The following is a 71537-nucleotide window of genomic DNA, read 5'->3' as shown; positions in this document are numbered from 1 at the left end:
GTTTGCTTTATGAGTTAAATGTTGGCTGAGTAAGTTACTTTGGCCAAGTGTCGGTATACATAATCAGCTGACTTCTACATGTTTGGACTCAGGAAGAAGCAGTATGTGTGTCAGTAGAGGAGCTGGAGGAGAGAGGTGTTGTAGGCTCTGTGGCGCTACATAGATATCAATTAATCTGCTCTTGGTTATGATACCGAAATGTTTCCATTTTATGAAAGTTGGTTGATTTTCAGTCCCCTAAACAACAAGTGATGCTTTACAGCACAATAACCGGTGAATTATTAGGAAGCACCACAGGGCTTGGAACAGTGACCTGAGACGATGGAGGGTTGGTACAGGAGCTGGTTAAATCTGAATAACAGGTGTGTGCAGAAACAGTCGAACACGGTGCCAAGGTGGAGCTGTTGGATGTGAACACTGTTGGCCCAGAGTCACTATGGGATTGAGTCGACTGTTTCACAATGTAGTGTACGGAATTCATACTGGCCCTATTCTGAACAGGAAGCTGTGGTGTGGTGCTGTGAAATTAAACCCATTGCAATAACTAGCCAGCCTCATGCTTAGCTATTATCAGTAATCTGTTATGGTGGAGGTCTGACTGCCTGTGTGTTGTGTCTCCACTCCTAGATTGAAGTGTTGGATGGACCAGATGAGAACGGAGAAATGTTCACCCGCCCTGGCAAGCTCTCCGATTACTTCCCTCGACCATACCCAAATTCAGAGGCAGCAAGAGCAGCAAATAATGGGGCTCTACCTCCTGATCTCAGTTACATCGCTAACGCCAGGTACTCCCCCTCCCTCCACAAAACAACGGTCTTTTCCTCCTGATCTCAGTTACATCATAAACACCAGGAACTGCCCCCCCTCCCTCCACAAATAATGGGGCTCTACCTCCTGATCTCAGTTACATCGCTAATGCCAGGTACTCGCTCCTCAGACAGGATGAAGAGATCAATACTCCCCAATGCCATTCGGCTTTACAATTCAACCGCCAGGAGTAAGATATGTTAAAGTGCCGGGGTTAGGACTCAATGTATTTAAGTAAACTACTTAAGAACTTTTTAAAAGCTATTATTAATGCTTTTTGAGAGGGTGTTTTTAGATGCATATTTTTACTGAGTTAAGTATTGTATGTAATTAGTTTTGCTACAATAAGTGTATGGGACATTGGAAAAAATGTTGAATTTCCCCATGGGGATGAATAAAGTATCTATCTATCTATCTATCTATCTATCTATCATAAACACCAGGAACTGCCCCCTCCCTCCACAAATAATGGGGCTCTACCTCCTGATCTCAGTTACATCGCTAACACCAGGTACTCCCCCCCACACTGCAGTTCATGGTTCCTCAAACAGGTGACTCCATCTGGTTATGTTATGCTTCTGTCACTGAAATTTTGCAACATATCTTGCTTGTAGTTCAGTGAGAATTATCGGCACACCATAGTTCTGCTGAACAGTGACAGATTGCTGAGTATCCCTGAATGTTGGCGTATAGCCTGCAGTTCACATTTCATGCAAATGGAGATACTGTGTGGCAGTCACTGCCACGTGATCACTACTGCAAAATCACAGACTTGGCATTTCAAGAGCTGGTCTGTCCAACTGTTTGTGGTCATGGTCTGGGCTTGTGCAGGGTCTGTATTACAGAGTAAGTACTGGGGGGAAGCCCTTTTACTAAGAGGGGGCAGATGTGAGTAGCATCGGCCAATCTGACCTAGGATTCAGATGTTACCGAGGGGATTTCCATCTTCATTCACCACCTCAAGGGTGTCATTATCTAAAAGTCTGGCATTGCTTAGCTGTGGTCAGGTAAATGTTTGAAACAGACGGGAGGGAGAGAGCATGGCAGTGGGAACTGTTTGGGATTGGTACAGGGCTGTGGGGAGAGAATGGGTCAGTATGAATGGTTAGGATTGGTACAGTACCGTGGGAAGAGTGGAGTAGTGTGGGGATTGGTACAGTTTGGAAAGAATGGGACAGTGGGAACAGTTTAAGATTGGTACAGGGCTGTGGGGAGAGAACAGGGCAGTGGGAACGGTTTGGTATTGATACGGGATTGTGGGCAGAGAACAGGGCAGTGGGATTAGTCCTGGGGATTGATATGGGGCTGTGGGAAGAGAGTGGGGCAGTGTGAATAGTTTGGGATTGGTACTGTGCTGTGGGGAGGGAACAGAGCAGTGGGAATGGTTTGATATTGATACTGGCTATGTGGAAAGAACAGGGCAGTGGAAACAGTTTGGTACTGGTATGGAGCTGTGGGGAGAGAGTGTGGCAGTGTGAACGGTTTGGGATTGGTAAAGGGCTTTGGGGAGAGAGCAGTAGTATGGCATTAGTATTAGAGTTGCATCCACACAGTGGTTGGGCAGAGAGCTATGGCTCCTGCTGTAAAATGCACAAAATCAGAGGAACTAAATCACAGGGCATGGGTGAAAGCCTTGGCAGAGTATTTTGCTGTGGAGAATGCTTGAGGAAAATTTAGTGGAACACACTGACTTGTTCATCTGTTTGTGTAGACATGGCGGTGAGGATTACATCTTCACCCTCCTCACTGGATATTGCGACCCTCCTGCTGGCATCACTCTTCGAGAAGGCCTCTACTACAACCCCTACTTTCCTGGCCAGGCAATTGGAATGGCCCCTCCTATTTATGATGAAGCTGTTGAATTTGAGGATGGTAAGAGCTGGTGCAGTTTATCTGAAGGAGCTGACTCAGTGTGTTTCTCACTCCCTGTGAAAGATCATTACTGGTGCCTTCACATTCTCTTTAGCTACCTCTTTCAGAACCCTGTGGTGTAGTCTATCTGGTCCTGGTACTTATCTACCTCGGACATTTCAGTTTCCCAAGCATCTTTTCCCTAGTAGTAGCAACTAGACTCTTCCCCCAGACACTCTTGAACATCCGGCATACTGCTGCTCTCTTCCATTGTGAAAAATGCAAAATAATTATTCAGTTCATCCGCCATTTCCTTGTCCCCCATTACTACCCATCCAGTGTCATTTTCCAGTCATCCAATATCTGCTCTCGCCTCTCTTTCACTCTGTATATCTGAAAAAACTTTTGGTATCCTCTTTGATATCATTAGCTCGCTTACCTTCATATTTCATCTTTTCTCTCCTCATGGCTTTTAAAGTTGCCTTCTGTTGGTTTTTAAACATTTCCCAATCAAATTTCTGACTAATTTTTCCTCTATTATATTCCCTTTCTTTTGCTTTTATGTTGGCTTTCACTTCTCTTGTCAGTGTGGTTGTGTCGTCCTGCCTTCAGAATACTAGTGCTGTTTGTCCTGCACCTTCTGAATTGCTTCCCGAAACTCCAGCCATTACTGCTCGCCATCATTCCTGCTGCCCTCCTCTTCCAATCAACTTTGGCCAGTAACTCTTTGACTTCCTAACTAATCAAGAACCCATCAAAGACTAACAACCTTTGACATCCTTAATCATCAAGAACTATCAAATTCCGCTTTAAATACAGTCAATGGCTTGGCCTCCACAGCCATCTTTGGCGATCATTTCCACAGATTCACTATCTCATGGCTAAAGAAATTCCTCCTCATTTTTAAACCCTTTGTCTGCTCACAACTTGAAACCCTGGTATTTAAAGCACCTGCAACCTGGACTTGGCCGAGAAGCAATGCAGTGTGGGTCTCCAAGGCTGAGGTTTCCATTGGTAAATTGAGGATTTGGCACAGCTTGCAAGCTAACTGAGAAACTAAACTTACTATTGGGGAAGTATTCCAGGCATTCTTATTGCCTGCCTGGTCCTAGGGATCATAACATTATTCCGAACCTGGTCCCAGGGATCATAACCTTAATCCCAACCTGGCCCTGGGGATGATAACCTTATTCCCAGCCTGGTTCCAGGGTTCATAACCTCATTCCCAGCCTGGTCCCGGGGTTTATTACTTATTCCCAACCTGGTCAGTCCACAGGACTGTTCAGGAACACTTCACTGACAGGCCATGAATCATTACACCGCTGACCCTTGTATAGCTTATGATTACTGTTGATGGAAAGGTACAGAGAGACAAGGGGTCAAGCGGCTGATGATCAGGGTTACATCCCTGACTTCAGAGAAGGATAGTACAATTTGAGTTCCTGAAGAACTGCTTATTTCTATCAGAGAGCTGATTGCCCCACACTCAGCCTGCTGAGATTTGCAAACACAAGGAACTCAGCAGGTCAGGCAGCATTTATGGAAAAGAGTAAACAGTCGACATTTCAGTCTGAGACCCTTTAGCAGTGGGTACCTGTGATTCAGTGACCACACACTGACCTCAGGCTCTGATCCCAACTGACCTTGAGAGTCTTGCTGACTGCATCTAGGCCACTTACTGTTCTTCTCTCTCCCAACCTCCAGGGTCTCCAGCCACGATGAGCCAGATTGCCAAGGATGTGTGCACCTTCCTGCGCTGGAGCTCTGAACCTGAACACGACCAGCGGAAACGCATGGGCTTGAAGGTCAGTTCACTGGGGTGATGAGGGGTCTGGACGTGGGAGCTGTCAGCAGATCCGGCACTCGTCGCAACTAATGATTTGCATTGGTTCAGTTGTTGGTTCTCCATCTGAGCCAACGATGACAGGAGATGTACAAGAGAGTTGTTAAGTGGAAAGACCATTAGACGTAGTAGCAGAATTAGTCCATTTGGTCCATCAAGTTTGCTCCGCCATTCAATCATGGCTGATCCTTTTTCCCCTCATCAGCCCCACTCCCCAGCTTTCTCTTCGTGTCCAATCAAGAACCTATCAATCTTTGCCTTAAATACACCCAATGACCTGGCCTTCACAGCTGCCTGTAGTAACAAATTCCACAAATTCACCACCCTCTGGCTAAAGAAATTTCTCCACATCTCTTTTAAATGGATGCTCCTCTATCCTGAGGCTGTGCCCTCTTGTCCTAGACTTCCCCACCATGGGAAACATCCTTTCCACATCTACGCTGTCTAGGCCTTTTAACATTCAAAAGATTTCAATGAGATTTCCTCCCCCCATCCTTCTGAATTCCAGCGAGTACAGACCCAGAGCCAAACGTTCCTTGTACGATAACCTTTTCATTCCCAGAATTATCCTTGTGAAACTCCTCTGAACCCTCTCCAATGCCAGTGCATCTTTTCTTAGATGAGGAGCCCAAAAGTGTTCACAATACTCAAGGTGAGGTCTCACCAGTGCCTCATAAAGCCTCAGCATCACATCCCTGCTCTTGAGTGTGCCATTCTGTTGAGTGGCTTTGGCTGATTAGGCTTGGGTGAGGGAATGCATCTTGTAATTTACAATCTCTGTGCTTTTATTTGTTCATCCCCATCTTCTAGGGCCTAGTAGTGAGAATGGTGCCGGGGCAGTATTGTATACTGTGTTTGGGATGTGGGAAGTCTGGGAGATCTACAGTCTCCCTGATAAACACAACTGCACCAGGTGCACTGAGGTGCAACTCCTTAGAGAACGTATTAAGGAACTGGAGATGCAGCTCGATGACATTCAACTCACAGGAGAATGAGGAGGTGATAGACAGGAGCTACAGCGAGGTAGTCACCCCTGGGTTACAAGAGTCAAGAAACTGGTTACTGTCAGGAGAAGGAGGGGAAATGTGCCAGTGTAGAGTACACCTGTGGTCATTCCCCTCAATAATAATTACATAACTTTAGATACTATTGAGGAGGAATGACCTACGGGGTGGGATGGGGGCAAACAACAGTGACCGGGTCTCTGGTGCTGAGGCTCAGAAGAGCAGAGAGGTGAAGAGGACTGTAGTGTTGATAGGAGATTCCATAGTCAGAGGAACAGAGATGAGGTTCTGTGGGTGTGATAGAGACATTCGGATGGTATGTTGCCTCCCTGGTGCTGGGGTCAGGGATGTCTCAGATCCGTTCCATGGCATTCTCAAGGGCAAGGGTGGCAGCCCGAGGTCTTGATACATATTGGCACTAATGATATAAATAGAAAATGTAAGAAGGTCCTGAAGAGAGATTCTAGAGAGCCAGGTAGTAAGTTGAGAAACAGGACCTCCAGGGTAGTAATCTCTGGATTGCTGCCAGTGCCACATACCAGTGAGGGTAAGAATAGGATGATTTGGCAGGTGAATGTGTGGCTGAGGAACTGGTGCAGGCAGCAGGGGTTCAGATTTATGCATTGTTGGGATTTCTTCTGGGGAAGGTATGGCCTGTACAAAAGGGATGGGTTGCAGCTGAACCCGAGGGGGTCCATTATTCTTCCAGGCAGGTTGACTAGTGTTGTTTGGGTGAGTTAAAATTAATTTGGCAGGAGGATGGGGAATAGGAGTGAGACTCCTGGCTGATGATAAGGCAAAATTGCAATCCACAGGATGAGTTGCAACAGAAAAGGTGGACAAAATTGAAAAGTGCAAATACAGGATAGAATGCGCGCAGATGAAAACGTAGATGAACTTGTAGCACAGTTACAGATTGGCAGGTAGGATGTTACAGGCATCACTGAATCATGACTGAAAGAATATTATAGCTGGGAGCTTAATACCCAAGGATACACATTGTATTGCAAGGACAGGCAGGAATGCAGAGGGGGTGGCATTGCCTTGTTGGTAAAAAAATGAAATCAAATCATTACAAAGGTGTTGAATCATTGTGGCTAGAGCTAAGGAACTGCAAGGGTAAAATTGAATTGAATTGACCATTACTTCCTTCATATATCTGAGTAAAAATCTTTACGTTACATTTCCGTCTAAATGTGCAATGTATAGTAATTTATAATAAATAGTATTTGTAATAAAAAGATCCTGATGTGAGTTATATACAGACCTCCAAACAGTAGTAAGGATCTGGTCTACAAATTACAACTGGAGGTAGAACATGAATGCTAAAAGGACAATGTTACAGAAGTCATGGGTATGCAGTTAGATTGGGAAAATCAGGTTGGTGTTGGATTCCAAGAGGAAGAATTTCTAGAACGCGTACGAGATGGTTTTTTAGAGCAGCTCATGGTTGAGCCCTCTGGGGATCAGCTGTTATGGACTGGGTGTTGTCCAATGAGCTGGAATTGATTAGAGAACTTAAGGTAAAAGAACCCTTTGGGGCAAGTGATCATAACATAATTGAATTCACTCTGAAATCTGAGGAGGAGAAGCTAAAGTCAGATGTATCAGTATTACAATGGAGTAAAGGGAATTACAGAGGCATGAGAGCGGAGTTGGCCAGAATTGATCGGAAAAGAACACAGGCAGGGATGATGGCAGAGCAACAATGGCTGGAAGTGATTTGGAAGTCACAGGATTTACAGTGTTCATCCCAAAGAGAAAGAAGTATTCTAAAGGTAAGATGACACAACTGTGGCTAAGAAGAGAAATCAAAGCCGACAAAAGTGCCAAAGAGAGGGCGTATAAAAGAGCAAAAAATAGTAGGAAATTAGAAGATTGGGAAGATTTTAAAAACCAATAGAAGGTAATTTAAAAAGTCATAGTGAAGGTAAAGATGGAATATGAAAGTAAGCTAGCCTATAATATTAAAGAGGATACCAAAAGTTTCTTCAGATATGTAAAAAGTAAAAGAGAGACAAGAGTGTATATCAGACCTCTGGAAAATGATGCTGGAGAAGTAGTAATGACAAGGAAATTGCGGATGAACTGAATAAGTATTTTGCATCAGTCTTCACTGTAGAAGACACGAGAGGTATGTTGGAAGTTAAGGTGTCAGGTGTCATGAAGTGTGTGGAGTTACCATTAGTAATGATCTTTCAAAAACTACACTAGACTACAGAGCTACACAGGACTACATAAAGTGCACAAAACAGTGCAGGGCAGTACAATAATAAATAATGAACAAGACAATAGGCACAGTAGAAGACAAATTTCAATATAATAATAAATGATGTAGATGTCAGTCGAGACTCGGTATTGAGGAGTCTGGGGGGAAGAAACTGTTGCACAGTCTGGTCGTGAGAGCCTGAATGCTTCGGTACCTTTTGCCAGATGGCAGGAGGGAGAAGAGTTTGTGTGAGGGGTGCGTGGGGTCCTTCACAATGCTGTTAGCTTTGCGTGTGGTGTAAATGTCTGTAATGGCAGGAAGAGAGACCCAGATGATCTTCTCTGCTGACCTCACTATCCGAAGTCACTAGGAGTGAATGAGATATACCCCAGGCTACGGTGGGAAGAGATTGCTGAGCCTCTGCCGATGATCTTTGCATCATCAATAGGGATGGGAGATGTACCAAAGGATTGGAAGGTTGCAAACGTTCCCTTGTTCAAGAAAGGGAGTAGAGATAACCCAGGAAATTATAGATCAGTGAGTCTTACTTCAGTGGTAAGCAGGTTGTTGGAGAAGATCCTGAGAGGCAGGATTTATGAACATTTGGGGAGACATAATCCAATTAGGTATAGTCAGCATGGCTTTGTCAAGAGTAGGTCGTGCCTTATGAGCCTGATTGGATTCTATGAGGAGGTAACAAAATACATTGAGCAGTAGATGTTCTGTTTATGGATTTCAGCAAGGCATTTGATAAGGTTCCCCATGCAAGGCTTATTTAGAACGTAAGGAGGCATGGGATCCAGGGAGAACTTGCTTTGTGGATCCAGAACTGGCTTGCCCACAGAAGGTAAAGGGTGGTTGTAGATGGTTCATATTCTGCATGGAGGTCGGTCACCAGTGGGGTGCCTCAGGGATCTGTTCTGGGACCCCTCTTTTGGATTTTTATTAATGTCCTGGATGTGGAAGTGGAGGGATGGGTTAGTAAGTTTGCTGATGACACAAAGGTTGGAGGTGTTGTGGATAGTGTGGAGGGCTGTCAGTGGTTACAGCAGGACATCGATAGGATGCAGAACTGGGCTGAGAAGTGGCAGATGGAGTTCAACCCAGATAAGTGTGAAGTGGTTCATTTTGATAGGTCAAATTTGAAGACAGTATAGTAGTATTGATGGTAAGACTCTGGGCAGTGTGGAGGATCAGAGGGATCTTAGGGCACTCAAAGCTGCTGCGCAGGTTGACAGTGTAGTTAAGAACGCAAATGGTGTGTTGGTATTCATCAGCTGTGGGATTGAGTTCAAGAGCCTTGAGGTAATGTTACAGCTATATAAGACCTTAGTCAGACTGCACTCGGAGTACTGTGTTCAGTTCTGGTCACCTCACTACAGGAAGGATGTGGATAGTATAGAGAGAATGCAGAGGAGACTTACAAGGAAGTTGCTTAGATTGGGGAGCGTGTCTTATGAGAATAGGTTCAGTAAACTTGGCCTTTTCTCCTTGAAGTAACGGAGGATGAGAGGTGGCCTGGATAGAGGTGTATAAGATGATGTGAGGCATTGATCATGTGGATAGCCAGAGGCTTTTTCCCAGGGCTGAAATGAGGAGGTATATACCGGGGGGGGATGGGGGGATGTCAGAGGTAAGTTTTTCACACAGAGTGGTGAGTGCGTGGAATGCACTACCAGCAACGGTGGTGGAGGTGGATACAATAGGGTCTTTTAAGAGACTCTTAGATAGGTAGATAGAGCTTAGAAAAATACAGGGCTATGCGGTAGAGTAATTCTAGGCAGTTTCGAGAGTAGGTTACATGGTCGGCACAACATTGTGGGCTGAAGGGCCTGTACTGTGCTGTAGATTTCTATGTTCTATGTTCTGAGGTGCAAAGGAACTTGGGAATCCTTGTGCGGGATTCCCTAATGGTTAATTTTCAGGTTGAGTCTGTGGTGAGGAAGACAAATGCAACGTTAACATTCATTTCAGAGGATTAGAGAATAAAAGGAAGGATATAATGCTGAGACTGTACAAAGAACTGATGAGGCCTCACTCGGAGTATTGTGAACAGTTTTGGGCCCCTAATCTCAGAAAGGATGTGCTGACATTAGAGAGGGTTCAAAGAGGTTCACAAAAATTATTCTAGGATTGAATAGCTTGTTTTGTGAGGGCTGTTTGATGGCTTTGGGCCTGTATTCACTAGAATTTGAAGAGTGAGGGGTGACCTCATTGAAACCTAGTGAAAGGCCTTGATAGAGTTAATACTTGGAGATTGACCAGACTCGTGTACAGTCTTAGACCATGTAAAATGGCACCTGTCCTTCTCCCAGCACATGGGTTTGTGCTATAGTACACATCCTCATCACCTGTAGGGCTACTGTAATGTTGCTGTGGGCCTGAACTACTACCTCACGTGATTCTCCAGCTTATTATTGTACCAGACGCAGCCTCTACAGTCTCTTGTGTCTCCCTCTGTTCCTCAGTTCTCCCAAAGCACTTGTCCTTCCTGGTTACCCACTTCCCACATCACCCCTACTGGGGCTTAGGCCGCTGGGCACTGTCCTCTGTCACGTTGTCTCTGTCTCCAGGTGTAGCCCATCTTGATGTATCCTTCCTCTCCCATAGATGAAGTCTTTGGAGCTTTTGTTGGCATTTCTGTAGCATTGGATTTTTTTTACAGGATGGGATTGCTAGCCCCATGCCCAACCCTCCTACTTTTGCAACCAGGCTTGGGACTATCCGTGGTGGAGTTGTCTTTTATAGTTAATACTCTCAAAGTTGATCACCTCCATGTCCATCTGCTATATGTCATCTCGTGCTAAATGTGAGGTTTTTAAAACGAATCTTAGTAAATATTAGGTGTGGAGCCGTTGTTGAAGCCTCTCCCCAGGGTTTCAGGGGAAGATTCTGTGGTCTTGAAACTCTACGTCCCGGAGGAGTCTGGAGCTCAGTGGGTGAAAGTTGTCGACTGAGAGATTCAATTCTGTACCTCTCTGGTTCTACAATAATGGTGCTAGTTCCAGATTCATAGATAGTGTTTCAAAATTTCTAGTCAGGGATTTCAGTCAACCAATATACACTATTTTATGTATTTATTTTAATTTTTTATTATTATGTTCTTTATTGAATTGTGTTTTTTTGTGCTGCTAACAATCTGGAGTAACAGTTATTTAGTTCTCCTTTACACTTGTGTATTGGAAATGACATTAAACAGTCTGAATTTATATAGTTGCATGGAGATTCCAATACCTCAAAGGTAATGAAAATGAAGATTGTTAAAGCAACATTTGTGTGAAGGTATTAGGAAAGTATCTAGCCAAATGTTTGCTAAAGAAACTTCTAGTTCAGACTGTGGACAGCACAGCTGCAGGGTCATTGCTGTGGACAATGCTGATTTTGGGTCCTATCTCGGCAGCACTGGGCATAGGTAACACGTGGGTGGTGCACGTGGGCATGGCTCTGTAGTTCTGCCAGAACCTAGTAGTGTTGTTGAATGGCAGCTTTAGACTTCAGGGTCCAGTGTGTGTGGCCAGGCACGGCTGGGAGGAGTGGACTCTGCCGTGGAGTATACTCGTACTTTGGTTAAGGGGGCGTGCTGGTGATCCCATGAGGGGTGTGGTCAGGTGATCAATTCTCCCATGTGACACAGGGAAAAATCAAAATTTGCATTTTTATAGAACTCCTCACAATGCTGGTATGCCCCAAGAGTATTCTTGTGAACAAAGTAGAACTGGGCATGTGACTAACAATGGGACAGAATCAGCTTCAATATCACTGACAGATGTGAAATTTGTTGTTTTGCAGCAGCAGTGCAGCGCAGTACTAAAATATACTATAAATTATAAGAAGAAACATTAAAAAAAGATAAAGAAGTAGTGCAAAAAGAAAACAAAAACAGTGAGGTAGTGTTTATGGGTTGGTTCATTGTCCGTTAAGAAATCTGACGGTGAGGAGGAAGAAGCTATTCCTAAAACAGTCTCTGTTCTTGTCTTTCCACAGGTGGTAATGTTTTCAGCTCTGCTTTTCCCTCTTCTGTACTACATGAAGAAGCACCGATGGGCTGTTTTAAAGAGCCGAAAGATCGCCTACAAACCTCCTCAATAACCCCTGGAACCAGGGATACTTCAACTCCAGGAATAACTGATTATTACATTCTCCGTCAATATGGATGTGGTCTGGACTTCACTTCAGGGGCAGGCGGGTGGGGAGAAACAAAATAATGTGAACGGTTTCAGATCAATGGGAGATCAGATGGGCCGTGGGTCTGTTGGAAACTCCTGAGAATAGCAGGTGAGTTGCTGACTGGGTGGGTGATCCACAGACAGAATGTTGCATGACTCTGGTCTGTCTTTAATATTTGTAAAGGGGGGTTTTGAAATAAACTTGGAACAACAGCAGCTTCAGTGGTGGTGAATGTTGTCCTTATCTGCATGAATTACCAAATAGAACCCAACGGTGATCTCTTGCCTTTTGGATATTAAATTGATCTCATATGATGAAAGAGGTTCCAGGCTCCTTAATAAATCTGGAGAGCATGGAGGAGTGGTTTTGAAGGTGGGGTAAAGAGACTGTTGTTTTGCTGAGGCTATTCGAAGTGGCACTGCAGAACATTGCCCAGATCTGCAGAACCAAAGTACCGATCTCAGTAGAGTGGATTGCTGAGGAAGGTGCAGGAAGCTGGTGGAATCTGTTTGTCATTTTAAGTTCATCTTCATCAGAGTGTTTATGTGATGTGGGTCTGGTCCAGCCGTGAGTTGAAGATTCCCTTTGTTAACTCATTATGGCGTTGTGTAAATATTTACGGCTTGATGTTTAATAAATTCTAAGCTGTAGACCTGTTCTGTTTGGTTGCTCTCTGCCCCCCTCTAAAATGCAAACTCGCTCCCAGATGCTGAGGGTGGGGAAATTGATTAGTTAATACTGTCATACATACACCAGCCAAGTGGTTTCTGGACTCATGACCAAAAATCTGAGTGTCTCCTGCAGCCGTGGAGTTGGCCAAGCATTTCTGATATCTGATGCTCTCCATATACGTTGATGGAGTAAGGAAGGCCGTACAGCATGTAATGGAACAGTGCAGCACCAGACAGACTATTTGGCTTATGATGTTGTCCAGAACTTATGTTAGCCTATTCTGTATGTCCTCCTGTGACTCATCCCTTTTTGTCCATTCACTTCATATTCACACCTCTATTAAACACCAGTAAACTGATGGTAACTCATTCCAGTCACCTACCACACTCTACATTAAACAAACATCGTCGTTACACTTTCCCTCTAAACTTAAAAGCATGCCCTCTGGTATGTGAAAAGATTCTTACAGTCTAATGTTTACAATATCAAGCATTCAGCCTCTACAGTGTCTCAAACCACTGGACTGGAGATCCAGGAGGACAAGGGCAGCAGGTGCATCTGCATTGCAAAAGCTATCATCGGTCACCAACCTTTTTAAGCCCAAGGTCCCCTACCTCGGCCTTACTGAAAGGCAAGATCGACCTACTGAATCGTTCAGAGAAAAAACAGCTCAGATTGTGCTTCCAACTTGAGGCCTTTTATTTGGGCTGATTGTATTTTAATTACATAAGATGCTTTTGTCAAACTTTCAAATTAATTCAACCTAGAAAACACTAACTAGCATATCAAACAGGTCATAGCAGCATCGAGCTCATTCAGTAACACCTTGAATAAGCGGTGCTGAAGCGCTTTTGCTCGAATCAAGTTTATCAGTTTGACCACCAGTGTCATTACTTGAGAAAAGTCCACAACCTTCCCAGCCAAGGCCTGCTGATGAATCACACAGTGATAATCCAGGAAGTCAGGAAAATCAGGGTCATTACGGCACAGTGCTATAAAACCAACATGCACATTGCGCATTGCTGGGGCCCCATCCGTAGTAATTGCCACCAGTTTATGAATGGGGATGTCATTTTCACGGACATTTTTTTAAAACTCATTGTAAATATCCTCACCTCTTGTTCTCTCCTTTAAGTGCAAAAGAGTGAGGAAGTCCTCCTTTGTTGTAAAATTCTGGAAAGCCACTCTGACAAATACAACAAGCTGAGCTGTTTCCATTACATCCAGGGATTCATCGAACTGTAGTGAAAAATACTCATAGAGTGACAAGTACTTTAACACTTGTTGATCCACATCCTCTGAGCAGCATGTTTGCTGGGCCTTCAACCCCGATTTCAGCTCCTCAACTTTCCTGGCATGGATTACGCTCTTTGGGGGGTAGGTGTCTTTAAATTTCTGATGGTTGGTGTTGTGATGCCGCTCCAGATTCCCTCTTGCGACGTCGGCTTGCTGAGGGGAACGGACCTACATTCCTCGGACTTGCCTGATGCTGGTAGCCGGAGATGGAGATGTCGAAAGCGATGTGCGAGGCAAACGGGCAGGGGTCCGTGCCAGGCTAAAAGCAAACCCTAGCCGGCCGGCTCTCCCATCCATTCTGCTCTCCAATGTCCGCTCCCTGGACAATAAAATGGACTACGCCCGACTCCAACGTAATACTAGGCGGGAGTACAGAGTTTGCTCCATGTTTGTCTTCACAGAGACATGGCTCACTGATGGGATTTCGGACACTGCCATCCAGCTAGATGGGCTAGCTTTGTTTCATTCAGACAGAGATGCAGCTGTCTCCGGTAAGACTCGTGGCGGTGGCTTGTGTGTCTACATCAACACGGAATGGTGTAAGAACTCTGTGCTGGTTTCCAGACACTGCTCATCGTTAGCGGAGTTTGTGGCAGTTAGATGCAGACCATTTTATTTGCCACGGGAATTCACCTCTGTCCTTATATTCAGTGTCTACATTCCCCCCAGCGCTAATGCTAAGGAGGCGCTCTGTGAACTGTACGGGGCTATTAGCGAACTGCAGAACGCACACCCTGATGGTCTGTTTATTGTCGCCGGTGATTTTAACCACACGAACCTTAAGTCAGTGCTCCCCAAATTCCATCAGTATGTGGACTTTGCAGCGAGGGGGGAGAACGTGTTGGACCTGGTTTACACAAACATCCCCGACACGTACCGGGCCAAGCCCCGCCCCCACCTCGGTTACTCAGACCACATCTCTGTTATGCTAATCCCAGCATACAGACCACTCGCCAGGCGCTTCAGACCAGTTCAGAAGCAGGTGAAAACCTGGCCAGCAGGAGCCATCTCTGCTCTTCAAGACTGCTTTGAGAACACTGACTGGCATATGTTCAGGGAGGCTGCAACCGATGGTGACTCTACCAACTTAGAGGAGTACACAGCATCAGTGACCAGCTACATCAGCAAGTGCATTGATGATGTTACTCTGTCCAAGACCATCACTTTACGTGCCAACCAGAAGCCATGGATGACTGCAGAGGTACATGCGCTGCTGAGGTCCCATGACTCTGCCTTCAGAGCAGGCGACAAGGCAACTCTAACAACAACAAGGGCCAAACTGTCCCCAGCCATCAGAGGGGCAAAGCGTGCACATGCCCAGCTAATCCACAGTGACTTCCAGGACAGCGGCGACACACGGTGCATGTGGAAGGGCATTCAGGACATCACCAATTACAGGACAACATCACCTGACTGCAGGTGATGCCTCCCTCCCAAATGCATTGAATAACTTCTACACCAGGTTTGAGGTGGAAAATGACATGGCGGTGAGGAAGTCCACCCCTCCTACAAATGACCAGGTGCTGTGTCTCTCCGTGGCCGACGTGAGGAGAACCCTGTGCAGAGTCAACTCACGGATGGCTGCTGGACCAGACAACATCCCTGGTAGAGTGTTCAGAGGATGTGCAGACCAGCTAGCAGATGTTCTCACTGACATCTTCAACATCTCCCTGAGCAGCACCACCATTCCAACGTGCTTCAAGGCCACCACCATCGTCCCCGTGCCGACAAAGTCTTCAGTGTCCTGCCTGGATGACTACCGTCACGTTGCACTTACATCCATTATCATGAAGTGTTTCAAGAGGCTCGTCATGAGGCATGTCAAGACCCTGCTTTCCCCCTCACAGGACCCTCTGCAGTTTGCGTATTGTCCCAACCGCTCAACAGATGACGCCATTGCCACCACCCCCCACCTGGCCCTAACCCATTTGGACAAAAAAGACATCCGTTCGGATGCTGTTCATAGACTTAAGTTCAGCATTCAACACAATCATCCTTCAGAAACCGATTGGAAAGCTGAGCCTACTGGGCCTGAACACCTCCCTCTGCAACTGGATCCTAGACTTCCTGACTGGGAGACCTCAGTCAGTCCGGATCGGGAGCAGCATCTCCAACACCATCACACTGAGCACGGGGGGCTCCCCAGAGTTGCGTGCTCAGTCCACTGCTGTTCGCTCTGCTGACCCACGACTGTACTGCAACACACAGCTCGAACCATATAATCAAGTTCGCCGATGACACGACCGTGGTGGGTCTCATCAGCAAGAACGACGAGTCAGCTAATAGAGAGGAGGTGCAGCAGCTAACGGACTGGTGCAGAGCCAACAACCTGTCTCTTAATGTGAACAAAACAAAAGAGATGGTTGTTGACTTCAGGAGGGCATGGAACGACCACTCCCCGCTGAACATCGACAGCTCCTCGGTAGAGATAGTAAAGAGCACCAAATTTCTTGGTGCTCACCTGATGGAGAATCTCACCTGGTCCCTCAACACCAGCTCCATAGCAAAGAAAGCCCAGCCTTAACCACTTGGCCACGCGCCAACGGTGGTAGGTAAGGACAAGAGGAATTATCACTTCAGGTGGCGGGAAGATGGGGTGAGTGCAGATGGTCAGGGAATGGAGGAGATACAAGCGAGGACAGCATCAATCGTGGAGAAAGGGAAACCTCCTGGTGGAGGCAAAGGAACTGAGAAAGGGGAATAGTGTTTTTATAGGAGATATGGTGGGAAGAATTATAGTTGAAATAACCATGGGAATTTGTAGGTTTGTAAAGGTGGAGAAGGGGGAGAGAGGTGTCAGAAATGGACCAAGTAAATTTATGAGCAGGGTGGAAGTTGATGAAATTGGAGAGCTCAGCATGGGTGTATGAAGCAGCACCAAAGCAGTCATCAATGTAGTGGAGGAGGAGTTGGGGAGCACTACCCGAGAAGACTTGGAATATGAACTGTTCTACATAGCCATCGAAGAGGCAGGCATTTCTCGGGCCCATAGAGTCTAGGGAAAGTAGGAAGAGCCAAAGGAAAAATTGTTGGAGAGGACCAGTTCTGCCAGATGGAGGAGGATGGGGGGGGGGGGGGGGTTTGGAATTGGTTGGTTGTTGTATTGAGAAAGAAGTGGAGAGCTTTAAGGCCTTCTTGACATGGGCTAGAGGTGTATGGGGACTGAACATGCATGGTGAAGATGAGGTAGTCAGAGCCAGGGAATTGAAAGCAGCTGAGGAGATCGAGAGCATGAGAGTCTGATGGACATCGGTAGGAAAGGACAATAGGGGAATAGAATAAGGACACAAGTTCAATGAGACATCTGCAGGTAAAGACAATAGCCCTTCTGGGAAATCCATCCCTACCACAACCGGGGGTGCTCTTCACCAGAACGTTGTCGTTGGGTGGTGTTCCCACCATCCGATCAGTGATGAGCATGAAGGCTAGCCTCAACGGGTGTGGGAAGCCCCAACCAAAGGGTACTGACGGAGCATTGACCCATTGACCGCGGACGTCTGAATTCCCGACAGTCAGGCAGCGTCTGTGGAGACCGCTCTGTAGTTCCTCAAATAAGATTCCGCCCTCTGGGTCAGAGCCCGCCCCTCTGAGCTTGGCCCCGCCCTTGTTTAGGCCAACCCACAAAACCACGCCCACTAAACACAGCTTTTACATCACGCCAATCACACCGCCCACGGCCGGACGCGCGTGCGCACTGTCACTCCCCAATCAAGGAGGAGCTGCTGCCGGATGCGCTCTCTGTGCTTCCGGCGCGGCCCCATCCCGTCCCGTCCCGTCCCGGCCCGGCCCCGGGATGGAGGTGTTCAGTCGGCTTCGGCGTTTTGACGCCTACCCGAAAACGCTGGAGGATTTTCGCGTGAAAACCTGTGGGGGTGCCCTGGGTGAGGTGACGGGTGGAAAGAGGGAGAAGGTGGTGGGGACTGGGTTCGGGCTGTGGGAGTGTGGGGTGGAGTGGAGGGTGAGGTGGGAGTGAGGGGGAATGGGAAGCGGAGGGAGGTAGGGGAGATAGTAGGAGGGATGTGTAATGGAGGCTGTGTCTAACCGTTCTCTCCTCCGCAGTCACTGTGATCAGCAGCCTGATCATGCTGCTTCTGTTTTTCTCTGAGCTTCAGTACTACCTGACAAAGGAGGTGAGCCCCGCATTTATTAAGACTGATATGTAATAAAGTTTGCTTTTCGTGCAACAGACGAATAACGCGATAGAGTTCGTGGAACATTCAGAAATCTGATGGCAGAGGGGAAGAAGCTGTTCTTAAAAGTGGTTGTTCCTTTTGATTTTGTATTCGTTTGAGTGAGGCATCTGCACCTGTCGAAGCTGCTCCCTCAAGCATTGTTCTATTGACTGCAAAGCACCCTTCAAAGTGGAGCCTGGGTCCCTTATTTGTTCAGCGGGTCAGGCAGCATCTGTACAAAGCAAAGCAGTTAATATTTAAGGTCTGAGGCTCTCTGCCAAAGAATCTCTGTGGCTGCAGCCTAACTTGCTGAATATTTTCAGCAATGTTGGTTGTTTCAGACTTCCAGAATCCACAGAGTTTTCATGCTCTGCTTCTGTGTGACTGTATTGTGGCCTGGTTGGAGAAAACTGCTCCCTTGGAACCTGCTGTCTGCAGGTTTTGTCATTCCCATCTATAGATTTACAAATGTTCATAGAACACTACAGTGTTTTAAGGCATTTGATAAGGTTCCCCATGCAAGGCTCCTTCAGAAAGTAAATAGGCATGGGATCCAAGGAGTCCTTGCTTTGTGGATCCAGAATTGGCTTGCCCACAGAAAGCAAAGGATGGTTGTAGATGCTTCGTATTCTGCATGGAGGTCGGTGACCAGTGGTGTTCCACAGGGATCTGTTCTGGGACCCCTTCTCTTCCGGATTTTTATAAATGACTTGGATGGATTAGTAAATTTTCTGATGTCACAAAGGTTGGGGGTGTTGCGGATAGTCTGGAGGGTTGTCAGACTTCGATAGGATTCAAAGCTGGGCTGAGAAGTGGCAGATGTAGTTCAACCCAGGGAAGTGTAAGTGGTTCATTTTGGTAAGTCAAATTTGAAGACAATATAATATTAATGGTAAGACTCCTGGCAGTGTGGAGGATCTGTGAGATCTAGGTGTCTGTGTCCATAGGACACTCAAAGCTGTTGCGCAGATTGACTGTGTTGTTAAAAAGGAGTATGTTGTGTTGACATTCATCAACTGTAGGTTTGAGTTCAAAAGCTGTGAGCTAATGTTACAGCTATATAAGACCTTAGTTAGACCCCACTTGGAGTACTGTGTTCAGTTTTGGTCACCTCACTACAGGAAGGATGTGGATACTATAGAGAGAGTGCAGAGGAGATTTACAAGGATATTGCCTGGATTGGAGAGCGTACGTTATGAGAATAGGTTGAGTGAACTTGGCCTTTTCTGCTTGGAGCGACGGAGGATGAGGTGATCTGATAGAGGTGTATAATATGATGAAGGGCTTTGATCATGTGGATAGTCAGAGGCTTTTTCCACAGAGTGATGGGTGCATGGAATATACAGCTGGCGGTGGTGTTGGATGTGGATACAATAAGGTCTTTTAAGAGCCTCTTAAGTACATGGAGCTTAGAAAAATAGAGGGCTATGTGGTAGGGAGATTCTAGGCAGTTTCTAGAGTAGGTTACATGGTCAGCACAATATTGTGGGCCGAAGGGCCTGTAAAGTGCTGTAAATACCTATGTTCTGTGTTCTAATGCTAGAAGCAGATCATTTGGGTCATCTAGTCTGTGCCAAACTATTAATAGACAATAGGTGCAGAAGTAGACCATTCGGCCCTTCGAGCCTGCACCGCCATTCTGAGATCATGGCTGATCATCTACTATCAATACCCGGTTCCTGCCTTGTCCCCATATCCCTTGATTCCCCTATCCATAAGATACCTATCTAGCTCCTTCTTGAAAGCATCCAGAGAATTGGCCTCCACTGCCTTCCGAGGCAGTGCATTCCAGACCCCCACAACTCTCTGGGAGAAGAAGTTTTTCCTTAACTCTGTCCTAAATGACCTACCCCTTATTCTCAAACCATGCCCTCTGGTACTGGACTCTCCCAGCATCTGGAACATATTTCCTGGCTCGATCTTGTCCAATCCCTTAATAATCTTATATGTTGCAATCAGATCCCCTCTCAATCTCCTTAATTCCAGCGTGTACAAGCCCAGTCTCTCTAACCTCTCTGCGTAAGACAGTCCGGACATCCCAGGAATTAACCTCGTGAATCTATGTTGCACTTCCTCTATAGCCAGGATGTCCTTCCTTAACCCTGGAGACCAAAACTGTACACAATACTCCAGGTGTGGTCTCACCAGGGCCCTGTACAAATGCAAGAGGATTTCCTTGCTCTTGTACTCAATTCCCTTTGTAATAAAGGCCAACATTCCATTAGCCTTCTTCACTGCCTGCTGCACTTGCTCATTCACCTTCAGTGACAGATGAACAAGTACTCCTAGATCTCTTTGTATTTCTCCCTTACCCAACTCTACTTCGTTCAGATAATAATCTGCCTTCCTGTTCTTACTCCCAAAGTGGATAACCTCACACTTATTCACATTAAACGTTATCTGCCCACTCACCCAGCCTATCCAAGTCACCCTGAATTCTCCTAACATCCTCATCACATGTCACACTGCCACCCAGCTTAGTATCATCAGCAAACTTGCTGATGTTATTCTCAATGCCTTCATCTAAATCATTGATGTAAATCGTAAACAGCTGTGGTCCCAATACCAAGCCCTGTGGCACCCCACTAGTCACCACCTGCCATTCTGAGAAACACCCATTCACTGTTACCCTTTGCTTTCTATCTGCCAACCAGTTTTCTATCCATGTCAATATCTTCCCCCCAATGCCATGAGCTCTGATTTTACCCACCAATCTCCTATGTGGGACCTTATCAAATGCCTTCTGAAAATCGAGGTACACTACATCCACTGGATCTCCCTTGTCTAACTTCCTGCTTACATCCTCGAAAAACTCCAGTAGATTAGTCAAGCATGATTTGTAAATCCATGCTGGCTCGGCCCAATCCTATCACTGCTATCTAGATATGCCACTATTTCATCTTTAATAATGGACTCTAGCATCTTCCCCACTACTGATGTTAGGCTGACAGGACGATAGTTCTCTGTTTTCTCCCTCCCTCCTTTCTTAAAAAGTGGGATAACATTAGCCATTCTCCAATCCTCAGGAACTGATCCTGAATCTAAGGAACATTGGAAAATGATTACCAATGCATCTGCAATTTCCAGGGCCACCTCCTTTAGTACCCTAGGATGCAGACCATCTGGACCTGGGGATTTGTCAGCCTTCAGTCCCATCAGTCTTCTCATCACCGTTTCCTTCCTAATGTCAATCTGTTTCATTTCCTCAGTTACCCTATGTACTTGGCCCATCCATACATCTGGGAGATTGCTTGTGTCTTCCCTAGTGAAGACAGATCTAAAGTACTTATTAAATTCTTCTGCCATTTCTCTGTTTCCCATACTAATTTCACCCAATTCATTCTTCAAGGGCCCAACATTGTTCTTAACTATCTTCTTTCTCTTCACATACCTAAAAAAAAAAGCTTTTGCTATCCTCCTTTATATTCCTGGCTAGCTTGCGTTCGTACCTTATTTATTCTCCCCGTATTGTCTTTTTAGTTAAGTTCTGTTGTTCCTTAAAAATTTCCCAATCATCTGTCCTCCCACTCACCTTAGCTCTGTCATTCTTCCTTTTTTTAAATGCTATGCAATCTCTGACTTGCTTTGTCAACCACTGTGGCCCCTTCCCCCCTTTGAATCCTTCCTTCTCTGGTGGATGAACTGATTTTGCACCTTGTGCATTATTCCCAAGAATACCTGCCATTGCTGTTCCACTGTCTTTTCTGCTACGATATCGGTCCAGTTAACTTTGGCCAGCTCCTCCCTCATGGCTCCATAGTCTCCCCTGTTCAACTGCAACACTGACACCTCCGATCTGCCCTTATCCTTCTTAAATTGCAGATAAAAACTTATCCTATTATGATTGAAGATAAAAACTTATATTATGATTGCAGATAAAAACTTATCATATTAATCTGCCCAGTCCCATCATCCTGACAACACACACCAGTCCTCATAGAGGGATCAGAAGGGGAGAGAGTGAGCAATTTCAAGTTCCTGGGTGTCAATATCTCTGAGGACCCAACCTGGTCCCATCATATAGATGCAGCTACAAAGTAGGCAAGACAGCAGCTATATTTCATTCAGAGTTTGAGGAGATTTGGTTTGACAGCTAAAACACTGAAATGTTTCTACAGATGTACTATGGAGTGCATTTTAACTGGCTGCATCACAGTCTGGTATGGGGGGGGGGGGGTAATACACAGGATCAAAGTAAGCTGCAGAGAGTCGTAAACTTAGTCAGCTCCATCATGGGCACTAGTCTCACCAAAACATCTGCAAGGAGCGATGCCTCAGGAAGGTGGTGTCTTCATTAAGGACTCCCGTCACCTAGGACATGCCCTCTTCTCATTGCTACCATCAGGGAGGAGGTACAGGAGCCTGAAAGCACACACTCAACGATTCAGGAACAGCTGAATTTCACTCTGCCATTCAATTTCTGAATGGGTATTGAACCCACGAACATTACCTCATTATTTTTTGCACTACTTATTTAACTTTTTTTATATAAATGTATATACTTACTGTGATTCAGGTTTTTTTCTATATTATCATGTGTTGCATTCTACTGCTGCCATAAAGTTAACAAATTTTGATGTAGCTGGCATTTCCTTGTGGATGGGACTTGCTGAATGACAGATATTGTTTTTCCCTTTCCAGGTGCATCCTGAACTCTACGTCGACACATCACGAGGGGAAAAGCTGAGAATCAACATTGATACTATTTTCCCACACATGCCCTGTGCCTGTGAGTAAAGATTCAAACATTTTGTCTGACGACCCTAGCCTCCGTTGGCTGCTGGTTAGATAAGCTTTCATTTCTCCTTTTCACCTGAACTGCCCCCAAGCGCTGGACTTTGGCCACGCAGTGCGTGTGGCCGCTCTGTCATCTGGGTCTTGTTCCCCATGCCTTCTGTGGGCTTGGTTACTTCCCTAAAGTTCTGCTGGGAATCCACTGTTCTCTTTGCTCATTCTCTGGCCTGGCAGATAATATTTTAGTTATTCAGAGATTCAGCATACCTTCAACCTCAAGGAGCCACGCTGCCCTGCAAGCCTAGCCTAGTTACAGAGCAATTACCATGGCCAATTAAACCACTGATACGTCTTTTGACTGGGAGGGGAAACTGGAGCACCCGGAGGAAACCCACACACTCATGGGAAGGACATACAAATATCATGCCTTCAAATGGGGTACCTGCTGTTTATAATACTTTGTCTTTTCACTGTTAGATCTCAGTATCGATGCGATGGACGTGGCAGGGGAGCAGCAGCTCGATGTGGAGCACAACCTGTTCAAAAAGAGGCTGGACATGGTGGGCAATATCGTCACTTCTGAGGTGGAGAAACACGGTAGGGAGAGGCACTGGCGTAACCCAGTGCCTGATGACAGTTGGTTTATAAACTCGGTAGGGAGAGGTGCCAACGTGACCCAGTGCCCAAAGATAGTTGGTTTATAAACTCGGTAGGGAGAGGTGCCAACGTGACCCAGTGCCTGATGACAGTTGATTTATAAACTCGGTAGGGAGAGGTGCCAACGTAACCCAGTGCCTGATGACAGTTGATTTATAAACTCGGTAGGGAGAGGTGCCGGTGTGACCCAGTGCCCAAAGATAGTTGGTTTATAAACTTGGTAGGGAGAGGTGCCAACGTAACCCAGTGCCTGATGACAGTTGATTTATAAACTCGGTAGGGAGGGGTGCCGGCGTGACCCAGTGTCCTTGCCCTAAATTGTTAATCTGAATGTGACTTGGGCTTCTGACTAAAACTGAGGCATGAGCTGATTTGAGTTCTCAAATCCTTTATACTGAGGTACACGAGATGTAGACATAGAATGGCCCCCAGTCACTTCCTACCTCACTTTCTGCACCTGAATCCATGGCCATTCACTGAGGTGCAGCTGTCATCTGATTTCCCTCCATCTCTCAGTACCTCCTACTAGAGCCTATAACTTATAACTAGAGCCTAAATGTCACTCAGTGTTTGTTCTCACAACTCTGGGCTGGGATTCATAAACATGAGAGATCCTGCTGATGATCGAAATCTTGAGCACCATACACTAAATGCTGGAGGAACTCAGCAGGTCAGGCATCTTCTGTGAAGAGGAATAAGCAGTCAATGTTTCAGGCCAAGATTGCTTTAACAGGTCGGTCTTGGCCCAAAATGTCAACTGTTTGTTCCTCTCCATAGTGCCAGACCTGCGGAGTTCTTCCAGCGGATCATGTGTGTGTATTGCTGGGCAGCAATTTATTGGGGTTTCTGTTTGAGAATGACCTGTGAGATTCTATGGTTGAGGGGCTGGCATTCTCTCTAGTTTTACCGTTCCAGTGCTTCAGGTTTCATCTCATTAAATGTGGTGGGCTGGTCTGGGGACTGGGGAGGTAATTTTATGATAAAACATATTTGCAGTGCAGTCCTTAGGTCCATGCTTCCTCCCCCACCCCACCCCAATGGAGTGTTTCAGATCTGTTACGCATTGCATTCCACCCATTTGCTCATTCTGTCTCTCTCTCTGTCTCCCTTTTATTGGTTTCTGTTTAGGTTTATTTCTACCTATCTTTTTACATAATTTATCTTCTTTGGCACATTGATTGTCAGTCTTTGTTTATGTATAGCTTTTCATAAATTCTGTTGTATTTCCTTATTCTCCTGAAAATGCCTGCAAGAAAAATGCACATCCATGCTCTGAAAGTAAACTTGACTTTGACCCTTGGCATTGAGCACGTGGCCATGATTTTTTCAGAGCTGGGGAAGCAGGATGAGGTACTCAACACCACCAAGCTGGATCCAGGCCGCTGCGAGAGCTGTTACGGGGCAGAGTCTGAAGACATGAAGTGAGTGTCACACTCGAGGGGAGGCGGGGGCAGTTACATCCGCTCATGGGGTCAGCTGTTCGATTCTGATCTTTTAATCCAAGGTTCTTTCAGAAGTTGGAAAAGTGGCACAAAACTTGTTGCTACACCATCATTTTATTAAACATTGACAGAACAGAGGAAATTGAAATTGAAAAGAACTAAGATGGCACTGCTTGTGGTCAGCTGTTTTATATCCATAGATAAGGTAACTTCCATTCATATTTGTAGATGAGAGTCAACCAATTAGAAATCCGTTATTCAAATAAGAAATAGGAGCAGGAGCAGGCCATCTGGCCTATCAAGCCTGCTCTGTCATTCAGTAAGATCATGGTTAATCTGGCCATGGACTTATCTTCATCTACCTGTCTTTCCCCATAACTCTTAGTTGCCCTACTATGCAAAAATCTATCCAACCTTGTCTTAAATATATTTACTGAGGAAGCCTCCATTGCTTCATTGGGCAGAGGGTTCCACAGATTCAGCACACTCTGGGAAAAGTAGTTCCTCTTCATCTCCATCTTAAATCTACTCCCTGAATCTTGAGGCTACGTGCCCCAGTTCTAGTCTTACTTACTAGTGGAAACAACTTTTCTGCCTCTACCTTATCTATCCCTTTCATGATGTTATATGTTTCTATAAGATTTCCTCTCATTCTTCGGAATTCCAGTAAGTATAGTCCCAGGTTAACCCCCTCATCTCTGGAATCAACCTGGTGAACCTCCTCTGCACTGCCTCCAAAGCCAGTATATCCTTCCTCAAGTATAGAGACCAGAACTGCACACAGTACTCCAGGTGTGGCCTCACCAGTACCCTGTACAGTTGCAGCATAACCTCCCTGCTCTTAAATTCAATCCCTCGAGCAATGAAGGCCAACATTCCATTTGCCTTCTTGATAGCCTGCTGTACCTGCAAACCAACCTTTTGTAATTCATACACAAGCACTCCTAAGTCCCTCTGCACAGCAGCATGCTGCAATTTTTTACCATTTAAATAATAATCTGCTCTTTCATTTTTCCTTCCTAAGTGGATGACCTCGCATTGACTAACATTGTACTCCATCTGCCAGACCCTTGCCCACTCACTTAACCTATCTATATCTCTCTGCAGACTCTCCATATCTTCTGCACAGTTTGCTTTTCCACTCAATTTAGTATCATCAGCAAACCTAGTTACACATCACTCGGTCCCCTCTTCCAGATTGTTAATGTATATCGTGAACAGTTGCAGGCCCAGCACTGAACCCTGCAGCACACCGCTCACCACTGATTGACAACCAGAGTAACACCCATATGTCCCAACTCTCTGCTTGCTATTGGTTAACCAATCCTCTGTCCATGCTAATACATCACCCAACTCTATGCATCATTATCTTATGGATAAGTCTTTTATGTGGCACCTTATCGAACGCCTGGAAATCCAAGTAAATAGCATCCATCTGTTCCCCTCTATCCACTGTGCTCATTATATCCTCAAAGAAACTCCAGTAAGTTTGTCAAACAGGACCTGCCTTTGTGAATCCATGTTGCGTCTGCCTGATGGATCCATTTCTTTCCTACATAGAACGTAGAATAGTACAGCACATTACAGGCCCTTCAGCCCACAATTTTGTGCTGACCCTCAAACATTGCCTCCCATATAATCCCCCCACCTTAAATTCGTTCCTGATGCCTCACTATTTCTTCTTTAATGATAGCTTCTAGCATTTATCCAACTACAGATGTCAAACTAACTGGCCGATTTGCCTATCTTTTGCCTATATCCTTTTTTGAACAGAGGTGTGACATTCACCATCTTCCAATCACCAGGACTTGCCCATGGTCCAGAGAAATGTAGTAAGCTATCACCAAAGCCTTTCTATAACTTCTGCTATTTCTTTCAGTACCCTGGGATGTGTTCCTTCAGGCCCACAAGTTTGCTCAGCAGCACCTCTTTAGTGATAGGTATTGTGTCAAGGTCCTCACCTTCCATCATGTACATAACATCTCTCTTTGGCATGTTAGACATGTTTTCCATTATGAAGACGGACACAAAATAGTCATTCAAAGCCTCGGCCATTTCCTCATACCCATATTAATTCCACCTTCTCATCATCCAAGGGACCTATGTTCACTTTATCCACCCTTTTCTGCTTTATATAATTATAAAATATTTTACTATCTGTATATTTTGTGCTAGTTTATTTTCATAATCTATCTTCCCTTTATTGCTTGCTTTGTGGTTCTTTGCTGCTTTTTAAAGTCTTCTCAATCTTCCAGTTTCCCACTACTCAGTGACTTTGTACACACGAGCTTTTAGTTTAATGCCTTCATTTATTTCCTGAGTTACCCATGGATGGCTTTCCACACCCTTACTGTCCTTACTTTTAACTGGAATATACTTTTTGTGAGTACCATGGAAAATCTCTTTGAAAGTCTGTTCGTCAACTATCCCACCATATAGCCTGTGTTCCCAGTCTACACTCACCAAATCCTCCCTCATCCCATTGTAGTCTCCATTGTTTAGATATAAATCACTGGTTTTAGATTGAACTATCGTACCCTCCATTTGTATGAGAAACTCAACCATACTGTGATCACTCTTTCCAAGAGGATCCCTAATTGCAAGATCACTAATTTTACCTGCCTCATTGCACAGGACCAGATCTAAGTCAGCACATTCCCTTGGAGGCTCAGTAACATGCTGTAGCAAAGGAAGCTTTCAGAATCATACTTTGTATAATCACAGTGGGAACACACTGAACTTGCCTATACATATTGTAACCACTAGGAAGTATACTAGCAGACAATTAATTGTTAACTTGCAAATAAAATGTCAATTAAACAGCCTATTCTACGAATTAAATAGTCAGATCCATCAGGTTACATGGCACTGGGAAGGAGTTATAGACAACCTCTGTCTGATCCTGTTACCTTCTGCCACTCCTGACCTTGATCAAGGGCATTCAGACAGGCGTTATAGCCCACCACGTCTACACTGACCAGCAGCTACCTATCTACACTAATACTGTTCACCGTCACTTGGTCCAGACCCCTCAGGTACTGGCTTAGACGGCAGTATTTGTAAGGGTGAGCAACTTGCTAAGGCTTGCTGATGGTAGGAGGATTGATGGGGGAGGTTGTTGTGAGGAGGGGGTAGTGAGTGGGCAGTTCTATGGCAGAGAAGTGGAATGTGGGGAAATGTGAACTTATCCACAGTGCCGGAAAGTTTAGAGAATAATATTGAAATAGTGAGAGGCAGCAGAACGGTTGCTGAGTGGAGAATTGGAGAACAATCTGCATGTGGAGATAACAAGCAGGCAGATGGAGTGTAAGAATCTTTCTGTAGTGTGGGTGAGACTGAATGCTGTACAATTTGCTGTCATTGTTGAAGGGAGGAGGGGTTATAAAGCACTCGGTGAAGGTGCAGAGATAACAAGCAGGCAGATGGAGTGTTGGTACAGTTTGGGAATCTTTCTGTAGTGTGGGTGAGACTGAATGCTGTACAATTTGCTCTCATTGTTGAAGGGAGGAGGGGTTATAAAGCATTCGGTGAAGGTGCACTGGGATGAAGGAGTTTGAGAGTGGGAAGCGACCTCACTGAGGTTTAAGGTTCTGGCAGTGTGGAGGGTCTACAGAATGATGAGGGGCATAGACAGAATGAAATCGCTGTCAGAAGAATTATCTGTGGCCTAGAGTTGGCAACCAAGTTCACTACAGTGCTTAGCTGTGGCCTAACCGGAAGCTAAATAGTACATTGCAGGAACAGTGTTGTACCAAACTAATTAAAATAACTAAACTGGTCACTTCTAAGAACACAGTGTCCATATCCCAGCACTTTGCATTGACCATCCTCATCCCAGGTCCATGCTGGAGCTGGCTACAGTACTCTGGTCAGGGCAGGAACTATGTTCTCTGAGATGGAGGTGCTGAAGAACTTGCTGGTTGGCCCAGGAAGATTCAGATTCATTTATTTATCAAATGTACGTGGAAACACACAGAAATGTGTCATTTGTGTTACAACCAACACAATCTACCGGACACAAACCAACACATTACAGTGCTAACATAGCATGGCCACAATGCTCAGCAGAACAACACAGAACACAACAAGCAACAAAACAACAGCAAAACAAGTCCATTCCTCCCTCCCACACCAGGACAGGCCTCCATTTTTCAGTCTCCATGCTTCATCCATCGAGCTTCAACTTTTGGACTACACTGTGTACTGATTGGCACGTGAAGGGCAGTAGCGTATTCTGATTGGCTGATTAACAGCTGTAGCATGTGCTGATTGGCTCCTGAACAGCTGTAGAGTGTGCTGATTGGCTCTTGGTCCGTGCAGGTGCTGTAACACGTGTGCTGATGTGCGGGAGGCATACAGACGGAAGGGCTGGGCATTCAAGAATGCAGACACGATCGAACAATGCATGAGGGAGGGGTTCACACAGAAGTTACAGGAGCAGAAGAATGAAGGCTGCCAGCTCTATGGATTTCTGGAGGTCAACAAGGTATGTGCATGGGTGCATGTCCCCCTTGGGGAACATGGTCTCAGAATAAAATGTAGGACTCCCAGAGCTGTGAATCTTCGGATGTCACAGCCCCTGAGCTGAACATGTTGGAGGAACGTGTTATTAAAGGAAGGTGGCAGAAAGTGCCCAAGGCCATGATCAGATGAGTGGTGTTGGACAGCTGGACAACAATTGTCCATTTACAGGCTGATGGGTTATTGTCTGTAGTAATGGATGACTAAGTGGACCCATATCAGGCATTGCCCTGAAAATGGTGATGGCTTATTATATGCAGTTATTAGTAATAATGAATGGGGAGGGGTGCAGAATTGCAGTGCCTGGTTATTCAGTGGTTAGTGGATCTGATGAGTGTGATCTGGGTCTGGTTAATCAGTGGTTACTGGATTTGGGGTGTGAGTCTGTTCAATTGATGGTTACTGGATGTGATGATTGTGGTCTAGACCTGGTTAATTAGTGGTTATTGGATCTGCTGATTGTTCCTGGTTAATTGCTATTGGATCTTGAGATTAGGGTGTGCACCTGATTAATTGGTGGTTGCCGGATCTGTGGTGTAGCTCTGGTTAATTGTTGGTGACTGGGTTTGATTGAGGCATGGACTTGGTCTTTTGTTTTACATCTCTGTCTCCTTCCCTCTGTTGATCAGGTTGCTGGGAATTTCCATTTTGCTCCTGGGAAAAGCTTTCAGCAGTCTCATGTCCACGGTAAGTATGGGGAGGGGACATGTCGCATGTGTGAGCCACGTCATGGGATAAGTGATGGTGCCTGCGGTTAACATTTCTATAGCTCGTCCGTGGCAATGTTTTAATAGCAGAAAGGCTGGGCCGTGGTGTGGACAGGGGCCAGGAAGGATTGGAGCAGTTCCACCCCTCACCAAGCCGACATCATAATGCCAGCATTCAGGGGAGATGGTGAATGGTTTATAAACAAGTTCAGTTTGGAAGTGAAGGCGTCGGTAGATGGTGAGCCTGTATCCATCCAGAAGCGTGACTGTTAATTACCTCTGAGTCTGCTGCTGTTGAGTTATGTAGTTTCTTAAATTTACACTAATTTCTGTAGTTGGGCAAAAATTTCCTTGTAAAATAAGACCATGGGGCACTCACCTCATGAATAAAGAACTTGTTCCTGACACAACCATTTTGAAATGGCAAAGAAATACTTTGGTCTTTCAACACATCCATTTCAACCATGCAGCCACCTAAACTTACACAAATGCCCTGCTTAGAAGTGAAAGCAGCAGAAGTTTTAACATCTTTATCAACTTAAACACATTCTCAGTAACAAAGTGATGAAGTTAATCTCAGTGTCTGTAGTGAAATGGCTAAATGAATTTGTAACTTAAGTTGTCAAGTATAGGTTCAAACCTTCCTGTTGTCAACATGTAAGCACATTAGGAGAAGGCTATTTGGCCCTTTGTGCTTGTTCTGTCATCATGTAAGATGGTGGTTGATCTGATTTCCCTGCACTGCACCTCCCTTGATTCTCTTTGTTTCTAAAAATCTGTTGACCTTTGTTTTGAGTAAACTCACTGACTCTTGGGTGGAGAATTCTTAAGTTTTATTATCCTCTGGGAGATGAAATATCCTTGTATTCCAGATGGCTAACCCTGACCCGCCCTAAGGGAGCATCATTCCTGCGGTTACCCTGCCACGCTTTGTATGAATCTTGTTTCTGTGAAAGACCAGAGGGTACAGCCTCAGAATAGAAATTTATCCCTTTAGAACAGAGATGAGGAGGAATTCTAAAGTCAGTGGATTACAGGCTTAGTCTGCTTTGAGGCATAGATAGGGTGGATGGACAGTACCTGTTTCCCAGGGCACCAATAGCAAACACCAGAGGGTGTATGTACAAAATTAAGGGAGGGAAGTTTAGGGGAGACATCAGGGGTAAGTTATTTACACACAGGATTGTGAGTGCCTGGAATGACTTGCCAGGGATGGTGGTGGAGGCTAAAACATTAGGGGTATTTAATAGCCTCTTGGACAGGCACATGGATGAAAGAAAAATGGAGGGTGATGGGGTAGTGTGGGTTTAGTATTTTTTTAAGGATTATCTGGGTCGGTACAACATGGAGGGCTGAAGGGCCTGTACTGTGCTGTAGTGTTCTATGATAACCTCCCCTGACAGAGGAATCGCTGCAAAACCAGGAGTCAGTCTGGTGAACTACTTGTCCCTGTGTGGGCATGAAGAGATTGTTTCCTATAGTTGGGGAGTCCAGGACCAGGGGGCACAGCCTCAAAATGGAGGGACACCTATTTAGATCAGAGGTGAAGAAGCATTGCTTTAGTCAGAAGGTGGTGAATCTATGGAATTCATTGCCAGAGACTGGTGTAGAGGCCAAATCATTGGCCTGTTTCTGCTCCTGTGCCTTATGGTCTTATGACACAATATTGCAGTGCCATTCCCACAGAGTTCTGCATCATTTCAGTGAAACATCTTCACTCTGGCAGTCAGATTGTACTTCCATTCAGTCCAGCAGACTGTATTCCTTTGTTTGTGGTACCTGCCTGTTAATTCTCAGTGATTTGTGTACGAGGACCCTAGGTCCCTGTAAAGCACCTGGCACTTTGCAGTATTAAGCCTTGTAACTCTGAATTCTTGTTTGCCACAGTGAAATTTAAATCATCACAACTTTGTTTCAAAGTTCATTTTGGTGATTGTTTTATTACCCAAGCTGGAGTATAGATCAGTGTAACTGTGCAGGTGGGTGCTGAGCGCAGTACCGCTGTGCCCGGCCAGCACTGGTCACGTCTATCCTTGAGTTCAGTCAGAATGTGTGTGGTCTGATAAGTAAGCTTGCTGAGGATACAAAGACTGCTGGAGTTGTGGTTGGCAAGGAAGGGTCTCTCACTTTAGGATGTGGTAGCACTAGGAACAGTGCAGAAGAGATTCATCAGGATGTTACCTGGAATGAAGTATTTTGGTTACAGAGAGAGATTGGGCAGTCTGAGATTTTAGAGTGACCTTATGGAGGTTTATAAAATTATGAGAGTGATACATAATCTGATTTTTTTTCCCCCCAAGGGTAGAGGAGCCTAAACCTAGACAGCATCTATTTAAAGTGAGAGGGGAAAGATTTTCAAGAGGGTTGGGTCTTTGGAACAAGCTGCCAGAGGAAGTGGTAGAGTCAGGAACAATCACAGCACTTGGATAGGTACAGAGCAGTAGAGGCACATGGAATAGAGGCCAAACACAGGAATGTGGGATGAGAGTAGATACTCGGTCAGCATAGACGATTTGGGCCAAAGGGCCTGTTTTCATGCTTTCAAAAAAAATCTTTTGCTGCTTAAAGTGCCTTTCCAAGCAAGTTTTTAAAAACAAATACCGAAGAAAAGAAAATTCCACGTAAACTTGTCAAGATTCAAGATTGCTTAATGCCATTGACAGAACACAAGTGTAAAGGAGAATGAAATTATTACTCCCGATCAAAAAATGATAAAAGGAGCAATGATAAGAATAAACACATGATATATAAATACATAATATAGTTTATATGCATTGACCGTATGTCCATAATGTGACACCAGGCAGAGGAATGTCTGTACATAAGGTGACTGACAAGAAATGATAAGGTAGTGGTGGTTGGGGGTGTATTAGTGGGTGGAGGTATTGATCAGCCTTGCTGCTTGGGGAAAGTAACAGACAGAGGAGAGAGGAACATTTGTACAATTTTTACAAAGACAAGTGATCAAGTGCTTAGCGGAAGAGGAAGAAAATTTCAACCTGTTGATTTTGTATTTCTTGTCAACACAATTTACAAACGCCAAGAAATGAATGTGTAGCTTATGTGGAGGGACGCCACGTATCGGAGCTGCTGTAAGCTAAGTAAACAATGCTCACTCAAATTAATTCTAAATAAAGCAAAATAATCTAAATGCCTGAAAGAACGGGGATTTCTGGCTGTGTTCCAATTAATCCAAATAACTTGAAATGCTTCACTAATTGAAAGTTATGTGCTTTTCTTCAAATGTCAATTAGAAAATTTTAAGATTGATTTTCAATGATTCAAACTTGATTTTTTCATAGTTGTACTATTAATCTCAAATCAGAATACAATTTGTGCCAATACTTTATTTTGCAATTTAATTTAAACCATTGAATCCGCAACACTGGTTCACATCTTCACTAAGCAGATGTGAATGGCGGCAACATTAAACAGCTAACAGGGAACAGGGATGAATAAGGGAACGCTGCAGTACTGTGTAGGTCTGGTCTCTCTATGATGGTGTGATCGGGTATTTAAAATTAAGAGGCACAGTTACATGAGAGGGGGGTCTAAAACTAGAGGCCATAGGTTTAAAGCAGACCCAGGTGTAAATGTTTCTCACAGTGTAGTTGGACTGAGTTACCTAGAAGCAGTGGACACAGGAACAATATTTAAGAAGCATTTGGACAGATAGTGAATGAGCATAACAGAGGGACATGGAATTAACGCAGACAGGGTTGATGGAGAGGGAATTGGAACTAATACGCACAGGTATGATGGTTGGCATATCCTTGTTCTTTGTGCTGCTCAACTCTCACCTGACCAGAACATACTCATGATGGAGGGAGTACAGCGTAGCTTCACCACAGTGATTCTTGGCGGTGGAAATGGGAGAGATTACACATGAGATCCGCACTCAAGTTCAGGAGAATGCATGGTGATCTAATGGAAACAGTGTTCAGTGTAGGCGGTTCAGAACTGGATGGTGAAGGAATTTCATTGCTCAGTCGGTGGTGAATAGTTGGAAGATGGTTGATGAGTGTTATGAAGACGGTTGGATCGATGTTTGGGTGGAGAGCATATGAAGGGGTGTGGGGTCAGAAATTAACCCATGGCCTTTTCCAACAGTGATCAGGCACAGGCTGATGGGTCTATGTGTTGGGGAGTTCTCTGTGGTTGGTGGGGGACTGGGATGTGGTGAGAGATACGCATATCTGTGGCTACATGAGAAAAGCCTTCAAATGCCTTGTCCAGTTCTCCCAGGATTATATGTCGTGTGCTGGTTCTCCAACATTTCACGGGGGTTTCTGTGTGTTTACTCTGTGATGCTTTTCCACTTAAATATTGTTTCTTTTCTCCTTTGCAGTACATGCTGTTGAGAGTAAGTGACTAATTCTGAATTCTGTTCACTTCTGTAAACCTTTCATCGTTCTTCACTCTGTGCACTCACTTGCTGGAATGCCTGTGGTATACTCTCGCTCAACCCTTTTGCTTGGTCTATTCCCTTTTCACGCTGTGTGTTATAACCACCATGGATGTGCCCACTGTGATGGAAATTCTGAGGGGATACCAGTGCAATGTGTTTCACAGTTCCATAGACCAGGGAGATGCCTGCAGCTGGACTAGTGATTGTACTTTCATTATCGGGGGGAGATTAACTAGGTACTTCTGGGGTCTACAGTCTACTCTAAAACACCTCTAAACACTGAAAATATTACTACTGTGAATATAATTTCCTTCATGATAAACACTTTTATCTTATACTGAGCTACAACCCTGGGAGAGTTTTATCACTGCAGGTACAGGGCTATTAACCTAACAGGTATACTGTATATCCCTCTGGGAGTTGGTGTGGCTCAGTACCATAGGGGATGGATCTTAGAGATGTTGCCACACTATATGAAGGCACTTTTATCAGGACCCATCTGTACCACTGGACCGTCCAGCCAGCGCATGATGAGCCATCACCTTCCTTCTCAGCCGCAGATGTCTGGGAGTTTTACTCCAGGATGAAGGATCTCAGTAATTTCCACCCTTGGACAAGGTTGTCTCCCAGAACCCCCGTCCTACACCTGCACATCTGACCAGTTTATATTAATAAGCTGCTCGATATAATTGAAGTAAACTTGCGTAATTGAAGCTAGAGTAGCCGTGACACAGCCTCGCCTCCGTTCTGTGGCAATGTGTTTCACTTTCCAACTCTGTCCCAATTCGACATCCCTGCTGGAGCGTTCATGTTCAGGGGGATCCTGGGGTGTGGGTCCACAGCTCCCTCTAAAGTGGCAACGCATGGACAGGACGGTAAAGAAGGTATACCATGTACTGGCCTTCTTCAGGTGGGACATTGAGTATAAATGGTGGGAGGGCATGTGGTAGTTATACAAAACTTCGGTTAGGCCACATTTGAAGTATTGTGTTCATTTCTGAGCACATATTACTGCAAGGACATGGAGACTTTGGAGAGGGTGCAGAAAATTAGAGGGTATGAGCAATAAGGAGAGGTTGGACACACTACCCAAAAAGACACTGATAATGAAGCGAATTGTGACATTCAAACAACAACACACACAAAATGCTGGTGGAACACAGCAGGCCAGGCAGCATCTATAGTGAGAAGCGCTGTCGACGTTTCGGGCCGAGACCCTTCGTCAGGACTAACCGAAAGGAAAGATAGTAAGAGATTTGAAAGTAGTGGGGAGAGGGGGAAATGCAAAATGATAGGAGAAGACCGGAGGGGGTGGGATGAAGCTCAGAGCTGGAAAGGTGATTGGCGAAAGTGATACAGAGCTGGAGAAGGGAAAGGATCATGGGACGGGAGGCCTCAGGAGAAAGAAAGGGGGGTGGGGGGGAGCACCAGAGGGAGATGGAGAACAGGCAAACAACTAAATATGTCAGGGATGGGGTAAGAAGGGGAGGAGGGACATTAACGGAAGTTAGAGAAGTCAATGTTCATGCCATCAGGTTGGAGGCTACCCAGCCGGTATATAAGGTGTTGTTCCTCTAACCTGAGTTTGGATTCATTTTGACAGTAGAGGAGGCCATGAATAGACATATCAGAATGGGAATGGGACGTGGAATTAAAATGTGTGGCCACTGGGAGATCCTGCTTTCTCTGGTGGACCAAGTGTAGGTGTTCAGCGAAACGGTCTCCCAGTCTGCCTCGGGTCCCACCAATATATAAAAGGCCACACCGGGAGCACCGGACGCAGTATACCACACCAGCCAACTCACAGGTGAAGTGTCGCCTCACCTGGAAGGACTGTCTGGGGCCCTGAATGGTGGTGAGGGAGGAAGTGTAAGGGCAGGTGTAGCACTTGTTCCGCTTACAAAGATAAGTGCCAGGAGGGAGATCGGTGGGAAGGGATGGGGGGGACGAGTGGACAAGGGAGTCGTGTAGGTAGCGATCCCTGCGAAAAGCAGAAAGGGGGGAAAGGAAAAATGTGTTTGGTAGTGGGATCCATTTTAATTCCACGTCCCATTCCCATTCTGATATGTCTATCCATGGCTGCCTCTATTGCCAAAATGAATCCAAACTCAGGTTGGAGGAACAACACCTTATATACCGGCTGGGTAGCCTCCAACCTGATGCATCACTTTTGCCAATCACCTTTTCAGCTCTTAGCTTCATCCCACCCCCTCCGGTCTTCTCCTATCATTTCGCATTTCCCCCTCCCCCCACTACTTTCAAATCTCTTACTATCTTTCCTTTCGGTTAGTCCTGACGAAGGGTCTCGGCCCGAAACGTCGACAGCGCTTCTCCCTATAGACGCTGCCTGGCCTGCTGTGTTCCACCAGCATTTTGTGTGTGTTGTTGTTTGAATTTCCAGCATCTGCAGATTTTCTCGTGTTTGCTCTTTGAATTGTGAGATGCTGGGTATAACTGGCAGCAAAGTCTGAATATCCAGGAAACCCATAGATCAACTACACAGCCACTGCTTGGAAGGTGAAACAGACCAGTGCAGGGATTGGGATGGGACGGGGACTGGATGGTACGGGGAAGGGACAGTACGGGATGGGGAGGGGATAGTACGGGACGGGCCAGTACAGAAACAGGCCCAACAGCTCTTCATGTCTATAGATCAAACACACGGCTACTGTTCAAAGATGAAACAGGATAAATTTCTCTGTAATATGGCAGACTGAGGGAGACCTGACAGAGGTTTATAAAAGTATGGGAGGTGTAGAGATGGTGGATAGTCTTATTCCCGGAGAGAAAATGTCAAAAGACTAGAAGGTATCCAGGGGAGAGTTTCTAGATGATTTTAGGTAAGTTGTTTTGAACAGAGTGGTAGATACCAGGAACACGTTTCTGGGTGGCAGTAGTTTGAGGCTTTCCTTGGCAGAGAATGGAGGGGCATGGGTTATTTGCAGGCAGGTGGGAGACAATGGGCTGAATGGCCTGTTCCAGCAGTGGCCGTGTAATTGATGTACAAGTTATCCAGATGTTCAGATATTATACCCAATATCAGTGCCAGAGTTTACTCACAATCAGCTTCATTATCACTGCCTTTTCGGACGTGAAACCTGCAGCAGAGCAAATTCATAAAATTACTACACATTACAAAATGATTCGTGCAAGCCAGACTGCTTGTTGGAGTCAAGCACGTGGCATGGCAGACCAGATTCTTCGGTGCTAGAGACCGATGTGGGGCCCTTGACCACATTGAGTAGTCGGTGTATGCTGACTGGAGTACTAGGGTGTGGGTCAGTGAGTCTGCTCACATCATCGCCTGGTGCTTGCCCTCTCACTGCTGTCTGTGCATGCAAAGTGAAACTAACAAACACTAATTGATGTGAAGCAAATGGCTGTGTGTCTGCAGAATTAACTGGCTTCTTTCCATACAGTAAATGCATAGCTTCAGTTCAAGTTGCAGAATAACAATGCGATAATGGACCACCTTATCCCCAAGGTCACTGGTCCACAGGACAGTATAATTTGGTGATGTCTGTAAATAATCCATAATCAAACCATATAACCATATAACCATATAACAATCACAGCACGGAAACAGGCCATTCCGGCCCTCCTAGTCCGTGCCGAACTCTTAATCTCACCTAGTCCCACCTACCCGCACTCAGCCCATAACCCTCCACTCCTTTCCTATCCATATACCTATCCAATTTTACCTTAAATGACACAACTGATCTGGCCTCTACTACTTCTACAGGAAGCTCATTCCACACAGCTATCACTCTCTGAGTAAAGAAATACCCCCTCGTGTTTCCCTTAAACTTTTGCCCCCTAACTCTCAAATCATGTCCTCTCGTTTGAATCTCCCCTACTCTCAATGGAAACAGCCTATTCACGTCAACTCTATCTATCCCTCTCAACATTTTAAATACCTCGATCAAATCCCCCCTCAACCTTCTACGCTCCAATGAATAGAGACCTAACTTGTTCAACCTTTCTCTGTAACTTAAGTGCTGAAACCCAGGTAACATCCTAGTAAATCGTCTCTGCACTCTCTCTAATTTATTGATATCTTTCCTATAATTCGGTGACCAGAACTGTACACAATTCTGGTCAATGGGTTAAAACAATGGGTTTTAACTATAACCAGGTGCTTATTAGATTGTTAAGGGGCCAGTAATATTGTTCCAAGCACGGAGCAGGTTCTTCAACTCACCCTGCCAACCGGTACCTCTCTGTACCCATCCCATCACCCAGCACGCAGCCCGCAGTCCTCTATATCCTGTTCACCTAAATATTTAAATGTAAATTCTGCTTCTAATCCAGTGTTTTTCTTCCCCTTTTCTCTCCCAGTTCATGACCTGCAAACATTTGGACTGGACAATGTAGGTAAAATTCAGAGCTCCATTCTCTGTTTGGGTTTTTGTTTAATTGTGTTTTAAGTGTTGATGCTTAGAATGTTTCTGCATTTGTCCAGTAACTTGTCGTGATCAGCAGTGAGGTCTGAGTGCCTGTACTGGACAGCAGAAACTGATCTGAATCTGGCGTCAAGCTGTCTTTCTGAGAATAAATTAACACTGCTGTGACCATGCCTGATCTTCAACCTCAGCACTGTCGTCAAGTTGCTCTTCATATCTGTCCATTTGTTTGGAATGAACAGTCTCCACATTCCCTCTGGAGCAGAGATTCACCACCTGGATGAAGACATTTCTCCTCTGCTCTGTGCCACCCTCGCTTGCCTTGCTGGTCACGTTTCAGTTGGCTGTGACTGTGCAACACTCTCAAATGCCATTTTGCAATGCAACCCAGTTCCATTTTGTTCACATTATCTTCCAACTGCCTTATCCCCAGCCTGTCAACAATCCAAATCCTCTGCACAAGCTACCAGGAAACAGGCAAAGTTCCCTCATCAATCATGCATGTAGAGCTGAGCTGTGGGCACTAATCCCTGTGTGCTTCCCCCAGTCACAGCCTGACCGATATATCACTCCAACTCCATCTGCCCTGTACTTGTCGTCCAAGTAACCTGTGTGGGACTTTATCAGACAAATCCACCGGTTAAACTAGTTAGATCCAAAACTGCTCAATCCTGCCACCTGACAAAACTTGACTGTAGACAACCAGCCAGTCAATCCTGAGACAAAGCAAGGCCAAAGGAAGAGAGATCTGGGAGTTGTGTAACACTGGAGCTTGTTCACTCTACTGGGAGATCTGCGGGAGCCTCCCATTGTGGAATGATGTGAGTAATGTTGCCTGTACTTTCTCCTCCAGATAAACATGACACACTACATCAAGCACCTCTCCTTTGGCAGTGATTACCCAGGAATAGTCAATCCGCTCGATGGAAGCAATGTAACTGCATACCAAGGTGAGTAAGATGGCAGCAGACTGCAGAGATAATGTGCAGGTTTCAGGCCAGGCCCTAAATTCTTCATTTCTGAGCACAAGAAGATTAAATCAGTGGGCATAACATCAACCTGTTGCAATTGGGACATGGCTCTGAAGACCTCCCTTCCATCTCACACTCGGCAGATGTTGTGGAAGATCCACCAGGCTTTCGGTCAGAATGTTCCAGATCATCAGACCATTATTTTGCCCTGGGCCCTTCCAGGCACTGGAACCTTTCTCATTCTCCAAACCTCTAATTTATACTTTAATCTCTCCACATTGCATGAGGAGTGTTTTCTTGAATGAGCACTCTGCCAGACTATAGTGGTCTAGGTGTGCTTTTTTTTAAATGTAATAACCTTCCCAAATTGTTCTGCCAACTTCAGATAGTGTCCAGTCCTGGCCTGTTGCTCTGTTTAATGACCCATTCCTTCACACCACCTGCTGAATTCCACAGGTAACGTACACCGGTTGCACAGCCCTCAAACATTCAGCAACGCAGAGTGATGGAGGGACTCAGCAGGTCAGGCAGCATCTGTGGAGGGGAATCAACTGAATGTTTCAGGCTGAGAGCCCTCATCGGTTCCGGAAAGGAAGGGGGAAGGGGAAGGACGTCAAGCTGGTAGGTGATAGGTGAAACAATGGGCACATGTTCCCCATGTAGTAACAGGCTTTCCTATCAATAGACACAATTGAAAAACGTGTGTACTCCTCTGGACCTGCCACTGTCACCCGGATAGTTAAATGTTCAGTGTCAAACCCCACCCCCAATCACACACATTTTCACAATCATATTTTATTCTGCATTATTGATACAGCTTAATCTCTGGCAGGAAATGCCACTGCATAACCCTCTCAAGTTCAGAAAGATGTGTCAGCATCGGATTCCCATTCCAATAGCCATGAAGGTTCCAAATGTGCCTCCGCTCTGCATCATGGTCTTCCCAACTCCACCCAGCAGCTCACGGCCCCTCAGTCCCAGCCTGAAAGCCAAGCAAAAGTGCATTTGTACAGAATGTGATGTGTACTTAATATTCAATTGTACCATAATGAGGCCATTCAGTCCATCAGATTTACACACACATCAAATCCATCACCTACTCACCCTCAACACTCAGTTCACCTCCCAGCTGACCCTAGTTGCTGCTTAACTCTGGGATGAGAGAAGAAACCCACACAGTAATGGGGAGAACACACAAACTCCACCCAGACAGAAGTCAGGGTGTGTGACAGCAGTGGAGGAAGTCTCTGGGAGACACTGTTTTTGCAGCTGCTGCCAGCACCTACCAGGGGAAGAGCCAGTTGCTGACATCTGGTATGGTTGATGACACACAGAGATGGTGTATCAGTGGAATGGGGCACGAGAACCACTCCAGGATGTTCAGCCGCTTCACCGACGGAATAACCTTCAGCCTACATCAAAAGCGCTGCAGAAAACAGTTGTACAGTACAGTAAAAGGCCATTCAGCCCGACTTGGCCATGCTTATCTGCACTAATCCCAGATGCCCGCATTAGGTCTGTGCCTTATTGTTGTGACTGTCTGCCTTGTATCCAAATCCACCTTCCAGATACAAAGCATTCCTTTCTCTCACTAAATTTTGGACACCCCTCCATCACCCTGACTGGGACATAGGAGTCCTCTGTCCTGGGCCAGTCTTTCAAGTTGTCCCCAGATGTAACCCATCTTCAAAGATCCTTCCTCTCATAGTAATGGCATCTTTAAAGCTTTGATTGCCTTGTCTGTAGCTCTGGGTTTTTATGGAATGGGGTTACTAGCCCCATGCCCAACCCCCCTCCTTTTGCAGCTGGGTTTGGGACTGGCCATGTGGAGTTTTGGACACCCCACCATGGGGAAAAGATTCTGACCATCTACCTGATCTCTGCCTGAAAATGGCATCAAAATAGACACCTTGTCTATCACGACTAGGTGTCAGGAGATTTCACGGGAGATACAGCATCAAGCTCAGAGGGTAACAGAACCTGCCCACCACACCCAGTTATTGATCTGTATTACAGGTGGTAATCAGGTGCTCTTTGAATTCTGGGTAAGCCAGCTTTGGGCTTAAAGTTTTCCTGTGACCACTTATAGTGAATGATCTGTCTTTTTCCCAGGGTAGAAGAGTCTAAATTGAGAGGGTATATGTTTAAGATGAAAGCGGAAAGATTTAAAGGAGATCTGAGGGCAACTTTTTCACACAGTTAGTATATGCAATGAGCTGCCAGAGGAAGAGAGCGACGGTACAATTACGAAGTTTAAGAGCATTTGGACAGCTACATGGATAGGAATGGTTTAGGGATATGTACCAAACAGGGCTACCTTAGAAACATAGAAAATAGGTGCAGGAGTCGGCCATTCGGCCCTTCGAGCCTGCACCGCCATTCAGTATGATCATGGCTGATCATCCAACTCAGAACCCTGTATCTGCTTTCTCTCCATACCCTCTGATCCCTTTAGCCACAAGAGCCATATCTAACTTCCTCTTAAATATAGCCAATGAACCGGCCTCAACTGTTTCCTGTGGCAGAGAATTCCACAGATTCACCACTCTCTGTGTGAAGAAGTTTTTCCTCATCTCGGTCCTAAAAGGCCTCCCCTTTATCCTTAAACTGTGACCCCTCATTCTGGACTTCCCCAACATCGGAAACAATCTTCCTGCATCTAGCCTGTCCAATCCCTTTAGAATTTTATACGTTTCAATAAGATCCCCTCTCAATCTTCTAAATTCCAGTGAGTATAAGCCTAGTCGATCCAGTCTTTCTTCATATGAAAGTCCTGCCATCCCAGGAATCAATCTGGTGAACCTTCTCTGTACTCCCTCTATGGCAAGAATGTCTTTCCTCAGATTAGGGGACCAAAACTGCACACAATACTCTAGGTGCGGTCTCACCAAGGCCTTGTACAACTGCAGTAGAACCTCCCTGCCCCTGTACTCAAATCCTGTTGCTATGAATGCCAACATACCATTTGCCTTTTTCACCACCTGCTGTACCTGCATGCCCACCTTCAATGACTGGTGTACAATGACACCCAGGTCTCGTTGCACCTCCCCTTTTGCTAATCGGCCACCATTCAGATAATAATCTGTTTTCCTGTTCTTGCAACCAAAGTGGATAACCTCACATTTATCCACATTAAATTGCATCTGCCATGAATTTGCCCACTCACCTAACCTATCCAAGTCACCCTGCATCCTCCTCACAGCTAACACCGCCGCCCAGCTTTGTGTCATCCGCAAACTTGGAGATGCTGCATTTAATTCCCTCGTCTGAATCATCAATATATATTGTAAACAACTGGGGTCCCAGCACTGAGCCTTGCGGTACCCCACTAGTCACTGCCTGCCATTCTGAAAAGGTCCCGTTTACTCCCACTCTTTGCTTCCTGTCTGCCAACCAATTCTCTATCCCATCAATAGCATACCCCCATACCATAGGTAGACAACTTGGTTGGCATGGCCTTCATTCATGCACTATCACTCAGACTCTTACGTTTTAATATGTAATTCAACTGTAGTTGCTGTCATCAGCAAACACTGGGCTGTGGAAGGAGGCATACCCTGCCTACACAGAGGGTGAGTGTTGCAGAGTGGTCAGTTACACATCACTGTATTTCTCTGAACCATGACTGACCTGTGGTCAGATTGTTATCTGGCTATTGGCGTCAATGTCACCAAGGTGCAGCTGAGCTTTTCACTCACAACAGCTGGGTCGCCTGCCTTTGGGTCTCACCCATCCAGAGGACCCCAAACTTTTGTGAGGAGACAAGAGATATGGTCTATAGATTACAAAACTTGTTTGCAGTTTGAAACAGTGATCTACTGACCTGAGGCAGGAGAAGGTGCCGAACAGTGCTCCAGCGGCCATGCCAACTGCACAGCCCATCATGAATCCCATCTTCACCCTGTCAAAGCAGCTAGGCTGTGACTGCCCGTACGGTCCCACTGTGACTGGCATCTAGGAGAGGGCAGCAAGGTCTCTGAGCATCATACAGTGATGGTCAATCCCGGCAGTATCTCCCTTAGTACTAGCCACTGACCTACTCCCAGAGGGGACAGAAATAACGAAGGTGGTAAACTCTAGTTCTCTTGCAGCTCTCCGCTGACGGTGACCAGTTTGCTCACTGGGCAGCGGTTTCAATCTTCGGTCACCAGGTCACTGACCCATCAACCACAGAGCGGGTTTCATATGGAAATATACAACCTGAAACAGGCAGCAGTGCTCCCAGTAAGAATCCATCTCCCTTCAACCCTCCCCCGATCCCCTCCCTTCCTCCCCACACTGGAAGTGTACAACTAGTATGAACCTGAAACAGGCAGCCGTATTCCTCTCCAACCGTCCCCCAATCCCCCTCTCCTCACCGCCTCACCCCAGAAGTGTACAACTGGTATCAATCTGAAACGGGCAATAGCGTTCCCAGCGAGAATCCATCCCCCTTCAACCCTCCCCACTCCCCTCCACCCGACCGTCTCTTGGCCTGCCTGTTGGACACTTCGTGATCGGGCCCCGTCTCCCGGTCCGACCGTGTCCCATACTCCGATTCACTGGTTCCGAAGCCCTCGGTGCCATCTCTCCGACACTGTTCCGCCCCTCGGCACTATCTAACCCACTCACCCCGACTTCGTTCTCTCTCCCCCAATATCAGACCGCCATCTTAGTCTAGACAGGAAGTAGTAACTTTTGACCCGGCTGTCATCGTGTCACATGGCGAGGGGAGAGCGTGTTGCCGATCACGTGGTGAGGTTTCCGGTGATCGGAGGTTATGCCGGATCACGTGATCCGTTCCCTATCTATTTGAATGACTTGAAGTCCTTGGGAGAACAGCAAACGGGGCACCAGTTTACAAGTGTGTAAACTGGAAACTGGCCAGTCAGTAGTCATGGAAACAGGCCTTTCGGCCCACTACGCCTACACCGACCATCATTTGAGTAGGTGTCCAGCTACCTGTAAAATGTTATTACAGTTGCTTCTCTGGCAGCTCTTTGAATAAAAATTTATTAATGTTATTTTTATTTGATCATGTATTATTTGGGTTAAGGCTTCATGCAGTTTTTGTAACATACTGTAATGAGTATTGAAAAACATTGTCTCATTTTTACTATGTACTGTACCAGCAGTTATGGTCGAAATGACAATAAAAGTGACGACTTGACTTGAGGCTGGGGCTTTTCATGGCATGGGTACCCTGGGAACTTGCAGCTCCCTCCTCACCTTAAACCTATTCCCTCCAGTTCAGGGGAACGTAGTCTATTACAGTCGCACTTTAATAAAAACCCTAACATGTCACCTCTCAGCCTCCTGCACTCCAGGAAAACCAATCCTGGCCTATCTAGTCTCTCTCTGTAACTCAAGCCCACAGCCCAGGAAATAGATTTGTAAATGGGGGCAGTGGACTCTGCAAATACTGGAGTATTCTGACATTTCTGTGAATATTTTCTGTACCCTGCCGTTGTTTAGTCACATCTTTCCTGTAGTGTGGTGACCAGAACTGTGCACAGTGTTCCAAGTGTGATTCACCTTTGCCCTGTACAATCTTGTTAGAGGCACGCTTGCCACGTGCATTTCCAGGACACTAGTTATTTGTATCCCAGCTAAAGAAACAGAACAGGGTTTACATAAATATTGAACGTGTAGGCTCTGAGGGAAATTATTGGATTTTTAAAAGACATTTGATGAGGTGTTATAGAAAAGGCTAAGAGATTAAACATAGAACAATACAGCACAGTACAGGCCCTCCAGCCCACAATGTTGTGCCGACCCTCAAACCCTGCCTCCTTAAATTCCTCCATATACCTGTCTAGTAGTCTCTTAAACTTCACTAGTGTATCTGCCTCCACCACTGACTCAAGCAGTACATTCCACGCACCAACCACTCTCTGAATGAAAAACCTTCCTCTAATATCCCCCTTGAACTTCCCTCCCCTTACCTTAAAGCCATGTCCTCTTATACTGAGCAGTGGTGCCCTGGGGAAGAGGTGCTGGCTGTCCACTCTGCCTATTCCTCTTAATATCTTGTACACCTCTATCATGTCTCCTCTCATCCTCCTTCTCTCCAAAGAGTAAAGTCCTAGTTCCCTTAATCTCTGATCATAATCCATACTCTCTAAACCAGGCAGCATCCTGGTAAATCTTCTCTGTACCCTTTCCAATGCTTCCACATCATGGTGAAGGAATTAGAAATAGCAGGGCTAAATGAGTAAACGTGAGTATTTCAAGGTTCGTGCTATTCACTACCGGTGATGGGTAAAGACACTGCGTATAACATATCCACATTAGCAGATTGGTGGGGAGGAAACAGACTTTACAACAGATCTAAACGATTCCAGTGGGTGGAATAAAGGTGGCTGGGTGGCTTATAGTGTGAGGAATATTGTTTAAATGGAGAGAAGTCACTGAACAGAGGTCTGGCTGTTGTGAGAAACACATCTGCCTTAAGGCATGGGACAGGCTGAAAAGGACAAATCAAATGTTGGTGTCCACCACAAAGGAATTATCTACTTCAGAAGCGAAGGTTCATTTTTGGGATGAATAGATTGAACACATTCCACCATCCAGTGAGTAGAAATAAAGAACCTTCAGGTCTCAGTAGGGCAAAGGGTGCTTCACCTAGCCACTTCATTACCCTGCCTCTGTCTCTTTCAGCTTCCATGATGTTCCAATACTTCGTGAAGATCGTCCCCACGATTTATGTCAAGTTGGATGGTGAGGTGAGCTGCAGCAGATTCACGTGGTACGAGGCACTGGTTCCAATGGTGTGACCCTCCTCCATTACCACCCCTGCCACAGTGTGACCCTCCCTCAGTATCACCCCTCCCGCAGTGTGACTCTCCCTCAGTATCACCCCTCCCAACGGTGTGACCCTCCTCCATTACAACCCCTCCCAATGGGGTGACCCTCCTCCATTACCACCCCTCCCAACGGTGTGACCCTCCATTACCACCCCTCCAACGGTGTGACCCTCCTCCATTACCACCCCTCCAACGGTGTGACCCTCCTCCATTACCACCCCTCCCGCAGTGTGACTCTCCCTCAGTATCACCCCTCTCGCAGTGTGACCCTCCCTCAGTATCACCCCTCCCGACGGTGTGACCCTCCTCCATTACCACCCCTCCCGACGGTGTGACCCTCCTCCATTACCACCCCTCCCGCAGTGTGACCCTCCCTCAGTATCACCCCTCCCGCAGTGTGACTCTCCCTCAGTATCACCCCTCCCGCAGTGTGACCCTCCTCCATTACCACCCCTCCAACAGTGTGACCCTCCTCCATTACCACCCCTCCCGCAGTGTGACCCTCCTCCATTACCACCCCTCCAACAGTGTGACCCTCCTCCATTACCACCCCTCCCGCAGTGTGACCCTCCTCCATTACCATCCCTCCAACGGTGTGACCCTCCTCCATTACCACCCCTCCAACGGTGTGACCCTCCTCCATTACCACCCCTCCCACGGTGTGACCCTCCTCCATTACCACCCCTCCAACGGTGTGACCGTCCTCCATTACCACCCCTCCCAACAGTGTGACCCTCCTCCATTACCACCCCTCCCACGGTGTGACCCTCCTCCATTACCACCCCTCCCAACAGTGTGACCCTCCTCCATTACCACCCCTCCCGCAGTGTGACCCTCAGTGCCACCCCTCCCGCAGTGTGACTCTCCCTCAGTACCACCCCTCCTGCAGTGTGACTCTCCCTCAGTACCACCCCTCCCGCAGTGTGACTCCCCCTCAGTACCACCCCTCCCGCAGTGTGACCCTCCCTCAGTACCACCCCTCCCGCAGTGTGACCCTCCCTCAGTACCACCCCTCCCGCAGTGTGACTCCCCCTCAGTGCCACCCCTCCCGCAGTGTGACTCTCCCTCAGTACCACCCCCCCGCAGTGTGACCCTCCCTCAGTGCCACCCCTGCCACAGTGACCCTCAGTACCACCCCTCCCGCAGTGTGACCCTCCCTCAGTACCACCCCTCCCGCAGTGTGACCCTCCCTCAGTGCCACCCCTCCCGCAGTGTGACTCTCCCTCAGTACCACCCCTCCCTCAGTGCCACCCCTCCCACAGTGTGACCCTCCCTCGGTATCACCCCTCCCGCAGTGTGACTCTCCCTCAGTACCACCCCTCCCGCAGTGTGACCCTCCCTCAGTGCCACCCCTGCCACAGTGTGACCCTCAGTATCACCCCTCCCGCAGTACGGTATTCCTTGTTCATATTTGGTGCTAGGGTCCAACTTCAGGATGCTGATATTCCCGTTGTGTAGTTTCTAAACCCACAAGACATGGGAGCGGAATTAGGCCATTCAGCCCATCGAGTGTGCTCCACCATTCCATCATGGCTGACTTTGCCTTCTCTACCCCATTCTCCTGCCAACTCCTGGTGAACTTTGCCGTGACTAATCAATGAACGTTATTGGAACGTGAGCACTGGCCACACTGCTGGCATTACTGTGCTGAGTAGGGGTTTGTGATGAAGGTGATCCGAGGGATGATGCAAAGGGAGTGGATGTGTGCCTCAATGGTCAGGTGTCAATATCACATGCTGGGCTGTGGGAGGGTGCACAGGGGTCTCGGTGGGTGGACTATGTTAGTGTTGACATGTTTCACTGTATATGTGATGAATGAATTGGAATCTGGACATACACTCTGATGTGGGCAGTCCTCGCCCCTGACTGACAGCAGAGGGAGTAATCCATTTGAACATGAGGGTGTAGTTATCCACATAGCACAGTGTTCTGATTCCTGCCTTACTCCACTGGTCTCACACTTCCAATGGGAAGAGTATCGTTTTACCAACAGCTTCTGCATCTAACGCTTGGCCAAATATGCATACAATTAGGCAGCTCCCCTTGGATCTAGGTACATGGACCTTCTGGAACAGCCTTGTCAAATGTTGGACTTAAGTCCATGCAGAGAGCACCTACCGCCCTGCCTTTAACGTCCTCCAAAAACTGTGGGATTCGATTAGATTAGATTGTCACTTGTGCCAAGTACAGATACTAAGCCAAATGGAATGCAGTTAGCATCTAACCAGAAATGCGAAGAATAGTGTTATTTACAAAATAACTGTGAATAAAAAGTAAGTGCTACAGCACACAAATATAAAAGTACTGAGACAGTACAATATGGGGGCAATACTGCTTAGCGCTGTGAGGTTCAGCTGGGTCACAGCCTCAGGGAAGAAGCTCTTCCTGTTCCTGCTGGTGTGGGAGTGGAGGCTCCTGTAGCGCCTACCAGATGGGAGGAGAGTAAAAAGTCCATGGTTAGGGTGAGATGCATCCTTGATAATGCTTTTCGGCCTGCCCAGGCAGCATTTATGGTAGATGTTCTCAATGGTGGGCAATGGGTGCTGATACTCCGCTGGGCAGTTTTCATCACCCGCTGGAGTGCTTTGCGGTCCGATACGGGACAATTGCCATATCACACAGATGCAGTTGGTGAGTATGCTCTCAATGGTACAGTGGTAAAAGTCCGTCAGTATCCTGGGACAGAGGTGAGCTTTCTTAATGCTCCGCAGGAAATAAAGGCACTGTTGCGCCTTTTTGATCAGGACGGAGGTGTTCAGGGTCCAGGTGAGATCCTCGGACATGTGGACACCAAGGAACGAGACAGGATTTACCACACGCAAAGACACGGACCATCTCTGATCAAAGTTCAGAGTAACTATATTTTCAAATTATCGTATTTAAAATATTCATTAAATTATTTATTTATTAATATATTTTCAGTCCTTGCCTTTCCAAATGTACAGAAATGCTGTCCTCCAGTAATGTCCACACTACTGACGTAAAGTAGTTTCTGGTAGATAGAGATCGTCAACCTGGGAAGGCAGTCCATCAAAGAAAGGGAGAACTCTGATTTCAAACCTCCGCTGTCTTGTGGCCGTACTCACTCATGGGAAAGGCTTCGGGAGTAAACCCTGAGGACAAATCAGGAGCTGGAGTCCCTGAGGCAGTCCGACGTTGCCTTCAATCTCGTTCTGGCAACTACTGTGACGACACTGGTGCCAAGCTGTATCGACCCTTGCCCTTCCCTTGGACAACATCAGTGTCGTGGAGAGGGGAGACTTACTGCATGGCAACTCTGCCGGTCTTCCAAACAACCTTGCCCAGGCACAGATCCATGGTCTCACGAGACTAACAGATGCCACCACCACTGACATAAAGCCCACTAGCCTATAGTTCCCTGACCCTGTCTGCTGCCCTTATAGGTAATGGAACAAGATTAGTTCTCCAGTCATCTGAGACCTGTGTAGGAAGTGGTGCTGAAGTTGGGGACCAGCTTAGTGAACAAGAGAGCAGATGCCAGGGGCCAAATGGCCTGTTGCTAATGTTGAGACCTCATGCCAGGCCAGGTGAGGACAGCAGGAGGTTTCATTGCCTGCAGAATGTCACCATCACAGAGTTGTTGGTAATCTGAAGAGATTAAAGAAATAATTCAGGAGGGCTAAAAGAAGGCATGTATTTGCCCTAGCAAACAAGGAGAAGGAGAATCCCAGGGGATTCTACAGATACGTTAAGAGCAAGGGACAAAATTGGACTTCTGGAAGATCAGAATGGTAATCCATGCATGGAGCCAAAAGAGATGGGGGAGATCTGAAATGGAATTTTTGCACCAGTATTTCCTCAGGAGATGGATACAGAATCTATGGAAGTGAGGCAAAGCAGCACCAAGGTCATGGACCCCATACGTATTACAGAGGAGGAGGCAAATCAAGGTGGATAAATCCCCGGGGCCTGACAAGTTGTCCCTCAGACCCTGTGGGAGGCAAGTGCAGAAATTGCAGGGACCCGAGCAGGGATATTTAAATCATCCTCAGCAACACTTCAGGTATCAGAGGATTGGAGGATAACCAATGCTGTTTAAGAAAGGCTTTAAAAATAAACCAGGAAATTATAGGCCGTTGAGCCTGACATCAGTGGTGAGAAGGTTATTGGAAGTATTTTAAGGGACCGGATATATGAGTATTTGGATAGGTGGACAGATTGAGGATGATCATAATGGCTTCAGCATGGTAGATCGTGTCTAACCAGTTTTGTAGAGTTTTACAAAGAAATTACCAGGGAAGTGGATAAAGCCAAGGCAGTGGGTGTTGTCTACATTTGGCATTTGACAAGGTCCCACATACAAGATTGGTCCAGAAGATTCAGTCATTTAGCATTCAAGACAAGTAGAATACTAGGCTTGTGGCTAGTGGAATGCCACAGGGATTGGTGCTGGGTCCACTGTTGTTTTTCGTCAGTGGTTAACTGGCTCCCGAACGGACAGACTTTAGTCTGCCCCCCAGGACACACTTCATCAAGAATCAAGCCAACTTTTCGATGCTTGGTCGTCACCCAGAATAAAAAGGACCACGTTTGCGGTGCCGAGTCCACCATGGACTCCACAAGCTCCAAGACCACTTTGCCGTGCTCCATCGATGTGGCCATGAGCTGGAGGAGTGGCTCGACAAAAACAAACTAAAAGTGTGAAGAGAAAAACACCTCCCATACGAAACAACACAACTGGATCAGCCAACGTGCATCAAGATTGGGGGTGTAGTGGACAGAGCGGAAGATTAGCAGAGCTTGCAACAGGATCTGGACCAGCTGGAAAAATGGCAGATGGACTTTAATGCAGACAAGTGTGAGATATGTCTTACGCAGTGAATGATAGGGATCTGGGAATACAGGTTCATAACTCATTGAAAGTGGTGTCACAGGTAAAGAAAGCTTTTGGCACACTGGCCTTCATAAATCAAAGTACTGAGTACAGGAGATGGGATGTTACGTTGAAGTTGTAGAAGACGATGAGGCCTCATATGGAGTATTCTAAGCAGTTTTGGTCATCTACCTACAGGAAAGATGTTAATAAGGTTGAAAGAGTACAGAGAAAATTTACAAGGATGTTGCTGGAACTAGAGGACCTGAGTTATAAGGAAAGATTGAATAGTTTGTAGCTTTATTCCTTGGAGTGTAGGAGAATGAGGGGAGATTTGACAGAGGTGTACAAATTATGAGGGGCATAGATATGGTTAATGCAAGCAGGCTTTTTCCACTGAGGTTGGATGGGACTACAACCAGAGATCATGGGTTAAGGGTGAAAGGTAAATTTAAGGGGAACATGAGAGGAAACTTCTTTACTCGAGATCATGAGAGTGTGGAAGAGCTACCAGCACAAGTGGTGCATGCAAGCTCAATTTCAACGTTTAAGGGAGGTTTGGATGGTCGAGGTATGGAGGGCTATGGTTCAGGTGCAGGTTGATGGGAGTAGCCAGTTTAAATGGTTTAGCATGAACTAGATGAGCTACATAGATCGAAACATGCAGTGAAACACACAGAGTGCTGGAGGAACTCAGCATGTCAGGCAGCATCGATGGACAGGAATAGTCAGTCAACGTTTCAGGCTGACACCTTTCATCAGTCCTGGCCATCTGAGTTCCTCCAGTATTTAGTGTGTGTTGCCCTGGATTTTCAACAGCTGCAGAATTCCTTGTGCATATGAAACCTACAGTGAAATACGTTATTTGCTTCAGCAGCCAACAGTATGAGGTTGTGCTGGGGGCAGCTCACAAGTGTCACCATAGCACTGGTACCAGTGCAGTCTGCCCACAGCTTAATAACCCATATGGACTGTGGGAGGAAACGCTGGCATCACGGGGAGAACGTACTAACTCCTTACAGACAGCTGTGGGAAGAAATGATAACGGGGGACAAGGAGATGGCTGATGAACTAAATTAGTATTTTGCACCAGTCTTCACTGTGGAAGACACTAGCATTATTCCTGATGTAGTGTGTGAAGGAAGAGGAGTGGGTGCAGTTACTATTACAAGAGAGGAGGTGCTCAGAAAGCTGAAAGACCTAAAGGTACTTAAATCACCTGGACCAGATGAACTGCATCCTAAGGTTCTGAAAGAGGTAGCAGTAGAGATTGTGGAGGTATTAAAAATGATCTTTCAAAAATCATTGGACTCCGCTGTGGTGCCAGAGGACTGGAAAATTGCAAATGTCACTCCACTCTTTAAGAAAGGAGGAAGGCAGTAGAAAGGAAATCATAGACCAGTTAGCCTGACCTCAGTGGTTGGGAACATATTGGAGTCAATTGTTAAGGATGAACTGATGAAGTACTTGATGACACAGGACAAGATAGGACAAAGTCATAACGGTTTCCTTCAGGGAAAATCCTGCCTGACAAAACTGTTGGAATTCTTTGAAGAGATTACAAGTAGGATAGGTAAAGGGGATGCAGTGGATGTTGTATATTTGCACTTTCAGAAGGCCTTTGACAAGGTGCCACACGAGGCTGCTTTCCAAGTTAAGAGCCCATGGTATTACAGGAAAGCTCCGAACATGGTTAGAGCATTGGCTGATTGGTAGGCGGGAGCAAATGGGAAGAAAAGGATCCTTTTCTGTTTTGCTGCCAGTGACTAGTGGTGTTCTGCAGGGGTCGGTGTTGGGACTGCTTCTTTTTATGCTGTATATCAATGATTTAGATGATGAAATAGACGGCTTTGTTGCCAAGTTTGCAGATGATACAAAGATTGGTGGAAGGGCAGGTAGTGTTGAGGAAACAGGTAGGATGCAGAAGGACTTATACAGATTAGGAGAATGGGCAAGAAAGTGGCAAATGAAATACAATGTTGGAAAATGCATGGTCATGCACTTTAGTAGTAGAAATAAATGTGCAGACTATTTTTTGAATGGGGGAGAAAATTCAAAAATCTGAGATGCAGAGGGACTTGGGAATCCTTGTGTAGAACACCCTAAAAGTTAGTTGCAGGTCGAGTCAATGGTGAGGAAGACAAATGCCATGTTAGCATTCACTTCAAGAGATCTAGAATACAAGAGCAGAGATGTGATGTTGAAGCTTTATAATGCACTGGAGAGGCGTCACCTTGAGTATTGTGAACAGTTCTGGGCTCCTCTCTGAGAAAAGATGTCAAAATGGAAGAAAAGCAAGAATAGGAATAATCTGAGCCTGAAACTGTGGGCTAAAAGAAGAAATTAAACAAGAGGTTTAATTTGCTGTCGGAGAGGGTTCAGAGGAGGTTCACAAGGAAGCTACTGGGAATGAAAGGGTTATCATAGAGTAATGTTTAATGGCTCTGGGTCTGGATTTAGAGATGCGGAGAAATTTCTTTAGCCAGAGAATGGTGAATTTGTGGAATTCGCTACCACAGGCAGCTGTGGAGGACAGGTTATTGGGTGTATTTAAAGCAGAGCTTGATAGATTCTTCATTAGACACAACATCAAAGGTTACGGGGAGAAGGCCGGACACTGGGGCTGAATGACGGAGCAGACTCGATGGCCTAATTCTGCTCCGATGTATTGTGTAAAGTGAAGGGATGGGGGGAAGGCAGGACACCGGGGCTGAGCAGAAGAGTGGATGATAGGCCATATGTCCTAATTCTGCTCCTATATCTTATGGTCCAATGGAATTGAAGCCCTATCACCTGCGCTGCAAGGCATTACACTAACCACTGTGATCTTGTTTAATTGTGGGTCATGAAATGATTCAAGCCCACAGCAGCCATGGTGAAACCTGACGTGTGGGTAACGTCACCAAACTGTCAGCTGTCTGTCCCTAACTCCGACCTCCAACCTTTCCCCAGGTGGTGAGGACCAACCAATTCTCAGTAACACGCCATGAGAAGGTGGCCAATGGCTTGATTGGTGACCAGGGGCTGCCGGGGGTCTTTGTGCTCTACGAGCTCTCCCCTATGATGGTGAAGTTCACAGAGAAGCACAGGTCTGTGGCTGCTGGTATGGATGCAGAGCAAGATCACGGGATGGACACTGGGAGTGTGGGTCACAGGACTGAGCGATGGACACTGGGAGTGTGGGTCACAGGACTGAGGGACGGACACTGGGAGTGTGGGTCGCAGGACTGAGTGACAGACACTACTGGGAGTGTGGACACAGGACTGAGGGACGGACACTGGGAGTGTGGGTCGCAGGACTGAGCGACAGACACTACTGGGAGTGTGGACACAGGACTGAGGGACGGACACTGGGAGTGTGGACACAGGACTGAGGGACGGACACTGGGAGTGTGGGTCACAGGACTGAGGGACGGACACTGGGAGTGTGGGTCACAGGACTGAGGGACGGACACTGGGAGTGTGGACACAGGACTGAGCGACGGACACTGGGAGTGTGGACACAGGGCTGAGGGACGGACACTGGGAGTGTGGACACAGGAGTGAGGGATGGACACTGGGAGTGTGGACACAGGAGTGAGGGATGGACACTAGGAGTGTGGGTCACAGGACTGAGGGATGTACACTGGGAGTGTGGGTCACAGGACTGAGGGACGGACACTGGACACTGGGAGTGTGGACACAGGACTGAGGGACGGACACTGGGAGTGTGGGTCGCAGGACTGAGGGACGGACACTGGACACTGGGAGTGTGGGTCACAGGACTGAGCGACGGACACTACTGGGAGTGTGGACACAGGACTGAGGGACGGACACTGGGAGTATGGGACGCAGGACTGAGGGACGGACACTGGGAGTGTGGGTCGCAGGACTGAGGGACGAACACTGGGAGTGTGGACACAGGACTGGGGGACGGACACTGGGAGTGTGGGTCGCAGGACTGAGGGAGGGACACTGGGAGTGTGGGACGCAGGACTGAGGGAGGGACACTGGGAGTGTGGGTCGCAGGACTGAGGGAGGGACACTGGGAGTGTGGGTCGCAGGACTGAGGGAGGGACACTGGGAGTGTGGGACGCAGGACTGAGGGAGGGACACTGGGAGTGAGAACACAGGACTGAGGGAGGGACACTGGGAGTGTGGGTCACAGGACTGAGGGAGGGACACTGGGAGTGTGGGTCGCAGGACTGAGGGAGGGACACTGGGAGTGTGGGACGCAGGACTGAGGGAGGGACACTGGGAGTGTGGGTCGCAGGACTGAGGGATGTACACTGGGAGTGTGGGTCGCAGGACTGAGGGATGTACACTGGGAGTGTGGGTCGCAGGAGTGAGGGATGGACACTGGGAGTGTGGGACACAGGAGTGAGGGATGGACACTGGGAATGTGGGTCACAGGAGTGAGGGATGGACACTGGGAGTGTGGGACACAGGACTGAGGGACGGACACTGGACACTGGGAGTGTGGGTCACAGGACTGAGCGACGGACACTGGACACTGGGAGTGTGGGTCGCAGGACTGAGGGAGGGACACTGGGAGTGTGGGTCGCAGGAGTGAGGGAGGGACACTGGGAGTGTGGGTCGCAGGAGTGAGGGAGGGACACTGGGAGTGTGGGTCGCAGGACTGAGGGAGGGACACTGGGAGTGTGGGTCGCAGGACTGAGGGAGGGACACTGGGAGTGTGGGACTCAGGAGTGAGGGACGGACACTGGGAATGTGGGTCACAGGAGTGAGGGACGGACACTGGGAGTGTGGGACGCAGGACTGAGGGAGGGACACTGGGAGTGTGGGTCGCAGGACTGAGGGAGGGACACTGGGAGTGTGGGTCGCAGGACTGAGGGAGGGACACTGGGAGTGTGGGTCGCAGGACTGAGGGACGGACACTGGGTGTGTGGGACGCAGGACTGAGGGACGGACACTGGGAGTGTGGGTCGCAGGAGTGAGGGACGGACAGTGGGAGTGTGGGACGCAGGACTGAGGGAGGGACACTGGGAGTGTGGGACACAGGACTGAGCGACGGACACTGGGAGTGTGGGTCGCAGGACTGAGGGACGGACACTGGACACTGTGAGTGTGGGTCGCAGGACTGAGGGACGGACACTACTGGGAGTGTGGACACAGGACTGAGGGACGGACACTGGGAGTGTGGGACGCAGGACTGAGGGAGGGACACTGGGAGTGTGGGACTCAGGACTGAGGGACGGACACTGGGAGTGTGGGACGCAGGAGTGAGGGAGGGACACTGGGAGTGTGGGACGCAGGACTGAGGGAGGGACACTGGGAGTGTGGGTCGCAGGAGTGAGGGACGGACACTGGGAGTGTGGGACGCAGGACTGAGGGAGGGACACTGGGAGTGTGGGTCGCAGGAGTGAGGGAGGGACACTGGGAGTGTGGGACGCAGGAGTGAGGGACGGACAGTGGGAGTGTGGGTCGCAGGAGTGAGGGACGGACAGTGGGAGTGTGGGTCGCAGGAGTGAGGGACGGACAGTGGGAGTGTGGGTCGCAGGAGTGAGGGACGGACACTGGGAGTGTGGGTCGCAGGACTGATGGAGGGACACTGGGAGTGTGGGTCGCAGGACTGAGGGAGGGACACTGGGAGTGTGGGTCGCAGGACTGAGGGAGGGACACTGGGAGTGTGGACCGCAGGACTGAGGGAGGGACACTGGGAGTGTGGGTCGCAGGAGTGAGGGACGGACACTGGGAGTGTGGGTCGCAGGAGTGAGGGACGGACACTGGGAGTGTGGGTCGCAGGAGTGAGGGACGGACACTGGGAGTGTGGGTCGCAGGAGTGAGGGACGGACACTGGGAGTGTGGGACGCAGGACTGAGGGAGGGACACTGGGAGTGTGGGTCGCAGGACTGAGGGACGGACACTGGGAGTGTGGGTTGCAGGAGTGAGGGAGGGACACTGGGAGTGTGGGTCGCAGGAGTGAGGGACGGACACTGGGTGTGTGGGTCGCAGGAGTGAGGGACGGACACTGGGAGTGTGGGTCGCAGGAGTGAGGGACGGACACTGGGAGTGTGGGACGCAGGAGTGAGGGAGGGACACTGGGAGTGTGGGTCGCAGGAGTGAGGGACGGACACTGGGAGTGTGGGTCGCAGGAGTGAGGGACGGACACTGGGAGTGTGGGTCGCAGGAGTGAGGGACGGACAGTGGGAGTGTGGGTCGCAGGACTGAGGGAGGGACACTGGGAGTGTGGGACGCAGGACTGAGGGAGGGACACTGGGAGTGTGGGTCGCAGGACTGAGGGAGGGACACTGGGAGTGTGGGTCGCAGGACTGAGGGAGGGACACTGGGAGTGTGGGTCGCAGGACTGAGGGAGGGACACTGGGAGTGTGGGACGCAGGAGTGAGGGAGGGACAGTGGGAGTGTGGGTCGCAGGAGTGAGGGACGGACAGTGGGAGTGTGGGTCGCAGGAGTGAGGGACGGACAGTGGGAGTGTGGGTCGCAGGAGTGAGGGACGGACAGTGGGAGTGTGGGTCGCAGGAGTGAGGGACGGACAGTGGGAGTGTGGGTCGCAGGAGTGAGGGACGGACAGTGGGAGTGTGGGTCGCAGGAGTGAGGGACGGACACTGGGAGTGTGGGTCGCAGGACTGATGGAGGGACACTGGGAGTGTGGGTCGCAGGAGTGAGGGAGGGACACTGGGAGTGTGGGTCGCAGGAGTGAGGGAGGGACACTGGGAGTGTGGGTCGCAGGAGTGAGGGAGGGACACTGGGAGTGTGGGTCGCAGGAGTGAGGGAGGGACACTGGGAGTGTGGGTCGCAGGAGTGAGGGACGGACAGTGGGAGTGTGGGTCGCAGGACTGAGGGAGGGACACTGGGAGTGTGGGACGCAGGACTGAGGGAGGGACACTGGGAGTGTGGGTCGCAGGACTGAGGGAGGGACACTGGGAGTGTGGGTCGCAGGACTGAGGGAGGGACACTGTGAGTGTGGGACGCAGGAGTGAGGGAGGGACACTGGGAGTGTGGGTCGCAGGAGTGAGGGAGGGACACTGGGAGTGTGGGACGCAGGACTGAGGGAGGGACACTGGGAGTGTGGGACGCAGGACTGAGGGAGGGACACTGGGAGTGTGGGACGCAGGACTGAGGGAGGGACACTGGGAGTGTGGGTCGCAGGACTGAGGGAGGGACACTGGGAGTGTGGGTCGCAGGAGTGAGGGACGGACAGTGGGAGTGTGGGTCGCAGGACTGAGGGAGGGACACTGGGAGTGTGGGACGCAGGACTGAGGGAGGGACACTGGGAGTGTGGGTCGCAGGACTGAGGGAGGGACACTGGGAGTGTGGGTCGCAGGAGTGAGGGAGGGACAGTGGGAGTGTGGGTCGCAGGACTGAGGGAGGGACACTGGGAGTGTGGACCGCAGGACTGAGGGACGGACACTGGGAGTGTGGGCCGCAGGACTGAGGGAGGGACACTGGGAGTGTGGGCCGCAGGACTGAGGGAGGGACACTGGGAGTGTGGGACGCAGGACTGAGGGAGGGACACTGGGAGTGTGGGTCGCAGGACTGAGGGAGGGACACTGGGAGTGTGGGACGCAGGATTGAGGGAGGGACACTGGGAGTGTGGGTCGCAGGAGTGAGGGACGGACACTGGGAGTGTGGGACGCAGGACTGAGGGAGGGACACTGGGAGTGTGGGTCGCAGGAGTGAGGGAGGGACACTGGGAGTGTGGGACGCAGGACTGAGGGAGGGACACTGGGAGTGTGGGTCGCAGGACTGAGGGAGGGACACTGGGAGTGTTGGACGCAGGACTGAGGGAGGGACACTGGGAGTGTGGGACGCAGGACTGAGGGAGGGACACTGGGAGTGTGGACCGCAGGACTGAGGGAGGGACACTGGGAGTGTGAGTCGCAGGACTGAGGGAGGGACACTGGGAGTGTGGGTCGCAGGACTGAGGGACGGACACTGGGAGTGTGGGACGCAGGACTGAGGGAGGGACACTGGGAGTGTGGACCGCAGGACTGAGGGAGGGACACTGGGAGTGTGGGACGCAGGACTGAGGGAGGGACACTGGGAGTGTGGGTCGCAGGACTGAGGGAGGGACACTGGGAGTGTGGACCGCAGGACTGAGGGAGGGACACTGGGAGTGTGGGTCGCAGGACTGAGGGAGGGACACTGGGAGTGTGGGACGCAGGACTGAGGGAGGGACACTGGGAGTGTGGGTCGCAGGACTGAGGGAGGGACACTGGGAGTGTGGGACGCAGGACTGAGGGAGGGACACTGGGAGTGTGGGTCGCAGGACTGAGGGAGGGACACTGGGAGTGTGGGTCGCAGGACTGAGGGAGGGACACTGGGAGTGTGGGTCGCAGGACTGAGGGACGGACACTGGGAGTGTGGGACGCTCTCTAGGAGTGAGTAGGACAAGGGATGGACATCGAGAGGGAGCAAGGGTGTGGGACAGGAGTGTAGATTAAGGGACATACACTGGGAGTGTGGCCAGGTCAGTCACTGGGTATGAAAGTGCAGGACTAAGGTCTGATGGTTAGGCGTGTGCAAGGCTGCTGGGAGTACTGAACTGGAGCGTGGGTGCGTGGGACGGTCACTGGCTCCAAGTGAAATGGACCATGGTGATGTGAACACTAACCTGTGTTCTGTTACAGATCATTCACCCACTTTCTGACTGGTGTCTGTGCCATCATCGGCGGGGTTTTCACAGGTACTGTCACTACAGGGACATACACACACGGCATGCACCATAGACCAGGTAAACCGGGCTATAGTGTCAGTTATATGCACGTCCGGTCTCCACTCACAGGAAGTGTAGTTACACATGTTGTCCTACACGCAGCATCTGAACTGCCACACAGGCCCACATTGCCAGTGCTGAAGCAACACACAGATTCTCACTGTCAGCGCTGAACAACCACCACACACACACACACATTCGCACTCACTCTCACTCACACACACACACTCACTCACACACTCACACACACACATTCACACTCACTCTCACTCTCACACTCACACCCACACACACCCCCCCGTGCTGCCTCACCACACACACACACACACACACACACACACACACACACACACACACACACACACACACACACACACACACACACACACACACACACCCTCCCCCCCAGTGCTGCCTCGCCACGCAGACTCACACTGCCAGTGCTTTTGTGCCCACATGCTGGGCACAGAGCAACTTTGGGATGGCCGTGCTGAGACTGTTTGCCTCTCTTTCAGTGTCGAGCCTGGTTGATTCGCTGATCTATCACTCTACCCGGGCCATCCAGAGGAAGATTGAGCTTGGGAAGGCCTCATAGCTGGTGCTGAGGAGGGCTGTTCTGCATGGACTGTGGCAATATCTGTGGATATCTCGTTGGAGTCCCTGATAAGCTGGTTTTACTGAGCGGACTTCAACCCACCCTTTACACTGGCTGATATTCTGGTATTGTTAAGCAACTGTAATTTATAATCATGGTGAGCAGGTTTACTTGTGTCTGTGATCTCGAAAGATGGAGGATTAATTCTAATAATCTCTCATTCCCCTATTTGCCCCTCCCTACTGCACCCATTACTGTCCCTTGTCTGCCATCTCCTTGTCACTGACAAGGGTCACTCTCTGTCCTGCCCTGTCCCAATGCACACAGGAGCCTCTTGCTCTCCTCCCCCCACCCCAGCCTGGCCCTGCAGAAGGCCTGGTGCTCAATATCTGATCAGTGCTGCTGAAGCAGAGCTGACCAAGATTCCTGAATCCAAAAACAGCCAGAACTTCCCACCCAGCAGCAAGCTCTGCAATTTAAAATATATTTATATTTCAAATTGATACTGTGACCTTGTCAGTTTTTGGTCTGCACAGGGAGCTCCCTTCACTGGGCACAGACTATTACAAAGGGATTTCTTCACAGGTTGACGAAACTTAACAGAAACTGTTGCCATTCCCATTTCACAGTCACTCCTTGGGGATTTTCCACCAACCTCCTTGGAGAACAAAGGGGTTGAGAGAGCAAGGATTGAAGACGTAAGACCTAGGAGGAGAATTTAATATTCCACAGCCATCCATGGCAATGAATTCCAAAGGTTTGCCGCCCTCTGGCGAAAGAAATTCCACCTTATTTCTGTTCTAAATGGAAGCCCCTCTATTCTGAGGCTGGGTCCTTTGGTCCTAGACTCCCCCACAAAATGAAAATTCCACTCTACTTGGGCTTTTTAATATTTGAAAGGTTTCAGTGAGATCCCCACCCCTCACCCCCCCCCCCCCATTCTTCTAAACTCCAGCGTGCAGGCCCCAGCGGCTCTAAAGAGCCGTCTGCTAGGCATTCTACACATTCCTTCCAATCTTATGTTATCTCTTTCTAAGGATTTGATTTCATTTTTTACCAATAGAGCCACACCACTCCCTCTATGTACCTGTCTGTGAAGCAGTGAAGAGGGCAAAGAGAGAGAGTGCTGTGGTAATGGGGTCGGCTGGTGAATGAATAGAAATATTTTCTGTCTGTGAAAGAAGCAAAACAATAAAGATGAAGTGTGTTTTTCAGTTTGTGGTTTGGTGAAGCGACGCAATCACTGGGGTCGAAGCACAACCCGACAAGGCAGCATTCCCCAGTTTGGGGGTCATGTTGGCGACCGGACCACTGCCATGCCCAACACTTGCAGGAGCTGGGTAGGATGGTGCGGGGTTGTAGCTCTCCCAGTGGGGCATCAAGGGAGATGACACTAACATCATGGGTGTCATTAACCAGGAACTGAGCAAAGGCAAACATAGAAACATAGAAAATAGGTGCAAGAGTAGGCCATTCGGCCCTTTGAGCATGCACCGCCATTCAGTATGATCATGGCTGAACCCCGTACCTGCTTTCTCTCCATACCCCCGATCCCTTTAGTCACAAGGGCCATATCTAACTTCCTCTTAAATGTAGCCAATGAACCGGCCTCAACTGTTCCCCGTGGCAGAGAATTCCACAGATTCACCACTCTCTGTGTGAAGAAGTTTTTCCTCATCTCGGTCCTAAAAGGCTTCCCCTTTATCCTTAAACTGTGACCCCTCATTCTGGACTTCCCCAACATCGGAAACAATCTTCCTGCATCTAGCTTGTCCAATCCCTTTAGAATTTTATACGTTTCAATAAGATCCCCCCTCAATCTTCTAAATTCCAGCGAGTATAAGCCTAGTCAATCCAGTCTTTCTTCATATGAAAGTCCTGCCATCCCAGGAATCAATCTGGTGAACCTTCTCTGTACTCCCTCTATGGCAAGAATGTCTTTCCTCAGATTAGGGGACCAAAACTGCACACAATACTTCAGGTGTGGTCTCGCCAAAGCCTTGTACAACTGCAGTAGAACCTCCCTGCTCCTGTACTCAAATTCTTTTGCTATGAATGCCAACATACCATTTGCCTTTTTCACCGCCTGCTGTACCTGCATGCCCACTTTCAATATCTGGTGTACAATGACACCCAGGTCTCATTGCACCTCCCCTTTTCCTAATCGGCCACCATTTCCTGTTCTTGCCACCAATGTGGATAACCTCACACTTATCCACATTAAATTGTATCTGCCATGAATTTGCCCACTCACCTAACCTATCCAAGTCACCATGCATCCTCTTAGCATCCTCCTCACAGCTAACACCGCCGCCCAGCTTTGTGTCATCTGCAAACTTGGAGATGCTGCATTTAATTCCCTCGTCCAATCATTAATATACAAACGTATATTGTAAACAATTGGGGTCCCAGCACTGAGCCTTGCAGTACCCCACTAGTCACTGCCTGCCATTCTGAAAAGGTCCCGTTTACTCCCACTCTTTGCTTCCTGTCTGCCAACCAATTCTCTATCCACATCAATACCATACCCCCAATACCATATGCTTTAAATTTGCACACTAATCTCCTGTGTGGGACTTTGTCAAAAGCCTTTTGAAAATCCAAATATATCACATCCACTGGTTCTCCCCTATCCACTCTGCTAGTTACATCCTCAAAAAATTCTATAAGATTCGTCAGACATGATTTTCCTTTCACAAATCCATGCTGACTTTGTCTGATGATTTCACCTCTTTCCAAATGTGCTGTTATCACATCTTTGATAACCGACTCTAGCATTTTCCCCACCACCGATGTCAGGCTAACTGGTCTATAATTCCCCAGTTTCTCTCTCCCTCCTTTTTTAAAAAGTGGGGTTCATTAGCCACCCTCCAATCCTCAGAAACTAATCCAGAATCTAAAGAGTTTTGAAAAATTATCACTAATGCATCCACTATTTCTTGGGCTACTTCCTTAAACACTCTGGGATGCAGACCATCTGGCCCTGGGGATTTATCTGCCTTTAATCCCTTCAATTTACCTAACACCACTTCCCTACTAACATGTATTTCCCTCAGTTCCTCCATCTCACTAGACCCTCGGTCCCCTACTATTTCTGGAAGATTATTTATGTCCTCCTTAGTGAAGACAGAACCAAAGTAGTTATTCAATTGGTCTGCCATGTCCTTGTTCCCCATGATCAATTCACCTGTTTCTGACTGTAAGATTTGTCTTGACCAATCTTCTTCTTTTCATGTATCTATAAAAGCTTTTACAGTCAGTTTTTATGTTCCCTGCCAGCTTTCTCTCATAATCTTTTTCCCCTTTCCTAATTAAGCCCTTTGTCCTCCTCCGCTGGACTCTGAATTTCTCCCAGTCCTCAGGTGTGCTGCTTTTTCTGGCTAATTTATATGTTTCTTCTTTGGACTTGATGCTATCCCTAATTTCCCTTGTCAGCCATGGGTGCACTACCTTCCCTGGTTTATTCTTTTGCCAAACTGGGATGAACAATTGTAGTTCATCCATGCGATCTTTAAATGCTTGCCATTGCATATCCACCGTCAACCCTAATTCATGTTTCATACCTTCAAAGTTACCCTTCTTTAAGTTCAGAACCTTTGTTTCTGAATTAACTATGTCACTCTCCATCTTAATGAAGAATTCCACCATATTATGGTCACTCTTACCCAAGGGGCCTTGCACGACAAGATTGCTAACTAACCCTTCCTCATTGCTCAATACCCAATCTAGAATGGCCTGCTCTCTAGTTGGTTCCTCGACATGTTGGTTCAGAAAACCATCCCGCATACATTCCAAGAAATCCTCTTCCTCAGCACCCTTACCAATTTGGTTCACTGAATCTATATGTAGATTGAAGTCACCCATCATAACTGCTGTATTTTTATTGCACGCATTTCTAATTTCCTGTTTAATGCCATCCCCAACCTCACTACTACTGTTAGGTGGCCTGTACACAACTCCCACCAGCGTTTTCTGCCCCTTAGTGTTATGCAGCTCTACCCATATCGATTCCACATCCTCCAGGCTAATGTCCTTCCTTTCTATTGCGTTAATCTCCTCTCTAACCAGCAACACTACCCCACCTCCTTTTCTTTCCTGTCTATCTCTCCTGAATATTGACTATTCCTGGTTGTTGAGCTCCCATCCTTGGTCACTCTGGAGCCATATCTCTGTGATCCCAACTATATCATATTCATTAATAACTATCTGCACATTCAATTCATCCACCTTGTTACAAATGCTCCTCCATTGACACACAAAGCCTTCAGGCTTGTTTTTACAACACTCTTAGCCCTTATACAATTATGTTGAAAAGTGGCCCTTTTTGATTTTTGCCCTGGATTTGCCTGCCTGCCACTTTTACTTTTCACCTTACTACTTTTTGCTTCTACCCTAATTTTACACCCCTCTGTCTCTCTGCAGTTGTTCCCATCCCCTTGCCACATTAGTTTAAATCCTCCTGAACAGCAGTAGCAAACGCTCCCCCTAGGACATAGGTTCCAGTCCAGCCCCGGTGCAGACCGTCCTGTTTGTACCGGTCCCACCTCCCCCAGAACTGGTTCCAATGGCCCAGAAATTTGAATCCCTCCCCCTTGCACCATTTTTCTAGCCACGTATTCATCTGAAATATCCTATTTCTACTCTGACTAGCACGTGGCACTGGTAGTAATCCAGAGATTATTACCTTTGTGGTCCTACTTTTTAGTTAATCTAACTCCCTAAATTCACCTTGTAGGACCTCATCCCATTTTTTACCTATATCGTTGGTACCTATGTGCAGCACAACCACTGGCTGTTCACCCTCCCATTCCAGAATGTCCTGCAGCCCCTCAGAGACATCCTTGACCCTTGCACCAGGGAGGCAACATACCATCCTGGAGTCTCGTTTGCGGCTGCAGAAACGCCTATCTATTCCCCTTACATCAAATCCCCTATCACTATAGCTCTCCCACTCCTTTTCCTTCCCTCCTGTGCCGCAGAGCCACCCATGGTGCAATGAACTTGGCTGCTGCTGCCTTCCCCTGATGAGACATCTCCCCCAACAGTATCCAAAACAGTATATATCTGTTTAGGAGGGAGATGACCTCAGGGGACTCCTGCACTACCTGCCTACTGCTACGCTGTCTAGTGGCCACCCCTTCCCTTTCTGCCTGTGTAGCCTTTACCTGCGGTGTGGCCAACACACTGAACGTGCTATTCATGACTTTCTCAGCATTGCGGATGCTCCAGTATGAATCCAATCGCAGCTCCAGCCGCTCAATGCGGTCTGCCAGAAGCTGCAGCTGGACACACTTCCTGCACACATAGTTGTCAGGGACACTGGAAGTATCCCTGATTTCTCACATGCTGCAGGATGAACAAACCACGGGGCCGATCTCAGCTGTTATGACCTATCCAATACTTTGCCTCAACTTTTAAAACGTTCTCCTTTTATAGGAACTTAACCGGCCTTACCTCACTTGGAGTGAAGCTCGTCCTCAGCCTCTGCTCGCCGAAGCCTCTGGAGACAAAGCCTTCCTACTCTGTTTCCCTCTACTCCGTTGCCCGCTACAACGTCACCCGCTCCATCAAACTGCTCTCCCCAAGTACTGGGGAGGAGAACAGGACCTAGAGGCAGAGGGACAAACTGGGAAAATACAGACCTATTGGTTCAATGTCAGGTGGAAAGTTGTTTGGATCCACTGGTGAAGAATAGGGAACAAAGCCCTTGGGGAATGACAAAAGATTCAGAAAATGGTGCAAATCCGAATCAAGTTGATTACCACTGACAAAGGAGTGGTGGAGGCTGAGGGGTGGTCTGATAGAGGTCTGTAAGATTATGAGAGGCACAGATACAGTATTCAGGGAGTTCCTGTTTCCCAGGATTGAAATGTCTAATTGCAGAGGACATGCATTGAAGGTGAGAGGGGTCAGTTCTTTACTCAGAGAGTGGTATGGTGGTAGAGGCAAATACATTGGAGGCTTTTAAGATTCATTTAGATAGGCACATGGTTGAAGAGGGTGGATGATTTGGACATTGTGCAGGTAGGAGGGGTTAGTTTTGGGGGGGCTTTAAGTTACTTTTTAGCTGGTTCAGCACAACTTGTGGGCCAAAGGGCCTGTTCCTGTGTTGTACTGTTTTCTTTCACCGCAAACTTTGAAATGACTTCAAGTTACAAAGTAAATAAATAGTGGAAAATACAAATAATGAGGTAGTGTCAATATGTTCATGGATCGTTCAGAAATTCTGATGGTGGAGGGAAAGAAGAAATTCCTAAAATGTTGAGTGTGGGTCTTTGGGCTCCTATATCTCTTCCCTGATGGTAGTAGTCAGAAGAGGGCACGTCCTGGATGGGGAAAGTCCTTAATAAGACCATAAGATTTAGGAGCAGAAATGGGCCATTTGGCCCATCGAATCTGCTCCACCATTTCATCATGACTGATCCAATTTTCCTCTCAGCCCCAATCTCCTGCTTTCTCCCCGTATCCCTTCATGCTTTGACTGATCAAGAATCTATCAAACTTTGCTTTAAATATACATAAAGAGTTAGCAAAAAATTCCACAGATTCATCATTCTCTGGCTAAAGAAATTTCTCCTCATCTCCATTCTAAAAGGACGCCCTCCATTCTTAAGTTGCATCCTCTGGTCTTGGATTTCACCACCATCCTCTCCACATCAACTCTATCAAAGCCTTTCACCATTCGATAGGTTTCCCTGAGTTCACCCCTTATTCTTCCGAGTTCCAGTGAATACAGGGCCAGAGCCATCAAACACACTTCATCCGACAAGCCATTCAATCCGAAATCATTTTCGTAAACCTCCTTTGAATCCTCTCCAATTTCAGCACATCCCTTCCAACAAAAGGGGCCCAAACCTGCTCAAAATACTCCAAGTGAGGCCTCGTCCGTGCTTTATAAAGTCTCAACTTTACATCCTTGCTTTTATATTCTAGTTCTTTAGGGAATCCTGCACAAGAGACCCAAGTCCCTATGTGCCTCAGTTTTTTGTATTTACTCATTATTTGGAAAATAGTTTACTTTTCATTTCTTCTACCAAAGTGCATAACCATTCACTTCTTGACACTGTATTCCCTCTTCTTCGCTCATTCTCCTAATCTGTCTAAGTCCTTCTGGAGACTGTCTGCTTCCTCAAAACTACCTGCCTCTCCACCTATCTTTGTATCATCTGCAAACTTGGCCACAAACCCATCAATTCCATCATCCAAATCATTGACATGTAATGTGAAAAGAAGTGGTCCCAACACTGACCCCTGTCACTGGCAGCCAATCAGAAAGTACCCCCTTTACTCCCTCTCTAAGGGACCTGGCAATCTGCCAAGCTTCTATCCATGCTAGTATATTTCCTGTAATACCACGGGCTCTTGTTAATCAGCCTCATGTGTGGCACCTTGTCAAAGGCCTTCTGAAAATCCAAGTAAACAACAGCCACTGACTCTCCTTTGTCTATCCTGCCTGTTATTTCCTTAAATAATTCCAAACGATTTGTCAGGCAAGATTTCCTCTTTTTATCATGTGTCTCCAAGTACCCCAAAACCTCATCCTTAATAATGGTGGAGACCATCTTCCCAACCACTGAAGTCAGGCTAACTGGGCTACAATTTCCTTTCATCTGTCTCCCTGCCTTAAAGAGTGGAGTGACATTTGCAATTTTCAAGTCCTCAGGAACCATGCCAGATTTTAGTGATTCTTGAAAGATCATTACTAATGCCTCCACAGTCTCTTCAGCCACCTCTTTCAGAACCTGGGATGTGGTCCGTCTAATCCAGATGACTTATCTACCCTGAGATGTTTTGGCTTCCCAAACACCATCTCCCTGGTAATAGCAACTGCACACATGTCTGTCCCCCTGACACTCTCAAACTTCCAGCATACTCCCAGTGTCTTCCACAGTGAACACTGACATAAAATATTTATTCAGTTCATCTGCCATTTCCTTGTCTCCCATTACTGCCTCTCATGTTCCAGCAGTCCAATATCTGCTCTTGCCTCTTATACACATAATCTATCCGAAAAAGTTGTGGTATCCTCTTCTACATTATTGGCTAACATACCTTCATATTCCATCTTTTCCCTCTTTAGTTGCCTTCTGGTTTTTAAGAGCTCCCCAATTCTCTAACTTACCACTATTTTCGAATTGCTCCCAGAAACTCCAGCCATCCCTGATCTGCCATCATCCCTGCTAGTGTCCCCTTCCAATCAACTTTGGCCAGCTCTTCTCTCATGTCTCAGTAATTCCCCTTACTCCATTGTAATACTGATACATCTGACTTTAGCTTCTTCCTCTCAATCTGCAGGGTAAATTCAGAATCAGAATCAGATTTATTATCACCGGCATGTATCATGAGTTTTGTTAACTGAGCAGCAGCGATTCAATGCAATACATAATATAGAAGAAAAAAATAAAAATAATAATAATAAGTAATATAGTATATGTATATTGAATAGATTAAAGATCATGCTAAAAAACAATATAAAAAGAGTAAGGTAGTGTTCAAGGGTTCAATGAATTGGATGGTAGAAGGGAAAGAATCGCTGAGTGTATGCCTTCAGGTTTCCGTACCTCCTACCTGATGGTAACAGTGAGAAAAGGACATGCCCTGGGTGCTGGGGCTCCTTAATAATGGACGCTGCCTTTCTGAGACACCGCTCCTTGAAGATGTCCTGGGTACTTTGTAGGCTAGTATCCAAGATGAAGCCGTCTAGATTTACAACCTTCTGCAGCCTCTTTCGGTTGTGTGCAGTAGTTCCCCCCCCCCCCCCCCCCCCGCCCATACCAGACAATGATGCAGCCTGTCACGGTACATCTATGGAAGTTTTTGAGTGTTTTTGTCAACATACCATATCTTTTCAAACTCCTAATGAAGTATAGTCACCGTCTTGCCTTCCTTACAGCTGCATCGATATGTTGGGACCAAGTTAGGTCCTTGGAGATCTTAACACCCAGGAACTTGAAGCTGCTCACTCTCTCCACTTCTGACCCCTCTATGAGGATTGGTATGCATTCCTTTGTCTTACCCTTCCTGAAGTCCACAATCAGCTCTTTTGTCTTACTGACGTTGAGTGCCAGGTTGTTGCTGCGGCACCACTCCACTAGTTAGCATATCTCACTCTTATATGCCCTCTCATCACCACCTGAGATTCTACCAACAATGGTTGTATAATCAGCAAATTTATAGAATGTATATACAGAGTAGAGCAGTGGGCTAAGCACACACCCCTGAGGTGCACCAGTGTTGATCATCAGCGAGGAGGAGATGTTATCATCAAACCGCACAGACTGTGGTCTTCCGGTTAGGAAGTTGAGGATCAAATTGCAGAGGCCCAGGTTCTGCAACTTCTTAATCAGGATTGTGGGAATGATGTTATTAAATGTTGAGCAATAGTCAATGAACAACATCCTGACAAAGGTGTTTGTGTTGTCCAAGTGGTCTAAAGCCGTGTGGAGAGCCATAGAGTTTGCACCTGCCATTGACCTATTGTGGCGATAGGCAAATTGCAGTGGGTCCAGGTCCTTGTTGAGGCAGGAGTTCGATTTAGTCATCAACAACCTCTCAAAGCATTTCATCACTGTTGATGTGAGTGCTACCGGGCGATACTCCTTAAGACAGCTCACATTATTCTTCTTGGGCACTGGTATAATTGTTGCCTTTTTGAAGCAAGTAAGAGCTTCAGCCCATAGCAGTGAGAGGTTGAAAATGTCTTTGAATACTCTCGGCAGTTGGTTGGTACAGGTTTTCAGAGTCTCACCAGGTACTCCATCAGGGCCTTTCACCTTACGAGGGTTCACTCTCTTTAAAGACAGTCTAACATCGGCCTCTGAGACAGAGATCACAGGGTCACCGGGTGCAGCAGGGATCTTCACAGCTGCAGTTATATTCTTCCTTTCAAAGCGAGCATAGAAGGCATTGAATTCATCTAGAAATGAAGTATTACTGCCATTCACGCTATTGGGATTCGCTTTGTAGGATGCAATGTCTTGCAAGCCCTGCCAGAGTTGTCGTGCATCCAATGTTGCCTCCAACTTTATTCAAAATTGTCTCTTCGCCCTTGAAGTAGCCCTCCGCATACCTGGTTTTCTGGTACAGGCCTGGGTTGCCAGCCTTGAATGCCACAGTTCTAGCCTTCAACAGATGATGTACCTCCTGGTTCATCCATGGCTTTTGGTTTGGGAATTTACAGTGAGGTTTTGTATGAACACACTCATCCATTCAGGTTTTAATGAAGTAAGTAACAACTGCAGCATACAGTACTCATCCGGTTTTGAAGATGAATCCCTGAATACAGTCCAGACCACCAATTCAAAGCAGTCCTGTAGGCGCTCCTGTGCTTCCCTTGTCCAAACCTTCTTGGTCCTCACTATTGGTGCTGCAGTCTTCAGTCTCTGCCTGTACTCAGGGAGTAGAAGTACAGCCAGGTGATCAGACTTCCCAAAGTGAGGGTGTGGAATCGCACAGTAGGCATTCTTGATGGTGGTGTAACAATGGTTCAGTGTGTCACTGCCTCCTAAGAGTTCCTTTACTTTAAGCTCCCGAATCAAACAAAACAGATCCAGAATTGTTTTCTCCTAATGGGCTCAACCACAAGCTGCTCTAAAAAGCTATCTTGTAATCATTCTACAAATCCCTTCTCTTCGGATTCAGCACCAACCTCATTTTCCAAGTCTATGTGCATGACTATCATAACATTGCCCTTTTTACATGCCTTTTCTATCTCCCATTGTAATTTGTATTCCACATTCTTTCTACTGTTCAGAGGTCGATACATAAATCCCATTTCAGTAC

The 71537-nt window shown here is 47.3% G+C and overlaps 3 protein-coding genes across 5 annotated transcripts in view; 2 read left to right on the top strand and 1 right to left on the bottom strand.

Annotated features, from left to right (window-relative positions):
* The window catches only part of cyc1 (cytochrome c-1), a 22204-nt gene extending 10108 nt beyond the window's left edge, over positions 1 to 12096 (top strand). Inside the window, exons 4-7 of the mRNA XM_073062278.1 lie at positions 628 to 785; positions 2519 to 2679; positions 4363 to 4463; positions 11699 to 12096. Coding sequence (XP_072918379.1) covers positions 628 to 785; positions 2519 to 2679; positions 4363 to 4463; positions 11699 to 11803 — 525 coding nt within the window. The 3' untranslated portion in view covers positions 11804 to 12096. The remainder of the gene's footprint in view (positions 1 to 627; positions 786 to 2518; positions 2680 to 4362; positions 4464 to 11698) is intronic.
* A 5468-nt stretch (positions 12097 to 17564) lies between these two features.
* ergic3 (ERGIC and golgi 3) lies at positions 17565 to 61969 on the top strand. Of its 3 annotated transcripts, none has more exons than XM_073062286.1 (14): positions 17565 to 17730; positions 17909 to 17979; positions 22663 to 22750; positions 23233 to 23352; positions 24743 to 24833; positions 29175 to 29340; positions 30005 to 30062; positions 34431 to 34445; positions 38829 to 38860; positions 39747 to 39843; positions 46504 to 46568; positions 54436 to 54572; positions 60075 to 60130; positions 60676 to 61969. In XM_073062286.1, exons 1-14 carry the CDS (start codon positions 17643 to 17645, stop codon positions 60753 to 60755), a joined length of 1164 nt encoding a protein of 387 aa, XP_072918387.1. In that variant the 5' UTR covers positions 17565 to 17642; the 3' UTR covers positions 60756 to 61969. The 3 variants fall into 3 exon arrangements, with proteins under 3 accessions (XP_072918387.1, XP_072918389.1, XP_072918388.1); XM_073062288.1 differs by having other exon boundaries at positions 54436 to 54586; XM_073062287.1 differs by lacking the exon at positions 34431 to 34445.
* Positions 40644 to 44621, bottom strand: romo1 (reactive oxygen species modulator 1). The gene is made up of 3 exons (XM_073062290.1): positions 44476 to 44621; positions 43688 to 43818; positions 40644 to 40846 (listed from the first exon to the last, which is right to left on the bottom strand). The coding sequence occupies exons 2-3, from the start codon at positions 43816 to 43818 to the stop codon at positions 40738 to 40740; spliced, it is 240 nt and encodes a 79-aa protein (XP_072918391.1). The 5' UTR covers positions 44476 to 44621; the 3' UTR covers positions 40644 to 40737.
* Positions 61970 to 71537: the final 9568 nt, after the last annotated feature.

Source organism: Hemitrygon akajei, chromosome 11, assembly GCF_048418815.1.
Source record: "Hemitrygon akajei chromosome 11, sHemAka1.3, whole genome shotgun sequence".
NCBI lineage: Eukaryota > Metazoa > Chordata > Chondrichthyes > Myliobatiformes > Dasyatidae > Hemitrygon > Hemitrygon akajei.
This window is presented reverse-complemented; position numbering and strand designations above follow the sequence as displayed.

What these genes read in the sequence shown, in the direction of transcription:
- ergic3 (XM_073062286.1), top strand. Translation starts at nt 17,643, where the DNA reads ATGGAGGTGTTCAGTCGGCTTCGGCGTTTTGACGCCTACCCGAAAACG. An exon ending in AACCTGTGGGGGTGCCCTGG is followed by an intron (nt 17,731 to 17,908) that starts GTGAGGTGACGG and finishes TCTCCTCCGCAG; the next exon opens with TCACTGTGATCAGCAGCCTG. An exon ending in GATTTCTGGAGGTCAACAAG is followed by an intron (nt 29,341 to 30,004) that starts GTATGTGCATGG and finishes TCTGTTGATCAG; the next exon opens with GTTGCTGGGAATTTCCATTT.
- romo1 (XM_073062290.1), bottom strand. Translation starts at nt 43,818, where the DNA reads ATGCCAGTCACAGTGGGACCGTACGGGCAGTCACAGCCTAGCTGCTTT. An exon ending in GGCACCTTCTCCTGCCTCAG is followed by an intron (nt 40,847 to 43,687) that starts GTCAGTAGATCA and finishes CTTGGCTTTCAG; the next exon opens with GCTGGGACTGAGGGGCCGTG.